The 60,948-nt window shown below is 48.7% G+C and overlaps 1 protein-coding gene and 1 long non-coding RNA gene across 2 annotated transcripts; one reads left to right on the forward strand and one right to left on the reverse strand.

Moving 5' to 3' along the window:
- The first annotated feature begins 2,254 nt into the window (after positions 1-2,254).
- LOC144110175 (uncharacterized) lies at positions 2,255-3,463 on the forward strand. The gene has a single exon (XM_077643010.1). It carries the CDS (start codon positions 2,291-2,293, stop codon positions 3,461-3,463), a length of 1,173 nt encoding a protein of 390 aa, XP_077499136.1. The 5' UTR covers positions 2,255-2,290.
- Positions 3,464-30,989: 27,526 nt separating this feature from the next.
- LOC144110717 (uncharacterized) lies at positions 30,990-51,732 on the reverse strand. The gene is made up of 5 exons (XR_013309911.1): positions 51,526-51,732; positions 46,979-47,006; positions 35,918-36,030; positions 31,255-31,275; positions 30,990-31,167 (listed from the first exon to the last, which is right to left on the reverse strand). It is a non-coding gene; the product is annotated as an uncharacterized LOC144110717 (long non-coding RNA).
- Positions 51,733-60,948: the final 9,216 nt, after the last annotated feature.

Genomic DNA, 60,948 nt, shown 5'->3' on the forward strand with positions numbered 1-60,948 from the left:
TTCGTCTACACTACCTTCTTTAGCGTCCCTTTCATATAGAATATCGACTTTCCTCTGGGTGCGCACTGGCTGCATGCAGCTCAACTTTTTTTCTTCATCGCTTTCGGCCGTTTCTCGCCTCATAAATTTCATCGCGATCGCGAAGGTAACGGTTGAGTAACCCAAAAAAGCTTCGTCCCTCCCTGCGCGCACAGCTTTCCTCACTTAGTCCCATCAGAGGTGCATAGCAGTGGCTTGCCATATAAATACAGCGTATATGCATGCAGTTGTCTGTGGTTAAAGTATCTTAATAAAAAAGGGTGCGAACTTCAGCTCGGCCGTCTACATTATGTCTCGAATATCTACAGATAAAAGAGGAAAGGTATTAAGGGAGTTAATGTAAAGGCATTAGAAAATACGTGCTAATCGCTTCGTCACTCACGAGGAGGAGGAAAAACTTTTATTTAACCAAAGGCAGATTGGCCGCCACCGTCTTCGGGCGGTGTCCTTAGTCCTGGACTCCATTGGTTGTCGCTATCCTGCGCGCCCGCTTGATCAGCCGTTTCTGCTGCTGTGGGTCTGTGCTGGACAGAGCATCCTCCCAAGAGGAGAACGTGGGATGCAGGATGTGTGGTTGGTGCCCCGGCGGGTCGGGACATTCCCACAGGAAGTAGAAAGGTGTGGGTGTACTGCTACTGCGTGTTGGCCAGTATCCAGAGAGTAGTCCGCGATAACAGTGAGGAGTGCATATTAGTTCCCATATGGAACGTCTAATTACTGCTGACGCTAACCGGTGATAATTGTCCTGTCATTATTTTTTTCAGCATTCTGTTATATACACAGTGATATACGGTATATTACATACAAGAGCATTTTAATCTTAATAGATCACAAAATAAACAGGAACACTCGAAAAACGACACAGAACAGGCGTTGCGCGCAAGAAAAGAATTTATTGCAGAAAACACAGCCGCCGCCGCGGTGGCTCAGTGGTTAGGGCGCTCGACTACTGATCCGGAGTTCCCGGGTTCGAACCCGACCGCGGCGGCTGCGTTTTTTTGGAGGAAAAACGCTAAGGCGCCCGTGTGCTGTGCGATGTCAGTGCACGTTAAAGATCCCCAGGTGGTCGAAATTATTCCGGAGCCCTCCACTACGGCACCTATTCTTCCTTTCTTTCACTCCCTCCTTTATCCCTTCCCTTACGACGCGGTTCAGGTGTCCAAAGATATATGAGACAGATACTGCGCCATTTCCTTTCCCCAAAAACCAATTATTATTATTAGAGTATGTGCAATTGACCCAAGGCCCACCCCCCTACGGCTCCTGCGCGCCCTGGCCTGCTGCCTCGGAGGTACAGCGAGAGATCGTCGGCATCGCGGGAAAGCGGAGCACACCCCTCTGCGCTGTGCAGCAGCTGGCCAGAGTCGTCATACACGAGGAGCTCCAGGACCATCTCCTCGTGTACACCGACGGCTCAGTGGCCCGCGACAGCTGCTCCCTTGCTGCGGCGGCCACCATCCCCGCCCTGCGACTGCACAGCCAGCAACACGCAACCTTCCTGGGCTCCTCCACCACGGCGGAGTTGATGGGGATCCGGCTCGGGCTGGACCTGCTTCTCACCCTCGGCCCTCCGCCGCCCAGGAGTGCTCTGCTGTGCGACTCCCGCGCGGCCCCAGCCGCCTGCAATCTAACGGCCGCGGTACCCCACTAGTGCGGGAAATTCGCTCGCGCATCGAGCGCCTCGCGCAGAGAGGTTGTGCCGTGCGTGCACAGTGGGTGCCCGGTCACTGCGGCATCGCCGGCAACGAAGAAGCTGACGACCTCGCGACCGCTGCACACCAACTACCTGCCAGCGATCTGCCCTTTGCGCTGGAGGACGTGCGAGCGGCCATTCACGACCACCTCCGAAAGCAGCACCCCGACCCACGCATCGCGGGAGGTGAGCGCATCGACAGTGTCACCGGCTGTCGCGCACTTACACGGTCGCAACGTGCAATGATCCTCCGCGCGCGCATTGGCTGCGTGTGGCCCGGGGAACGACGGGTGCGTCATGGAATCGCGAGGGCGCTGTGAGCGCGCGAAGCGAGTGGACATACAGCGCATCGTCTCCACCAACTTTTGGCTGGAGCCACGGTTACTCGGCCGGAACCCCGCCAACACAGCCGCGTCTGTGTTCGCGAAGTCAACAGCTACCTTTGGACACCACTCACACACAGGTGGGGCAACATTTACGCATTTTAGGGCCGATCCTCACTTGCGTGGGCTTTGCGGCTGTGCCACTGTACGGACCGCTAATCCGCTTACCTTCGTCATGCAGGTCTTTGCTCAAATCATCGCCTTCGCTTTCCTGCCGGTCTTGACGGCCAGACCACCTGGCATCGTACCAGGCATCTGGACGCCACACCAAGAAGGCGAAATTTGTGCTCGTCACCCGGTCGCCACCGACACTTGGGAGCCCCTGGCAACGCCACCTCTCGAAAACTGGACCAAACAAGCGGCGTCGGCAGCCCCATCGTCACCGACAGCACCGTTTGCGTCAGCTATAAAACAGCGGCACCCACTTTCGGCACACTGTGGGCTTTGCGGCTGTGCCACTGTACGGACCGCTAATCCGCTTACCTTCGTCATGCAGGTCGGTGTTCCATATACTCTTTTTGCTAAGAAATCTAGTAATTATTGTCTGGTGCAGCTGCCGAGCCCACAGTGCTGCTTCTGCCTTGCTGTTGAATGTGTCAATGTGATTCGTGCTTTACTATTACTATCGGGCGATGTTGAAACAAATCCGGGACCACCTAATACTGATGCTGTTTTGTCCGAACTGCAAAAGTTGAGCGCTGGTCAGAGAAAACTTATTTCTGAAGTCCAAGGCCTGAAAAATCAACTAGTAACAACAGATAAAACAATATCTGCCCTAAGTGAACGAATTGCGAATCTTGAAACCCAATTTGAGGTAATTAGTACCCTGCGAACAGAAATCGAAACACTTCAAACCAGCACTGCTAGAACGACCCACCAGCTTTCCGAGATAGACACACGTCTGGATGATCTTGAGAACCGCTCAAGAAGAAACAATCTAGTATTCTATGGACTTCCCGACCCAAATGAGAAAGAATCATATGACCAATCAGAAAAAATAATAATCCAGCACTGCCTTGACAGCTTGAACCTCGTAATCGACCCTAAAGACATAGAGCGCGCACACCGCCTTGGCCGTCACAGCATTGACCGCCAAAGACCTATAATAGTGAAGCTGTCTGCTTTCAAAACCAAAGGGGTCATTCTTTCGAATGGCCCTAAGCTTAAAAATACAGATTTCAGTATCGGCGAAGATTTTTCTCGGTCCGTCCAAAATGCCCGAAAACACCTTGTGGCTTTCGCCAGAACCAAGTCAGGACCCTTTTCCCTTCGATACAAAACGCTGCACATGGGACCAAAACGTTATATGTTTGACCAAGACACACAGACCGTGAAAGAAATCGCATAGGAATCATGTCGTCGTCGGATCGCGCGCAAGCAACAACAGGCTACCCGTCGAGTTAATCTTTCTTTTTTCATAATCTACACCAATATACGCAGTTTCCTTCCAAAGCGCGAAGCCCTGTCTAATCTCCTGTCATCTTCAGGCAGCAACATATTAATCTTAACTGAAACGTGGCTGACAAGCGACGTGACAGATAATGAAATTCTGGGTGAATTGCCAAATTTCAATGTTTACCGCAATGATCGTCAAGGCACACGCGGAGGAGGTGTTCTTATTGCCATTAACAGCCAAATATCTTGTTCTCATGTTAACATTAGTTCAGATCTAGAAATATTGTGGTTAAAATGTTGCGCTCCACCGGAAACAGTTCTACTTGGCGTCTGCTACAGGGCCCCCAACAGCAACCCAGGATTCGCGCTTAACCTGAACGATGCACTAGTCCAAATTACTAAAAAACACCCTGGTGCACAAATTGTTCTCTTAGGCGATTTTAACTACCCTGGCATCGATTGGCAAAACGTAGGACCACTGACCGCCGGTAACCCTGAAGCAAGAGAATTCGTAGATGTATGCTTAAACTTTAACCTGACGCGAATGGTGCTCGAACCAACCCGCGTCGCTCATGGATCTTCAAATATTCTGGACTTAATACTGACCAACAACCCTGAAAGCTTATCATCGATTACTTACCTGCGTGAAATCAGTGATCATAAGGTTATTCATGCCATATTCAAGTTCTCCCCCACATCCCGCCAAACGTTCAAGAAAACCATCCGTATGTACGACAAAGGCAATTACGAAGAAATCAACAACGAGCTAGAAGCATTCCTGCCTTATTTTCAATCCACATTTCATCACCGGTCTGTCAATGATAACTGGTCGATTTTCAAAAAGAAGATCGAAGAACTGACAAACAAATTTATTCCCTCTATCAGCTTTCGAGCAAACCGCCAAAAACCGTGGTTTTCACACAACCTTAAGAGATTAGAAAGAAGAAAAAAACGACTTTATAGTGCAGCGAAACGGAGCCCAGACGCAGATGCATGGGATAGGTACTATCAGGCCGAGGACACGTATTACAATGCAATTCGCTGCGCCAAACAAGCATTTTTCCAAACTGATCTACCAAAAATCCTAACGAATAACACCAGGAGGTTTTGGGAAATAATAAATCCGCAAGCAACTCGCATCATCGCTCTAACGAATGCCGCAGGCGAGGATGCCAGTGATACTGAATGTGCCGAAATATTTAATCGCGCGTTTGTATCTGTTTTCACAAACGAAACTGCCTCACCATTGCCCACTCCGCCTACTCTAACACTGCCAGCAATGTCTCCCATCGAAATCACAGCGCAGGGTATCGAAAACCTTATCGACAGAATTAAACTTTCGTCAGCCGCTGGAGTGGACGAAATGAACTCAAAAGTACTGAAAAACACAAAACACATTTCTGCCATTTATCTCTCATTACTGTTTCTGCAATCGCTGTCGACAGGAACTTTACCGGACGACTGGAAGGTGGGGAGGGTCATCCCGGCCCACAAATCAGGTCAAAAGGATTCTCCGCTAAATTATCGTCCCATCTCCTTAACCAGCGTGCCTTGCAAAATCATGGAACATGTCATCTATTCCCATATCATAAACTTTCTAGATTCAAACAGCTTCCTTGATCCGGCTCAACACGGGTTTCGTAGGGGGCTCTTCTGCGAAACCCAACTGGCAATCTTCACTCACGACGTGCATGCTAACCTTGACCGCAACCTGCAGACCGATGCGTTATTTTTAGATTTTGCGAAGGCATTTGACAAGGTACCTCACCAGCGCCTAATACTAAAACTCGCCCTTTTAAATTTACACCCTAATATCCTGCAATGGATTAAAGAATTTCTAGCTAACCGATCTCAGTTCGTTTCTATTAACAACCACCGCTCAAGCGCTCTCCCTGTTAAATCTGGCGTCCCTCAGGGATCTGTGCTCGGCCCACTCTTGTTTCTAATATATATTAATGATCTAGCTTCACATGTGTCATGTAAAATTCGTATCTTCGCTGATGACTGCGTAATCTATCGCACTGTCACTAACATTTCTGATCAAATGGCCCTTCAAAACGACCTTAACAGCGTCCATAAATGGTGTGACCTCTGGCTAATGACGCTAAATGCTAACAAATGCAAACTCATTTCCTTTCATCGACAACACAACCCTCTTATTTTTTCCTATGCAGTTGCTAACTCGTTTATAGAAAGCGTCCAATCGTTTAGGTATCTTGGTGTCACCCTCTGCAGCGATCTTTCTTGGCGAACACACATTACCACAATCATATCATCTGCTAACAGATCTCTAGGATTCATGAAACGTCATCTTCGTCATGCGCCGCAACACGTGAAGCTGCTCGCTTATAAAACCCTCATCAGACCCAAACTTGAGTACGCCAGCCCCATCTGGAGCCCACACCACGCATACCTAACAAATGCACTCGAATCAGTTCAGAACCGCGCCATTCGTTTCATTCACTCTGCATATTCATATACCACCAGCGTTTCAGCTCTGAAGAAGAATTCCGCTCTTGAAAGCCTCGCAGACCGCCGCCGCATTACCAGCCTCTATTTGCTCCACAAGTTTTTCCATAGTTCTCTAAATCAACCACCCTACATTACTCATCCGAACCGCATATCTCACCGCACTGCCCATTCGTTTCAGATCGCCCGCCCTGTGTCGCGTACTGCAACTTTTTCAGGTTCATTTTTTCTCCGAACTGTTGTGGACTGGAATGGCCTCCCCACCGATATCGCTGCCATCACACACCTGTCTGCATTTTCAGATACGCTGAGCAATTATTTCAAAGCAATGACTTGTACTTGTTGATCAACATATTAACCCACCCCTTATGTAATACCCCCTGAAGGGGGTCTTTAAGGTGAATAAAGTGAAGTGAAGAAGTGAAGCGTTTCGTGGCGACGGCGCTAGGCCTAACGCCTACGCCGACGCTCGGCCGTGAGTGAGTCGCCCACCCGTGTCAAGATGGCTGCCCAAAAAGTACAACGCGGCTACGACCCGGATGCCATGGCCTGGTCCGAGGTTCCTTCAGCTCCAACGCCTGAGAGTCCGGATTCTGCGCCCATCGAGAACCCCAGGCTCTTCAAACTAGTGGAACGCCGCTCCCGCAAGCGGGACGCCGCCTCCAAGAAAGCGGACGCCACGTCGGCAGGCCGCTCAACACGGCACAGCGCTGCTGCGCGCGCTGCAGCGCTTCACGGAGGGGCCCAGTCTAAGACCGGACCCTCTTGGAAACCAAAGCCACTGCCGCGTCTTCATCCAGAAGACATCGTCATCATCCTGAAGCCCCGGGTGACCGTCGCTCTCAGGGATGCCTACCAACATGGCGAGCTGGGAGCAGCGTTCGCGGACTACCTGGGCGCCAAGGCCGCAGCATCCCTCAGCCTGCTCCCCACATGGGAGCAAAACCTGATCGTCGCAGGCACCAGAGAGCCGCACGTCGCGGACAAGCTTCTGCGGGATTTTCAACTAACATCACCGAAGGGCCAGCTCTCCATGTACGGCCAGTTGAAACTCACTGGAGACGTGTGCCGCGGCGTCATCACCGTGGCCAAGCACGAGACCAGTGAGTCCCTCCAAAACAAGATCCAGTGGCGTGCTGGAGAGCTTGCCGATATCCGCAAGCTTGGCAAATCCGACGTCGCGTCGCTCACCTTCGTGGGAAAAGTGGTGCCGCGATATGTGCATTACAACTCTGAGGTGACCCTTGTGCGTCCGTACAAGAGAACCATTCCGGCCTGCGTGCGGTGCAGCACTGTGGGCCACCGAGCAGACACCTGCCCCTGCCCGGATGAAAAGTGCGGCCTGTGTGGCCAAACGGCGCCGACCGTCGACGGAGTCAAGGCGCAGCATGAATGCAGTCTGTCTTGTGCAGTCTGTGGGCAAGCCCACGCTACCAACTCCCGCGACTGCACGGGAAAATTCCGGCAGCTCAAGGTGCATGGCCCCAAGGCTAAGCGCCCAGAGGTGCCAAAAAACCAGTGACCTGGCAAGCAGCCAAGTCATTCAAAACCAGGTGCCGGTGGCGGAACGCCGCGTGGTGCTCACGGCACCGACCACAAGACATCGTCACCTTCTTCACCGTCGGTGAAACCAGCGCCCGGGAAGAAGACGGCGCCTCCAGCGCCCAGCGGCAGAGACACTGGCCACTTCCCGGCCCTCAAGACAATTGGCGCTGCCGACGCCCGGGCATCAGCGCCTCAACACCACAAACAGGTGAGCAGCTGGGCTGAGATCGCCTCCTCTTCCTCCCATCCCTCACCCTCCCCCGTAACCATCTCCGCACTCGACGCGGAATACAAAAAACAGATAGACGTGCTCCGGGCACAGAATGAGGTTTTGCTCAACAAAATTCAAAATTTAGAATCAAAATTGGCGTCCGCCGCACCGAGCCCGCAGAACTCGGACGCAATGGAGAGCGCTCGCCTGCCCTCGTGACAGCCATCTCTGCGATGGAGGAGCGCTTAACTTCTAAATTGTGATATATGATCGAGACCGCCATGGACCAGATCTTGACAAAGGTCAAATCTGCCGTCCCCGCAGTGGTCTCAAAACACATCTCGGACAACCCCCGCCTCCTCCGTCGGACGGGACCCATTAGGGACGTATCCCGCCCTTCAAAATTCGCCCGTCTGATTATTGATTCGGACAGTGAGGACAACTGCCCCGCTCCTTCCGTCATCACCCCCTTGATGGCGCAAGTAGCTGGCTCTGAGGCAGCCAATCCCTCCTCCTCCCCCCCAAGAATTTTAAATCATGGCGTGACACCTTAATCAAAGGAATTCCGCCATCTCCCATTCGGCCATGTCAACTTCAATAACACAGTGGAACTGTAGAGGCTTTAAGGACCGCCCTAAGCGGGCCAATTTCCGCCTCTACCTTGAAAATTTCGAGTCCTTACCAGCCGTGGTTGCCCTCCAAGAGCCAGGCCTGGGCGCCACAATTTCAAATTACACGACGTTCCAACAGGATCCCGCGTCTTGTCTTCTTGTCCACAAAGACTACGCAGCAAATCTAGTGGATCTCGACCTCCCACTAGAGTACTCTTATGTAATGGTGACCCTCCTACCAGTCCGCCGCAGGGACCCACCGTTGCATATACTCAACGTGTACTGCTCTCCCAAACTAAAGCGAGTGACTTTTGCGGACCTCTTTAGCCGCGCGCTAAGAGTAGCGGGCCGCGATCCCCTGCTTATTGTGGGCGACTTTAACGCTCCCAGTCAGCAATGGGGGTATCGCAAGGAGGAGTCACGCGGGCGTAAGCTGGCGGAGCTTGCGTCCACGTTGGGCCTCACCCTCCACACGGACCCTGTCCACCCAACCCGGCTAGGAAATTCCGTGACACGGGATACGTGTCCGGACTTAACCTTCACTCGCAACATACAACAGGCAGACTGGCTCAACACCGAGGAGACCCTCGGTAGCAACCACTGCATCATTAACACTACACTACGCACACGCCCCCTCAAGCGTCCCAGAACACAAGCCCATATCCCAGATTGGACGAAATTGAGGCAAAATTTTAACTCACTTGATAATACACCCATTTCCGCGCAAGGCTACACAGCATGGTCCCAACAGCTGCTGGCACACCTTTCCTCGCATGAAACACACATCCAGCTCTCAGAGGCGGTCACGGACGTGGATAACCACCTTCTACACCTCTGGGAAGCCCGTCGCAGCCTCTTCCGCCGTTGGCGACGCCAGAAACACAACAGAAAGCTTAAAGCTCGAATTGCCGAGCTTACCCAGAAAGCGGCAGAGTACGTGGCCCAACTCGCCGACTCCAACTGGGTAGATAGATGCAACACGGCCGCGCGACAAATGTCCAGCCGAAACACTTGGCGTCTCTTTCGAGCCCTACTCGACCCAACCCAAACACGAACCGAAACACAAAAACATTTGCAGCGAGCCATGCACCATTTTCCCGGCAACACGACTCAACTGGCACAGAAACTTCGGGACCAGTATCTGTGTACAGCCCAAGACCCCCGTGGATCTGCGTACTCTTATGCAGGCAGAGAGAACACGGAGCTGGATCAACCTTTCCAGCTCCATGATCTGCGGGCGGCTCTAGCCAAAATGAAACAGGGCACTGCGCCAGGACGGGATAAGGTCACCGTCAAGCTTTTGACGAACCTGCCCGACTTGGCATACCAGTCCCTCCTGGAATACGTCAATGCGATTTGGCGCGGGGACACCCCCCTGCCAATCGAATGGAAAACGGCTTTGGTGACTTTTATTCCTAAAGCTGGCAAACCAATTGACACAGATAACCTCCGCCCCATCTCTCTCACCTCATGTGTGGGCAAACTAATGGAGACGATGGTGCGGGATCGGTTATCTACATATCTTGAACACAAACAAGTCTTTGCGAGCACCATGTTCGGATTCCGCCCACACAGATCCGCACAGGATGTCCTCCTGCAACTCAATCGGGAAGTCCTTGACCCCCTCGAATGCCCCCATAATGACCGGGTAGTACTCGCCCTGGATCTTAAAGGGGCATTTGACAATGTAACACATGAGATCATACTCACTAACCTAAGTCACACCGACTGTGGCCTCAACACATTCCAATACATAAGCCAATTTTTAATGGATCGTCAATCCTACATTCGAATTCAAGATAGAGACCATGGTCCTTACCTACTCGGCACGCGGGGAACCCCTCAAGGCGCGGTACTTTCCCCGCTGCTCTTTAATCTGGCCATGATGCACCTGCCGGCCCAGCTGAGTGGTGTCGCCGGCGTGCAGCACGCCCTGTACGCCGATGACATCACTCTGTGGGCCACACAGGGCAGCACAGGAGACATTGAAACCAGCCTGGAAACAGCGGCGACGATAGTAGACCGCTATGCCCGCCGCTGCGGTCTTCAATGTTCCCCTCAAAAATCGGAATTTGTGCACCTCCGCCCCTCACAGAAGTGCACAACTAAAATATATCTCTCTCTTGAGAGCGGTCCCATACGCGAAAGTGATGAGATACGGGTACTCGGACTCTACATCCACAAACACAGGCGGCCAGACACTACATTGGCCAAACTCCGTAAGGTGGGGGACCAGGTGGGCCGCATGGTCCGCCGGGTTTCCAACAAACGCGGAGGGTTACGAAGTAAGGATGCCTTGCGGCTGGCAAACGCCTTCGTAACTAGTCGAATTCTCTATTCGACTCCTTATCTCCACCTACGGAAACAAGAGGAGGACGCCCTTGAGGTCATCCTTCGCAAAATTGTTAAACGTGCCCTTGACCTCCCCATCACTACTTCAAACAGCCGGCTTATGGCTCTTGGGGTGGTGACCACTTTCCGGGAGCTCCGGGAGGCGCACCTTACAAACCAGTACACGCGCCTGTCGCTAACGGAGTCGGGTCGCCGCCTTCTTGCTCGACTCCATATCCAACACACCCCTCCAATGGAAGACAGGTTTCGCATCCCGGAACTGTGGAGACGTGCCCTCCACGTGCGGCCTCTTCCAGCAAACATGTCACACGAAGACAATAATGGTCGGCGCCTGGCACGAGCGGAAGCGCTAGCCCGATATTATGGCAACAAAACAGGTGTCTACTACGTGGACGCCTCCGGCCCTCACCACGGGGGATGGTACACGGCCGCGGTAGTTCACAACAGCAACACAGTTAACGGCCTAACTTTCAGAGCCCGCAGTGTAACACAAGCAGAAGAGGTCGCGATTGCTCTCGCGGCCTCACATTCCAATTCAAAATACATAATCACCGACTCGCGAGGGGCCTGTCGGAACGTCGAACAAGGCTGCACTCCCTTCCTAGCCTATCAAATATACCAAAATTGCATACGTGATACGGACCCCGCACACCGTTACCTCATATGGGCCCCTGCTCATCAGGGGTTGGCAGGAAACGAGGCAGCAGACGAAGCCGCCCGCGCGCTCTCTCACCGGGCTGTTTTCTCCTCCCCATCCGATAAGGAACCCGATTTTAATCCGGTCTATACATTCAAAGATATTACAACATATTATCAAAATTGTCATCGCCTTTACCCTAGTCCATGTAAAGGCCTGAAGAAGGCGGATGAGCGGCTCCTTCTCCGCCTTCTCACCAATACATTGCTGTGCCCGGCAGCGCTAAAACATTTTGACCCCTCCTTTAGTGGCAGCTGCCCACACTGTAGTGCAGTGTCCTCTGACACCTATCACATGGTTTGGGCCTGCCCCTCCAACCCCGCTATTCCCCCCATCCCCAACCCAACCCGGGAGGACTGGGAGGCGACCCTGCTCGGCTGCCACGACTTACAGGCCCAACAAGCCTTAGTCGGGCGCGCCCGGGCGGCGGCAACCGCCACTGGGGTCCCATACTAGGGACCTCCACCTAGTGCTTGTACGGATCGGTCCCTTACGGGCTGATCCAAACATACCTCCTATTCATCCGTAATAAATGTTTTCACCACCACCACCATGGAATCGCGACGAGTGATGTGTGTGACGGATGCGGTGCAGTGGAAACACTAGAACATCTGCTCCTTCGCTGCTCCGCGTTCGCTGATGCTCGTCGCGATATGCTCGCGGCCTATAGGGCGCAGGGCATACTACCAGACTCCATCAAGACGCTATTGTGGCCGCAGGGCAGTGCGCGCACTCGTGAGCGAACTTTGGTGAGCCTCTGTGCATTCCTCGAACACACGGGCTTGACGTCCCGTCTGTTCTCCGTCAGGTAGTTACACGCAGTGACCGAACGCTCCGCGAGTTCTACCTTGAACGATTAATAACTGGACGCCCCACTCCAGTTGTAACGTACACAGTGCTGTGCGCGTGTGTGATTTAATTCCTCTTAAATGAACTAATCACGCGCACAACCTGGACACATTACTTATTGTGTAAATAGTTTGTACATATTACTTCTCCCCCTGTCCTCTATTCCTGTCCCCTCACCTCTTTCATTTCATTTCTCCATTGTGCCTGCTGTCCTTTATTTCCGCTGCCCCAGCTCAGGTGCTTCAGTATCGATGGCAGATGCCGGGGCTAGCAAAAATCTTTTCCTTCCTTTTTACTATTATTTTAATAAAACCACTACCACCACCATTATTATTATTAACATGGGCATGATTTCGGTAAGGTGCCGAAGTTCCGCAATGCCAGAGTGAACTGGAAGCGTGTGCAGCGTATCTGTTTTTGTTTTTGTTTTTTCACGCTTATTACTGGTATCGATACCTTACTTCATCTTCCCGGACAGATCGGGTATGTTCGTCCACGGTGTACTCTCTAGTTCTGCCGGAGTGTCACTGGAGCCACTGATTTATTACGGTGTGTAGTATGACAAGGGTACTATTGCAAAGCTTTCAAATATCAAAACTCATCTCTTCACGAGAACCGTGGCGCCTCGCAATTTGTAAGACTTCGAAAACTGCTCTGGGCTAATAATAATAACGAGAACCGTGGCGCCTCGCAATTTGTAAGACTTCGAAAACTGCTCTGGGCTCAGAATATACTTCATTGTCGAAGGGAGTAATGATTACTAAACAGCGTAGTATCAGAGGCAGTAGTAACTTCCGCACCTGCCAAAGATGCCAACCAATTAAAGCATGTTCACTTCGATCACGACAGGTCTAGTCTGAATAGCCATTGCGTCTACGAACAGGGCTATCCAAGCTATCTCAGTTGATGTGCAATAGGTTTTTACGCATGTCATGCGCAATTTGGAACACATGTTTTAGTGATGGCAACCCTGCGCCATTCTTTTCGTGAAGCTAGCTTAAAAAGGTGCATGCAAGGTTGTAGCGGGGTTCATTTTCCGAGCGACGGTCGTGAAACATGCGCAAACGTTGTTTCACATGATGCGATGTAGCCGCAGCTGCGCACGATTTCCTTCGTTTTGCGACAGAACGGCGCGTCGGTGTCGTCGCAAACCCTTAGCGACAGACTTCCAACGAGTTGGTCGCACTGACGCACCGTCGGTAGGATCGTTGCGAACGGCCCAGCCGTCACAATAATAATAATAATAATAATAATAATAATAATAATAATAATAATAATAATAATAATAATAATAATAATAATAATAATAATAATAATAATAATAATTGGTTTTGGGGGAAAGGAAATGGCGCAGTATTTGTCTCATCTATCGTTGGACACCTGAACCGCGCCGTAAGGGAAGGGTTAAAGGAGGGAGTGAAAGAAGAAAGGAAGAAGAGGTGCCGTAGTGGAGGGCTCCTGAATAATTTCGACCACCTGGGGATCTTTAACGTGCACTGACATCGCACAGCACACGGGCGCCTTAGCGTTTTTCCTCCTAAAAACGCAGCCGCCGCGGTCGGGTTCGAACCCGGGAACTCCGGATCAGTAGTCGAGGCCCAGCCGTCAGCGAATTGGATTTCAATCGAGGTAGGTGGTTCGCAGTTGCATATCTTTTGACGAGCGCAAAAAATGCTATACTGTTATATCGAACATAAAGATGCATGACAGCTAAATAAAATTAGCCACACATAAAAAAACGCATAATAAGGTGTTTGACATTTATATTCGCCAGAGCATGTCTTTCCTATGAAAAGCCGCTCGCGACGCACCGATTGAAATCGCTAGCATGTGAAATAGCTGCTGCGATTGGCGTCGCAACGACACTGCGACTGGGCCGTACTTTTTCCTGCGCGTCGCGCCATGTGAATCAGCCTTAACTGGTGATGGCAGAGAGACGCGATTACAGCAAGAACTTTAAGGAAACATAGCGTGCGTATCTGTGGTTGCAGGAAGGCCTTCATCATGATGACAGAAAAGTGGAGTAAGGTTTCTGAAAGGTGCTTTGGCGGCGAAAATAGGTACGTTCAGTGTAGGGCTGGTAGCTGGTGGCAGCAGTTGCCACTGGAGAGGTGCTTACCAGACGTTCTCTTGCAGCGTTCTCACCACGAGCAATCTGTACCTCCGAATCTCCAATAATTGTGCATCATTCAGATGCAGCACCGACCACGTGGACTCATTGCCCATTTCATTTCAGGTTTCTCGAGGTTCCACATACTTAATTTTCTTTGCGCTCTTTACTGTGCTCGTGGTTCCCGAAGTTAAAAAGAATTCCTGTTCGTCCTGCCTCACGCTCTCTGCCTGAGTGCACAGGCTGACCACATATTACTGCGTGAGCCCGCCGACTTCACAGGCTCTCCAGCTCCTCACATGCTGTATCTCTCCATTAGCAGTTTTACCCAGCGCGCCCAACCGTTAACCTCCCCACCGACCTGGCCGGGCACCTCTGACCTTAATAAGCTCGGGACTGCGCTAGCTAGTGCAGGCCCTGGCGTCGTTACTCCTGTCTAAAGCACGCGCTCTCCACTTTGTGTGTGCAACGTACTCCGGCCCGCCTCTCCTTCTCGTGCTTTGTGCGTTAAACAGCACGCCGCTTCGCGTCTGGTTTCTTTCGTCCTCACGCGGGATGCGCGCTTCCGTACTGGCCTGGGCAGCTCTGCTGCATAATCTGCAGAGACCGTGCTGTCGTCGTCGACCGCCCCCCTGAGCGCCTGCGTTACTGGCTTGGTTATGTCCGAGCCAGCAAGCTTTAATATATACACTCAGTTACATTCCTGCTCAGCTGAGAGCGTGAAAAACATGTGACAAGAACTACAGGAATGCAAGACAGAGCGCTGACTCTGGAACGAAATTTAATTAGCGGAAGTTTTTGCTTTAAACTGACAGCGATCGCAGCGCCCTATGCTCTTGTCCGACATCTTTCACGGTGTTGGCCCAGAACGACGGAATAGCAACTCGCCCACATGAACTTACCGTTTCTTCAAGTACACAACGCACATTACTGGCCGGGTAGGTCTTGGTTGACCAGTATCGTCGATAAATGAGGAAACAACGAGCAATTAGGCTTAGCGAAGAACATTTTATTAGGTTATAGAGAAGTTATGAAAGACACAACATGCAGGTTCTTTGTCGCGTAGTTTTAGTCTGGGTGTAGCTGCCCTGCTTGTTTTATATGTTGCCTAAAGTTAGGTGCCCTGCTAAGACTGACTGGAGTCAGCAACAAAAGTTAGGAGACAAGGAGAGATTTTCTTAGACGAAAATAAAAGCTGTTTGCAAGTATGTTCGTCAAAGTGATCTGGCGCAAGAAAGAAGAAAAAATTCAAAAACAAAAACTGTTGTGCGGTTTTCTAAGGGTATACTGAATGCGTAGCTGTGTTCATCTGTTTTGCAGCACTTAGTCCGCTCTGTGGACCGTCCCGAACTCGGACAAGAAAAGGCGATGATGGTAGCGAAAAGCCACTTTCCGGTATAGCGAAAAGTTTCGAATGGTGGTTTCGAAAAGTTTCGAAAGTTTCGAAGTTTCGTGAATGGTGTTCCGCATGCTTTCGTCAAGAGAGAGAGAGAGAAGCTCTCTAATGAAAAAAAAAGGTAATTAAGACGGCGTTTAACCGCTGGCATGCTACTCTGCGGGGAAGGGAATTGGGAGATAAAGGCGGAAGGAGAGTGGTGCGGAAAAAGTGAAATAAAAGTAAATGAAAGAAATAAAAAGGTGAGAAGATAAAACACAGCCCTTAAACGCTTACTAAGATGTCTCAGTGAGTAATGATGTTCCATATGAAATGATGAAGTGCATAGTCAGACATATGGGCTAACAAAGTTCAGTGCGTGAAGAAAATATGAGGATAACATGCAAGGTGAAAATAGAGCTTGTCAAGGTGTCTAATGTCCTTTAAATACGTAAACAAAAAGTTCATTGCGCTCGTCGCCTGTATTAAAGCGCAGCCTAGTCTCACTGTAGTTTTCAAACAGCCTTCCAGCTCGGGCGAGTTGCTGGCGATTAATGCTTCCGAGATCGCACCAGGACAATTCACAAGAATCAAAATGAGAACTGTATTATTGATTTAGAAGGTAGTGACAAAAAGTTAAAAAGAACGACTGCAAGGGAACCTCCTGTACAGAATAATCACGGAAAGAATTAAACAAAGCGCATCACAATAAAGCGGCGCAGAGATCAGCTCAATCCAATTTTTCTCTACGAAAAAATCGATTCTGCAGCTCTGGCCGGCCGTGCTGGTGCTCGTTCGGCATCAAGAGACGCATTTATTGCTGACGAAATCGGATTTAAAGCTGGAACATTTTTCTTCCCACCATAGCTTTCAGACCCGTGACGTCAACACCTTGAAGGATTTCGTGATCTCCGCTTGGGAGCGAACGATGGCGCATCCTGGCGTCCGGAATCTGCGCGAAGAAGATATATCTTGGCGTCGCCTTAGCTGGCTAGAGAAAACAGCTGACGGTGGCGATGCTCGTATTTATTTTTTCAGTTTTAAATGTTATAAGCGCTTCTTTTTTTTTTCGTGAAAGCAGCGTCTTTGTCATTAGAACCGGTAAGTTATCGACACGGGTCGACTTTAAATTAACCTCATCGCCCGTTAAACAAGCTAAGGGCTAGCGATACAGAGAAAAAGAAACACGTGGGAGAGCTGATTGAAAAGCAACGTTAATTAAGGCGGTTAAGGTTTATTTATTGACCTGCGTTAATTAAACTAAGTTTTAAAGGCTGTTACTGCCACCCTTTGGGAACGAGTGCATAATTACTGCGAAAGCGGAGCGGCTGTACCTCGCCCATGATTCGATGTCCTTTGAAGTTAAGCCTCCGACCCAAGCGAAGGTCCACCCAATGCCACCCTCGACCCACCTTCTTACCCAGGAAAAATTCTCTTGTGTGTGTGAAGCCTCGTCTTAGAGTAAAAACAGTCACAATAGTCAAAGCATCAAGTGACCATCGATGGTAACTGTGTCCGATATCGCAAAATTGTAGCATTAGATGTTTGCAAGCTCAGCTTTCTTGGAGGAAAATTTTTGAATATTGAAATATTGTACGGTACTGTTATGAAAATATTGAACGCAATGGTCTATTCTTCTGATGTATAGCAAATTCTTTCGTTTAATGTTTTAAACTTTTTCCATCGCTCGCATGGAGCATTTAAGACTGCCATAAAAAACCAATGCGGAGCGTTTTTCACGTTAGCAAAAAGCTAATAAAAAAAAGCTAGCCTAACGAAGGGACATCTGCGGATATATTGGCTGCTGTAGTGAAATCTTACAATACATGAAGAAATTGCGTTGATAAGTCATTTCCCGTTGAAAAATACTTTTATCATGAATTGCTGGGTTTGATCGTCCTGTAACTTTTTTTTTCAGTTTCACTTCAATAAGCATCAGTTGTTACTAACCGCTATTTTGTTTTTCTTTCCCCTATTTTGTACATGGTGTCGTTCCACTATTCGATAAACCCTTCTTAACAGGAAAAAAAAAAAGAGAGACAAGAGATGTTTTCTTGAAAGCAGCCGGTTTCCCTCTGGCTTGCTCAATTCTTCCCAAACTTGTTTCAAAGCTTCAATGTTTATGCGGAAATAATTACAAACGTTATATTTATAAAATATGTGACAAAAAGAGGTCCCAAAGTTTGGCACTGTAATGGGACCTCTATGTACAAACGCAAAAAAGAACAAATAGAACAAAAAGAACAAATAAAAGAACAAATAGAACCAACAAAAATGCACAAAATGTTCAGCTGAACATTCCTTAACTTTGTGCGTACCGTAATCTTCAACAGCGCTGGACGATTTATCGTCTGACGTCCGCTTGACCGATTAGTTTTGTAAACGGTTAATCGACTGCCGTGACGTGAACGAAATGGTTCTCTAAGCGGCATCTCCTTGAAATTCTGCACCCACTACTCTGATGGCTTTTTCTCCTCTCTAGTTATCCAACCTCTGCTGCGGAACTTTATCGAGCGCATCGAATGTCTGGAAAACGCAGTGACGAAAACAGCCAGTCCGTAGCGCGAAACGAGAAAGGCAGACGACCGTTTCGCAAACTTGCCTTCGCAGACACCGTCTTATCGGCGGGTGGTGAAGTCAGAAAACGCACTACACGCGAGCAAAGCTTAAATATACAACTTACAAGCGCCTCAGAGCCGAAGTGAAATGCTACATCGGTGTTAGGTTGTTGTCCTTAAGCAGAATGGATGTCTTTGCTTTGCCGTTCATCTTGCCTTGCACTGTCGGCAGTTGCACTGCAAATCTGTGCTTTAGTGCCACACTGTTTAACTCTGGAAAGAGAAAAGAAGCTCAATGTGTCTTCTTAGAGCCTGTGCCAATATCCCTGCAGGCATACACCGGTGTTCGTAGCTGTGATCGTCTATGGGGAAAGGATACGGAATTATTTTAGTTTTTCCGTAAGAGGACAAAAATAAGAAGATATTTTGCTGCCAATCTGAGCAAAGGGGTACCGTCAAATAGTGGCGGCCACTATGTTTTCATGCGTTGAATATAAAATAATTAATCCTAAGTTTTAAATAGTCGGCTATGTTAAAATACAGCTCACTAAAACAGGAGTTGGCAACAACAGCCTGTGGTCCACAGGGTACTGTATTATTCTGCCAGCCAACCACAGGAGTGAACGAAATGAAAATTTTAGTATACGGCACTCGGTTAACCAAGTTGGAGGCAACAAAATTCTCGCGTTTATAATTTTGTATCGTTATTAGCCATTTTTTAAGATTATACAAGAAAAGTTTTAACAACGGTCGATTTTATTGTCGCTGAGTAACAGCGTGCAGTAGTCATGAATGTTAGCGGAGCGTCTCTGGGGTCTTAAGTTGTACCCGACCACAGTTACTCATTTTCAAGTTTGCGATGAGGCGCGTTCAGTTTTTTTTTTTTCACAAATCAAAATAACTTTATTTTTCGTCCATCTGCACATAAATGTGTACAGCACATTATCTAGTCTGGTCGTGTGGTGAACCCCGTAGCGACCATCACCGACAAGCCTGTCACGTTCAGTGAGGCACAATGTCCTCTCTCTCCGCGCATTAAATCACAACGAAACTTACGTCGATTGCCGCGCTGACCGCTACAGGGTGCCAGCCGTAACAGCTAACCCCACTTCCTTATCAAGAAGTGGTACCCTGTACTTACGCCCCTATCCCGAATTGGCCTAGATCCTCCGCGGGCCGGGGAACGACGGGTGCGTCACGGAATCGCGACGAGGGATGTGTGTGACGGATGCGGTGCAGTGGAAACACTAGAACACCTGCTCCTTCACTGTGCCGCGTTCACCGATGCTCGTCGCGATATGCTCGCGGCCTATAGGGCGCAGGGCATACTACCAGACTCCTTCAAGACGCTATTGTGGCCGCAGGGCAGTGCGCGCACTCGTGAGCGAACTTTGATGAGCCCCTGTGCATTCGTCGAACACACGGGCTTGACGTCCCGTCTGTTCTCCGTCAGGTAGTTACACGCAGTGACAGAACGCTCCGCGAGTTCTACCTTGAACGATTTATAACTGGACGCCCCACTCCAGTTGTAGCCAACACAGTGCTGTGAGCGTGTGTGATTTAATTCCTCTAAATTAACTAATCACGCGCACAACCTGGACAGATTTCTTATTGTGTAAATAGTTTGTACATATTACTTCCCCCCTATCCTCTCTTCCTGTCCCCTCACCTCTCTCATTTCATTTCTCCATTCTGCCTGCTATCCTTTATTTCCGCTGCCCCAGCTCAGGTGCTTCAGTATCGATGGCAGATGCCGGTGCTAGCAAAAATCTTTTCCTTCCTTTTTACTATTATTTTAATAAACAACCACTACCACCACCGACACATTCAATATTAGGAATGCGAAAACATTTCTTGCCTCATAGATGGCGTGACCACGAGATGTGTACACTAGCTAACGACGATAACAACCATGTTAATTAACGACAATGAGGTAAATAATTGATGAAATAAAATAGCAGGTAATTAATAATTAATAAATAGTTAGTGACAGCAATATTTAGTGGTAGTAAAGGTGACAGAATAGTGATAGTAATAGTGATATTGACGTCATCAACCAGCCACGTGATGAGACCCAACTAGTCACGTGATAGGAACATGTCTAAACAAGAAGTTGTCGACGAATCCATGACGTCACAAAAGATAAAAAGAAAAAAAGACCTCCAGACAATAAGTTGCGTTGCTCCCCGTCAGTTCCTTCTTGGTTGCCGAAGCGTGCGGTACTCTAAATGCTTTCGCACTTCCGTACGTAAGGAGGCATAAGTGCATCTCTTGAATTTTTTATTATTATTATTTACGTTTACGGCAGTCCGAAGAATGAGCAGAAGAATAGAATGAGACGAGAATAAAGCAGCCAAAATAACGAACAAAAACAAAGTATTTAGTCTGGGACAAGCGACGTGTATGAGGTGCGCAGTATGGAATATCCGAATGTACTGGCTCATACCGTAATTGCTGTATCTTACCAGTACTCCCCTACGGGGCAGAAACGTGGAGGCCAACTAAAATGGTTCAGCTCAAGTTAAGGACAACGCAGTGAGCCATGGAGAGAAAAATTATAGGTGTAACGTTGAGAGACCGGAAGCGGGCAGAGTGGGTAAGGGAACAAACGCGTGTTAATGACATCCTAGTCGAAATCAAGAGGAAGAAATGGGCCTGGATTCCAAGAGAAGGCAAGCTTAGCAGGGGGCAGCAGAAGGTTAGGTGGCCGGATGATATTAGGAAGTTTGCAAGCATAAGGTGGGCGCAGCTGCCAAAGGACAGGGTTAATTGGAGAGACATGGGAAAGGTCTTTGCCCTGCAGTGGGCGTAGTCAGGCTGAAAATGATGATGATGACCGTATTGCTCGGGTAATGAGCACACCACTTACTTTAGCTGTCAAAAAGTAATTTTTTTCCCTGGCGTAATCATTACACCCCTTTCTTTTTACCCGCAGTCTACTGATGATAGCGAATTATAACAGGTGGCCCCTTCTGAACGGCGTAACAAGTACTCAGTACTATAAAACACCATCTGTTGAATGATTAGCCTAATATCCCTAATCCTATTGCACGAAAAGCCCATGATAATATTATGCGAGAAATCCGATAGCCAACTGAAGCCATGCAGGGTCGTGACAAAGGGTCCTTCTGTTCCAAACTGCCCCCGGCCATGAAGGGCGTTTGTACTTGATGTGTCATATTCCACTGCTCTCTGGAGAATTCAGAAAAAATCCCCACCCGTGTCTGCCGAGGCCGCACACCGCGTCAAAACCTGCCGAAATCGTCAACAACAAAGGAAGTCCCTGCCAAGATGAGCTGGACTACATTGATTAAACCAAGTCAGTTAATCCACCGATGATCAATTGATGGATCAACTGACTTGGTTCTATCGAAGTAGTTGACCTCACCTTGGCAGGAACTTCCTTTGCCGTTGACGATTTCGGCAAGTTTTGGCGCGGAGTGCGGTTTCGCGGTGATCAACTGCCACGATGGCTCAGGTACGTGGTTACGGCGCTCGGCTGCTGACCCGAAAGACGCGGGTTCGATCCCTGCCGCAGCGGTCGAATTTCGATGGAGGCGAAATTCTAGAGGCCCGGGTTCTGTGCGATGTCAGTGCACGTTAAAGAACCCGAGGTGGTCGCAATTTCCGCAGCCCTTCACTCTGGCGTCCCTCATAGACTGAGCCGCTTTGGAACCCCTCTAAACCATACACCATCCACCGATGAGTTCATTTCAACATTACCGGAATCCCCTATTCAAATGCGGGATGCCACGGGTGCTTGATAATAATTTCATAACTTCGACAAGTCTATTGCATCCGTTCCGCCGATGCGGAAGCTCACCCCACCGGTTTTGCACCGAAATTCGCATTCGTTACAAGCAGTGCAACGACGGAGGCTGGTTAGTTTAACAGGATTCAAAGGCACGTGCTTCATAACGTCGTTTTACAGTGTGTTGAACTTCTGTTCCTGAAACACATTTGTTACTCAAGCATTTTAACGCGACAGCGTTAATGGCCCCGTGTCGCAGAAAAGCGGGTGTTGTCATTGAGGTCGGCGGCGTTGGCAGTGAGCGAAAAATCACGGAAGCATTGCTAAATAAAAACGAGAAGCAAATTGGTCGAGTTGGTGAATCGAACCAGAGCCTTCGGAGTGCGAGACAAGCACACTAACCACTCCGCCACGCCAGCTTCTTCTTTTCTTTATTGCATGGAAATACTGCCGAAAAGAAAAATCTAAGCACGCTTACGCCTCAGAACACCAGGCCACCTTACACCTGCATGAACCCTCCTTCCAAAACATCAAAAGTCTGGGAGGCACACACATGCATCCAGTTAGGGGAGCCAGCTAGGCGGCTCTTGCAGGGCAGCATATACACCCCGCACCACAGCGCATTGTTCACGAAACAAAGATGTCGACGACCGTAGTGATTCGGCGTGACGGTTCATCATGCGGCTCTTCCAGACTAAATCGTCCACTCCGCGCCACGCCAGCGCGATGGTTTAGAATGAACAAAGGCGCGTCTAGCGAATACGGCGTTGTCTTGAAGGGTGCTATAGAGACATGTTCTGTGGTGTATATTAGTAATTATGAGCATGTAAATTACAGAAGTCGCAGTTAAGCGAGTAATCAAGTACGTTTCCGCTACTTTTCCTGTTCGCTTGGCCCGAGTGTAGCGTCATCAGGCGGCGCCCACTAAAACCACTCTCCTCCGCCGCCTGATGACGCTACGTTCGCGCCAAGCGAAAAGGAAAAGTAGCGGAAACGTACTTGATTACTCGCTTAACTGCGACTTCTGTAATTTACATGCTCATAATTACTAATATACACCACAGTACATGTCTTTAAAGCATCCTTCTAAGACAACACCGTATTCGCTAGACGCGTCTTTGTTTATTCCAAACCATCTACCTGGCGTGGCGCGGAGTCAACTGTTTAGTCTCTGGAAGAGCCGCATGATGGACCGTCACGCCGAATCACCATGGTAATCGAAACCTCCACTAAAACCACTCCCTCTTCCTCCTTCTTCTCGGCTCTTTCTCCCTTTCTCTCAGTCCCTCCTTTATCCCTTCCCTTACGGCGCGGTTCAGGTATCCGCTGAGATGTGAGACATACTGCGCCGTTTTCTTTCCCCAATAATATTAATAATTAATAATCATTGTTTTTTTGGGGAAAGGAAATGGCGCAGTATCTGTCTCATATATCGTTGGACACCTGAACCGCGCCGTAAGGGAAGGGATAAGGGAGGGAGTGAAAGAAGAAAGGAAGAAATGGGTCCCGTAGTGGAGGGCTCCGGAATAATTTCGACCACCTGGGGATCTTTAACGTGCACTGACATCGCACAGCACACGGGTGCCTTAGCCTTTTTCCTCCATAAAAACGCAGCCGCCGCGGTCGGGTTCGAACCCGGGAACTCCGGATCAGTAGTCGAGCGCCCTACTTTCCCCAATTATATAATTAAAATTTATAATTGCCAAAATTGAATTTGCAACTTTTCCACCTCCTCGCAATTTACGCCCCTGCCCCGACAGATAGCACGCGACGGCAGCGCCTCCCGCTCGTCCCGTTCGGGCGCACTGAGGCCGTGCGGGCACGCAGGAATCACGCGGTGAGCGGCGAACAACGCAGCGCACATCCAAAGCGCGTTCATTATGAAGCTTGCGGCTTGCGGCTTCGGCGCGGAAGCTATGCTGGCGTTCTTGGCATCGGGTTTGTCGAGAACGATGTGCCGACGAGCTACGACTGCAACTTGAGTCCCGCGCCATCCGGCAAGGCGCCTGGCAGCGCTTCTACGTAGCATGAGGTTCACGCGGCACCTTCTGCATATGTGGGAATTAACCCAGTACGCTATCGCGTCATACCCTCAAGGCAGAGCTTGAGTGTCCCCTCAAATTTTTGTTGCAGCAATGCTGCAGGTTGTTGTTTTTGAACACATACTGCTTCGCCATGGTGCTTCGAGGTCTCGTTACGGACAGGGGAAGGGCATTTACAATCAAACTGACGCTATGCGTTTTGGTTCTGTACTGTAATCCGCGTCACAAGTGGGTTCATAGAGCGCTTGAACATTACTCTTTCCGACACGCGTATAATGACCGCTGACATCATCCCGTCCTTTGCAGTCTTCATCTACAGTGCTGTGATGCTAAAAGAAACGCACATGACATCGTTGAGCAACCAACAAACCGCATCTTACTTTTATCAAAAAAAAAATAAATGGCGAAAAATTGACAGACGAAAAAAAAATTGCAGTGGCTGAGCTCGGCTATGCCAGGATATACGTAGCGAGAGGTACGTTTCCCTGGCTGAGCTTGTTGTGGTCAGTGTATGTTTAGCAGAGAGACATTGGGCAAACACATCTTTTATTCATTTTGCTTGACACAAACGAAGACTGCCCGATGATATGTCAAGTAGCATGGTAAATTGATAAATTTGTTTTTAGGGAAAGGAAATGGCGCAGTATCTGTCTCACAGATCAGTAGAAACCTGAACCGCGCCGTAAGGGAAGGGACAAAAGAGGGAGTGAAAGAAGAAAGGAAGATAGTTTTTCCGTAGTGGAGGGCTCCGGAATAATTTCGACCACCTGGAGATCTTTAACGTGCACTGACATCGCACAGCACACGGGTGCCTTAGCGTTTCGCCTCCATCGCCGTGGTCGGGTTCGAACCCGTGAGGGTGTGGTGTGGTGGCGGATATGTGTAGCATGATTTCATTGTATCTGATTAGTCTGTCCCGCGCGCAATCCCTCTCGACAGTTTGGCCTGCTCGATTGCCGTACGCTCGAGCAATAGAGTGCGCCTCCGCGTTTCCGGGGTTGCCTGCGTGTGCTGCCACCCAAACTAGTTGAATTGGTCTGGGGTCGTGTGGGCTTCATTACAAGAATTTTGTAGGCGGCAGAATGGATCTGTCCCTTTGAAAAATTCCTGATTGCGGTTTTGGAGTCGCTCATTGTGAGTGTGGCAGTGGAAGATGCTATGGCCAGTGCTATGGCCGCCTCTTCCGCTTCGAGGGAGGCGGTTGCCCTAATCGAGCCCGAAGCCTTGTGTTTGAGGTCGTGTGACACCACACTTACGGCGTAGGCTGGGTTGCATGGATATTCTTCCGCGTCTACGTAGACGGCGTCTTAGTTGTCCGCGTGTTTTTTATGCAGGGCTTTTGCGCGTGCTCGCATCTTTGCCGGATGTGGGTTGAATGTACATTCTTGGGTAGTAGGTGGACGATTAGCTTTTACTTGATTTGTTCAGGAATGCTGTGGGTGTTGTTCGGAGGGGGACCCGTTGGCTGAATCTTTAATGCGGCTAGAATGTGTCTGCCCGTGTTTGTGGAGGATAGTATGTCCAACTGTGCTCTGCGGTGGGCTTCAGTCAGTTCTTGTAGAGACAAGGGACCTCGAACAAAAGACTGCCACAAAAAACCAATCGGGAACGCTTTTGAACAATTGGTTATTGGGGAAAGGAAATGGCGCAGTATCTGTCTCTCATATCGGCTGACTCCTGAACAGCGCCGTAAGGGAAGGGATAAAGGAGGGAGTGAAACAAGAAAGAGAGAAAGAGGTGCCGTAGTGGAGGACTCCAGAGCAATTTCGACCACCTGGTGGTATTTAACGTGCACTGACATCGCATAGCACACGGGCGCCTTAGCGTTTCGCCTCCATCGAAACGCAGCCGCCGCGGTCGGGTTCGAACCCGGGAACTCCGGATCAGTAGCCGAGTGTGCTAACCACTGACGCGCGGTGTGGGGGATAGAGCGGCGTGCGGCGACGAAGAGCGCGGCGCACCTGTGAGGTCTCTCTGGCTACCATGGTATCGGCGCATGCGCACAACTTCTCATCCGCGTGTCGTCACGCGTGGCACCGACGGTGGAGCGGGCACGCGGCTACAGCGAAGCGCACGCCGCACCCTGCTCCTCTCCGGTAGCCATGGTAACGGCGCATGCGCACAACTTTCCTCTCCCGGCTACTGCGAAATGCTCGACTGGTAGCCCAGTGTAGCTCTCGCTACAAAAGCTACACGCACAACCTTGACGAGGCTCCGGCCCCCTAGGAATCAATGACAGGGTATTAATTCAACATTTCTTCTTTTAATTGCTACGGAGAGTATATAAAATGATTAATAAATGCTGGTTCGCAGTGGAAACAAAAAAAATGGAGGGGGCATAATAATAATAATTGTTTTTTTTTGGGGAAAGGAAATGGCGCAGTATCTGTCTCGCGTATCTCGGCGGACACCTGAACCGCACCGTAAGGGAAGGGGTAAAGGAGGGACTGAAAGCCCCTTCCCTTAAGTTTCGTTTTGAGGGTACGACGCGAGAGCGTCCATGGGTTAATGCCCATATATGCGGAATTGGTCATTCTCAACTCTGCATTCATAGATTCATGGGCGCCCTCATACAAATCGTGGCGCAGTAGTGCAGCGGTTAATTGGTGCATCACTGACCTGCGATGACAGGTGCTGCCACCAGTCGGGCCTGTGCGACCCAGGTTGCTCTTCCCGAGCCACCAATTATTAATTTAACTGCCATCTACCATGGTGGTCAATTTGCTCACAATCAGGTGGGCAGGTTGTAATGGCGCCACAAGGTCACGTGACGTAGATGGCCTACCTAGGTTGGTTCTCCGGGGATTTTTCACTCACACCGCCGACGCCAATACGCCGGATTTTCTGCAGAACGGGGACGTTAATGCTGCCGCGATAAAGTAACAACGCTCGTCCACGCAAGAACACTAGGTTAGTGTACTGCTGAGCATCAGCGACGCAGTCGATCGAAATGACAACCTACAAAGCGCAGAGGCCCGCCGCGGTGGCTCAGTTGTTAGGGCGCTCGACTACTGATCCGGAGTTCCCGGGTTCGAACCCGACCACGGCGGCTGCGTTTTTATGGAGGAAAAACGCTAAGGCACCCGTGTGCTGTGCGATGTCAGTGCACGTTAAAGATCGCCAGGTGGTCGAAATTGTTGTTGTTGTTGTTGTTAGCCTATCAAAAGATGGCACATATCCACACTGGGGGATCGGCCAAGAATCGGGTGGCTATTCACCTGAACGCAGTTAACAAAAAGGAAAAGCACGTGGGAGCGCAACACCGGTGAATTTTTCCTCGTGAACAGAAAAGGGCACCTCTTCTTCCTTTCTTCTTTCACTCCCTCCTTTATCCCTTCCCTTACGGCGCGGTTCAGGTGTCCAACGATATATGAGACAGATACTGCGGCATTTCATTTCCCCAAAAACCAATTATTATTATTATTATTCAAAGCGTAGAATCCGGCGGCTCGCCTAGTTGCAGTGCGGGCAAAATCTGGGTGACGGTGATTTTGTGGGACGGCTCAGTTCTTGTCACCCTAGTTGCCCCTGGCAACTAGGAACGTGAAAGAATGCAACGTGTCCGCCAAAACACTGCATAGAAACTCACGAAACATCTGCGTCGACAAGAGTACTTCGAGCTGCCGCGCGTGTTGTGAATTGTTTCCACGGTGTATGCACCCCTAAACAGCTGTCGCGGAAATTCGCAATACAGGGTGGTAATCGCGCTGTCAATTTAGCAACTGTAACGTTGTCTCCCCGTGCACAACGAACTGGAGGTATCCCTGAGTTCGATAAGTGATTTACTGGGATAACAGTAGTGGCGTCATTTCACAGAACGCTGGCGTCAGCGTTTGTACACAGCCTTAGAGAAGGTGGAGAGGAGGAAATAATTTTGAGGCGGGAAAGAATAGCAGAAAATGCGCGGAGAGGGGTATGCGGATAGGAGGGCGCGGTGACCAGGCCGCCAGCTGCATGAGTTTTGCAAAGCTTGCCGCTGAATAATACTCGGCTGCTCGACACAACCGTAATAACACTCCTATCGCAGACTCCACCGCCTGTAAATCGCCTGAAAATGTTTAGTGCCCTAGCACTAAAACCCCTAATCTCAGATTTCGCCGATGTTTGTTTCTCCGAAGCCTCTTCCTAAGTGGCTCCCCTAGGTGGCAGTTGGGCCACCTTGGTCACCTAACCCTTGGGATGCCATCACAACCTGCTCGCCGGACTGTGAACAAACTGGCCACCGGGGCAGTTCAATTAATGATTGGCCACGAGAGGTTGCTCGCAAGGAGCAACCTGGGAGAGGTCTCTGCCCTCTAGACTGCGTTCTCATGCTGGTGATGATGATGATGATGATGATGGAACAGAGAACTCTATTTCTGATGGAAACATTTTCTTTTAAGCTTAGTTGCTGCGGGAAGCCTTTATCTCAAAGGTTCTTACGGCAGATGCTGAAACATGCGGATGGTTCGTCCAGCATCGCTGCAATGAATCGCGGAAGACGCTGCGACCCATTTTACGCTATTACTTTGCTTAGTGTCGATGGGAAAAAAGCAACGGCCCTAATTAAACCTCCTTGGCGTAGCGCTGGCATGTATGTAACCGCAGCCACTTTAAGCAACTGAGTAATTCATTACCAGTACGACGTTTAAGGTGAAAGCGCTCACAACAAAAGAGTTTCCATTAAGAGTTCGCGTAGCACAAATTCCTTAGGCACCCGGAAATTTATGGCTCCGAATACCGCACGCTGATACAAGGTGATAATCGTTGTTTTGAGCGCGCACCACGCGTAAGCATCGACGAATTGCGCCTTGAGTAAACAGTAACGGTTTTTGCTCATGTTGAGCCAATTAACGGTCTTGAGGGCCAGAGCTCAGAGCTTCAAAATTACACGGTTAGAGAGGGGAAGACGAACGCGCTAACTGCAACAATCTAACTGTCCAACTGTGCTGTCAAAGGGCATGCCATTAGGCAGGTGTGTCAGCTTCTTCACTAGCATACGATTGAAACCGGGAGATATTTGTGTTAACTTCTCGATGCCTTTACTTTCCTCTCAAAGTTATTTTCTTTCTGATTAATTCTTAAAATTTAGTTATTCTACTCGCACCGCTTTGTTTCCTTGATTCTCATTCAGATTTCCTCAAGCTCTCTCAAAATTCGCGATTTTCTTTTTCTCTCAGAGTCCTCTCAATTTAGGAGCCGCTTGAGATAAACCTGAAAGATTTTTTTCCTGTTTGGACCTGCACCAAACCCTGGCCAATCCCTCACCGTGGGTATGTGCCATCGTATTTGAGGCAACAACAACAACAATCTGTATAGAAAGTATAGCGTTCCGCTCATCTTATTCGCGTGCACGTACGGACGTGAACAGGCTAACCTGCAGCGACTTTTAGCGATGGCCATAAACTACCGGGGCCGCCCTACAGTTACGCCAACATATGAAATCCCAAAGGCACTCTGGCTTCATAGTGCAGACTAGCAAGCCTGTACCATTATAGTCAGTGTTGGGCGAGCAGAGGAGATACATCCAGTGCTGTTGTGCTGGTGTTTACATAGTTCAAGGTTCACGTTCTCGTAGCTGCACGTGTAGCTACCGGTAGTATCCGGCCACAAGTCTATCATTTCAGGCTAGCTTGTCCGTGACTGCGTAAACACTCGTTTATGAAGGCTCTGTTCGTTGCCGCAAAATCGCATTACCCTCAGCATGCATACACGTACAACTCCGCCGTATCAGCTAGATGGCGCACTGGACACAGAGTCTGTGTAGGTGTCGCTAAGCTGGTTAGATAGACGCGAAGGCTTCTTAGTTGTTTATAATGATGAAAAACAGCGCGAACTGGACTAAACACAGAGCCATACGTGCTGTTGAAGCGGAAGCTGAATGTATTGAAGGAAACGGCCGTTAACAGCGTACATCATAAACGTGTTCAATCTGTGTTTCGTCGAACTTGCGCTGGTTTTCAGTGTAATGAATTTGCAGCAGCTTGCCCAAGCTTCTGCTCTAGTGCAGTTAATTTTTACTTTCCGCCTGGTCTCAACAGGGTGCGCGCAGTGACTTCTGCGCAAGCTATATATGAACACACTTCACACGCCACTGTCACAGTGTTGACTCCGTTACCCTTAAGGACCAGCGGCTACCTTGCCTTCGCCTTACATGTCTTGCCCAAGCCCATTTCTTCCGCTTGTTTTCGACTATAAGGAAGAAACGGGCTTCTGCAGAGGATGTCATCAATCGATTTTTGTGTCTTCACCCACTCTGCCCTCTTCCTGTCTCTTAACATTAAGAATCACCCCAATAGCACTCTTGGGGCTCAATATAAAAATTATCCAGTGTAAAATTTGCCGGCGTATTGCACAAAAATATCAAATGCCTAACCGAAGTATTTAAATGTGAAATCAAAAATCGCCCATCATTTTCTTTACCCCCGTCCGTTGCGCCAATTATTTTTCTTTCCATAGCTCGCTGCGTTGTCCTTAAGTTGAACCCTTTTCGTTGGCCTCCATGTTTCTGCCCCGTAGGTGAGTACCGGTAATGTACAGCTGCTGTACACTTTTCTCTTGAGGGATATTGGCGAACTGCCATTCATAATATGAGAGAACCTGCCATATTGCGCTGCACCACATTCTTAAACTTCAAATTGCTTTCCTCTCATGATCCGGATAAGCGGTCACTACCTGCCCTAAGTAGACGTATTCCCTGAACACTTCCAGCACATCGCTACCAATTGCAAACTGCTGTTCTCTTGCGAGACTGTGGTCAAAATTTCTGGAGCCCTAAACTACGGCGTCCCTCATAGCTTGTATCGCTTTGGGACTTTAAACCCAATAAAGCCAAACCATTAGGCTACTCCGTCATACCCTTAAGGCGGAGCTTGTGTGTCCGCTCCTTTTTCTTTTTTTGAAGTGACGCAAATGTGTCTACAACGAATGCAGCGATTGATAGGCCTCGCATGTTTTCATTTCGAAATGAAACTTTTCATTTCGAGGAGTTGATGAGAGCCCGCCAGCTCTGTCGATGGCAGTGCGCAGCTTCGGATGATCCCGGCACGGCAGTCCTCGAATGCTGCGTTCCTGTCGACCGGTGCCCGTCACATGAAGCCGTACAGCTCTGAAATGAAGGCATGAACAGTTAAACGCAGTAGAGCAAGGCAACACGTATCAGCGGTCAAAGAAGAAATGTCACTTGCGCGCTTACCATCCATGTCGTGGCTGCGACCTGCGAGGGGAAAAAAGAAAATCAATGTTGAGCACCATGACGCTCAGGCATTTCAACAACTGCTATGTGTAATCATTACTTTTCCCAATCTGCATTTGAATAACAGCACGCACAAATGCATTGCGTTGTAGACTGTCCACTTAGCTTGCAATCGTGTCTACCAATGCATCCACCATCTACCTCACAAACTACGCTGAAAGGAACTGCATTTTGACTACGTCCATAGTAAAACGCGAACTGCTGCTCAACGTTTCAGCGCAAAATTTCCCTAGCCAACTGCACTGCTATGTACAGTTCGCGCTGAAACGCTCAAATGCAGTTCACTGTGAAACGCAGTTTGCACCGAAATGAAGTTTGCGTTGAAACGAAGTCTATTTGCTGGGCTCGTAGCAAATGCACTTCGTTTCAAGGCGAGTTCTTATGCCCGTGCACCTGAGGGCACATGCGCCGGGAAGCTCGTTTTTGCCTTGTCGCGTAAGAGACCCCAGAGGCGAAGACGCTCAGAAAATCTTGGCGACATGCTGCTCAGATGTATTAGGGAGTTCGTCGAACGCTGTTAGAAGGTCCTGTTCTCGATCTCGGCTTTCACGTTTACTTAGTATCGGGGTTTTGCTGCAGTCAAGTGGAATGAGGCATTGCAGACGGCATAAAGTAACGGGGTTCACTTTTGCTCCAAAAAGGGGGGTTGACTACTGCTCAGATACACCCTAAACAGAAGAGTATGAAGAGAGTAAGCTGTCTTCTAGCGGACTCTCTTTCATAAAATAGAGTGCTCTAGACGACAGCTTACTCCCTTTTCACTGCCGTATAGGCCTATCCGTGTTTAGAGTGCACGAACACTACGCAAGGGGTTCGTGGTGCAAGAGGCGGGTTATTCTCTCGCTGGAAACCAGTAACCAGTGCTAATATAACTAAACGTGAACAGAAACAGCCTTCCTCGACGAGCTCTAATCGAGTTTTAAAGCGAGAGCTGTTCCTAGGTCGCTCCATCCGGTTTAGTCACGTGATGCGTCACGTGACACATGCGTGACGTCACGTTTAGTGGGAGAATAGTTCTGCAGGGTGATAATGAGCAGACAGTTGACACAACGGTCACGGAATTGCCTTTCGTGTTGTCCGAAGGAAAGCAATACCAACAGCAGCGGCACCAGCGAAAACAGCCCTCGTTAAGTTCTGCGCCTTAACCCAGCAATGGTAAGCCCTGGCATTTTTTTTTAAAGGCGAAAGCCTTTAATGGCTCATACTCGCGCGGCCGGTGTGACGCCGCCTTCCATGAATAACGCGGCAGCTAATCAGGACAGCAGAAAATGAATGGTAGCATCAGATAGAGGGGACAAAATGTAACCCCCCCCCCCCCCGCCAAGTTTGATGTGTGTAGAGTGATTAGTTAATTATAGCCAATTATACCGAAAACTAAAAGAAAACACTCAAATACGTCAATATAGCGACGGGAGAGGGAGAGTTAAAAGCCTTCTCAGCGTAACTGCAAGCTTTACTCGTTTTATGTCTTTTTTTTTAAATAAAAGTACAGCTTGGATTAGAAGAGCCCTCGGGATCATTGCCGCCTGCCAGCAGAACAAAATGCAGCTTCGATACGGAGGTGGGGCTCAGGAGGACGCTAAGCAGTCAATGCTGCATATGCTATGTTCAAAACGACGAGAGTGAAAACTGCTAGTACTAATTCACTGCAATGAAATACTGAACGGCTTCATGTGGTTGTCTCACTAAAATTTCAGGATAGTGTCCGAACGACTTCCGCTAATGTGAGGATTAAGTTGAACCGCATCGATGGATTACCGCGTTTTAATGACGAACAGCGTATACACTCTAAAAATAATGAATTAAAAAAGAGAGTAAGCTCTCCTCTAGCGCATTCCCTTTCATGAAATAAAGAGCGCTAGAGCACAGCTTACTCTCTTTTCTCCTTCCTCTATACTCCCATATAAGCGTATTCGTGTTTACAGTGTGTTGTCAGTGAAATCGAAGCTTTTATAAGCTAGAAGGGGCTAGAGGGACGGTGAGAATAAACAGACATCATTAGCATACCGTGTACCGTGTTACCGTTACCGGAGCACCGGGAGCCCGCCCACCTCCAAGGCGCATGCGCAGGTCGCCTCGATGGCGCCAGATGGCGCCAGGTACCCGGCAGCTACACGCACGCCTGGCGCATCGGGACCAATCATGGCGTGCTCACCTGTCGTGAACGGGATCCCGGTACTCGGGTAACGGTAACACGGTGCACGGTATGCTAAAGATGTCTAATATAAGTTGCCCGGTATCGACTGGGTACCGCGTTCTAATCACAAGGAGACCACTGTCACCGAGGATGGAGCTTTTATACGCGAGAAAAAGACAAAAAACAATTAAATGCAACTGTCGCCGCCACCGGCCGATTTTGGAACTAAGATATATGCGTCGACACCGATTTCATCGCGGATCCCAGAGGCTACGCTATAGCGCCATTCGCTTCAAAACGGTGGCAACCAGTCCTTTTCGGTAAGGACGAATTAGAATCGACTGGAAAGATTTTTAAATCCAATTTCCTCGCCGATAAATAAGTATTTCGCTGCCGGAAAAACGTCAACCTAGCAAGAAAGAATCAGAGAATCAACATTTACTGAGAACATGAACTGGATGGACTTGTTTTCATCGTTCCACGCAAATATGTCATATAGGCATATCAGCCACCAGCAGTTTTGGCACGAAAGCTCCGACGACGAGAGGAGCGATTTTCTTTTTAAATGTGGAAATTTGTAGCTAAGCTGCAATGTCATTCTCTTAAACAGTGATTATGGAGTCCTTTTAGGTCTTTAAGTCATCACTTTAAAATCTCGAGGTGGGGAAAAGAAAGTTACATTTACAATTCAAATTTTATTAGGAATAAATGCGTCTCAATTTTGCTGCCGACCGAACTTAAACGTATCCATACAATGGACTGATACTAAGCACAAAAGCTACATGTAGTCCTTAGTGCCTCTTTAAAGAGGAGCGTTGCACACTGGCTACTACAGGTTCACTCAACACGAATACGCCTGTACGGGAGTAAAAAAGGGGGTAAGATGTCGTCTAGGGCACTCCCTTTTATAAAAAGGAGTGTGATAGAAGGGAGTACATTTTACTCCTTTCTGTCTAGAGTGTTCGATCCGGATATGGTAAGGAATTATGTCGCTGCCATCGTTAGCTAGGTAAGAATACTACGATAAGGGAGTTGTGAAGAACCCCATAGCGAAGACTGCAGTTTGACATACTTCCTCTAGCCTTCCCATTCTTGTGCATGTTGCTCCCATTGAAATGCGGTTGTCGCTACCAGGCAAACAAGTTGTTACCCCACCACTAAGGCACCTCAGTGAATCGATGGATTAATGCACAGCGTGTGCCTAAAACATCGATCTTGTACAGGTGTCAATGGTTTACGGTGTCCCAGTTTGCGGTAATGGCTGTATGCGGTAAACTGAGTCAGAATAGGTCTAGCTTTACCGAGGAACTTGGCTCTGCGTAAGTGCTGTTCCGGGCTAAAAGTTTCCGGTGCTTTATTCTACCGCGCCCTCCTCGACCCTTGTGTCTTGTCTCTTTCGACACTCTTGAAAAAGGAGAAGGCTATTGTACACCACATGTACACCTGCCACCATAACTTCATGAAACGCTTCTTTTTCGTTTAATACATTCAATTTCCTTGTATCCAGGACACGTTCCCTGAGATTAAATGCTGCGGTGTGTTATCTGCGCGCTCAGAATTAGGTTTCATACGTATATCTATTCAAGGCTGTTTAGAAAGACTGCGTAAAAAAATTTTTTTTGCTGATACTGCGTTCCCAACCTCTTAACGTTGTCCTGGTATCCTGCTATGCCGTAAAGATTTAGGCATTCGTTGCTGTAACGTGAAATCGATTCAGTTGTTGCTGGGGACAAATTTCATTAAGAATACGAGGACACGACATCACCGAGAACAAAGTGGCGACGTCCCAAATAACAACCATAGATCTGGTGGCCAGTGTGGAGATCTCGGATTGTTATTTGAGACGCAAGGCTCTTGAGAAAACACGACAAAATTGTTTCTCGTTATGTCGTAACGACATATTAAGTCGTAAGCCTTTCTTGGCTCATGAGTGGCGGGGACGGCAGTTGCAGACGGAAGTTGTCCGCTCGAACTGTCAATCATAAGTTGTATGGTAAATAAAACAAAAAGCAACATTTCATTAAGCAACAGTTCTTAAGAAACATATCTGTAATGAAATACACGAGCAAGCAAATAAAAACTAGAAATATAAAAATATCAAATTATAAAAATAAAAATAAAATAAACAAATAAAAGGAAGCAATAAGAAACAAAATGGCAGAAAAAAATGAAAAATGGAGGGACAAAGTAGACAGGGAAAGGCTTTCGCATTTCTGCTCGTAAGCAGACCTCAGTGCAATCCTGTAATTCTTTTCCTCTGTAGTACTGTCACTGCGAGAAGGGACAGTGTAATTCCACAGGAAATCCTTTTTGTCAATAATAAAATTTTTGTTGCTACTATAAATCTACGGACAAAAATACTACAGGAAGGCTGTTCTGACAACAAAATTTCCTGTTGTGTTTTTCTTTAGCGGGCAAGTGCACCCTACGTGATACTTATGAAGGCGCTTAAGCAAGGATACGCACTCTCGGTGAAGATGAGCATGTAGGCCATGACGCAGAGGCCGAGAAAGACGACCACCACCGCCGCGCCGCTTCCGAAGTACACCACGGCGTCCGGGATGATGGGAACCTCGCAGCTGCGCCCGCAAGCGAACAGAGAAAGACAGAAAAGGGAGAAAAGGAGGGAGAAGAAAAACAGTTCAGATTGAGTTTCATGGCCGAAAGTCATAATTCAGATTATGATCGAAGGATAATATGTTAAACGACAGGACAATTACCTAAGGAAGCATTGCTTCAAAACATAATAGCTGGGCATGCTAGCACTCCTATCATGCGCGGCGCAGCATCCCTCAATCATTTCCATATTCTGTATTTGTACATAACCCACCGCGGTGGCTCAGTGGTTAGGGCGCTCGACTACTGATCCGGAGTTCCCGGGCTCGAACCCGACCGCGGCGGCTGCGTTTTTATGGAGGAAAAACGCTAAGGCGCCCGTGTGCTGTGCGATGTCAGTGCACGTTAAAGATCCCCAGGTGGTCGAAATTATGCCGGAGCCCTCCACTACGGCACCTATTCTTCCTTTCTTCTTTCACTCCCTCCTTTATCCCTTCCCTTACGGCGCGGTTCAGGTGTCCAACGATATATGAGACAGATACTGCGCCATTTCCTTTCCCCCCCAAAACCAATTATTATTATTATTTGTACATAGTGTATATTACCCCCTACACTTATCCTTTCTTACTATCGCTTCTCCCTTTCTTTCCCTCTCCCTGTCCTTTTATTCCCGCTAGTCGCAGCTCAGGTGCTTCAGGTTTCGATGGCAGATGCCGCGGCTAGCAACATCTTTTCCTCCCATTGTTATTTTGTTAATAAATAGCCACTAACAACAACATGCTAGCACATGACATGTCTTTGCGTTAGAATAAGGCAATATCAAAATGCGATTTATTCTAGACATAATTCTAGTCTAGCATTCTTGAGGAAATAAACACTGTCAGAGCAGTTTAATATGAGTAGGTTAGGCCTGAAGTGATCACCTTCAATTCGCTTCACACTCTACACTGCTTGGTCTGGGCACTGTAGAGTATGACCGTGCGCTCATGAACCGGGAAATTTGTATTTCGCTGCGCACTGGAACTGAGCAGCACTGAGCGAATTCGCAGCTCCGTTACGCCGAAACGATCACGACTACGCGTAAAAGCCAACATAACCATGCAGTTGAGCTCGAAGTTACCAGGGGGCCGCCGCAGTGGACCAGTGGTTATGGCGCTCGATCGGCTGCTGACCCGAAATACGCGGGTTCGATCCCGGCCACGACGGTCGCATAAGGTAATAAAGTGAAGTGAAGTGAAGACCCGTGTACACTGCCATGTCACCGCACGTGAAAGAACCACAGGCAGTCGAAATTATCCGCAGCCTTCCGCTGCGGCGTCCCTCATAGTATGAGTCGCTTTGAGACGCTAAACCCCTATAAACCAAATAAAGTTACCAGATTTGGATAGTACTCTTCACAGTAATTTTAGCTTAGCTCAAGTGGTGTTCGAACCTCCAGATAAGGGGACGTTAGGGCGATTTTGTAACGTAATCGAAAGTTAATACTGCGTGGCAGTCAGATCAATGAACTATGACAAGCCACCTTGAGTAGGATTTAAAAAGCGCATGTTATGGGTATGTGCGAAGGTCTCCGTGCCACATTTTTGCGCCGACGTAGTGAAAAAAGCTGTATGATGCAATAACCTCATACGGTTCGTGATACAAATCTCATACAATTATCGACTCAAATGTCATTGATTTTTACAAAATCATACATCTGTCATACAAATGTAATTCAATATCATACAATTTGTATGACGAAGGATGTATGAGGCTATTGCAGCTTACAACTATTTCCAGTGGGGTCGCTTATTTCCCACACAACGCATACTTATTTGTCCCTCCATGGCCTCCATTAAGAGCACCGGGCAGATCACCCGCAGCAATTATAGCGCGTGCAAGTCAACCGTTTTGCTATTTTTTGCCGAAAACGCAACAGATAATTGTCGCGCTCACGTGACCTTTTCTTATTCTTGCTTGTAATAAGGGAGTAATCACTAGTTGGCATCCACCCAAGCGCAGTCATACGGGTACAAAGGAAAGCTACACGGCTTCGTCAGAAACTTCGCAGATAAAGAAAAACGCGTCCTGGTCCGGGGTTCGAACCCGCGGCCGCCGCTTAGAACAAGCACAAGCTTTACACATGGCACCACCATTTAAGTGTTACTGCGGAAAATGCAGCAGGAGGGTTGCACAGTACGACAGCCCATAGATTAAGCTCAGCACGTGACGCTCCTTGAAGCGACAATACGTTAGTACAGCAGTGGGGAGAGCGGGAAGGCCCATTTTTTTAAATCTTTATTTTTAACCACTGCAGCATGTAGCTGCACACTGCTTGCCATGTATTGGGGTACGGGCCTTAGTCAAGCCTTCTTCTTGCTTTTTTGCCCGTGCTGCAAACATCCCTGATATGTTGAATAAACATTGTATTGTATTGTATTGTATTGTATTGTATTGTATTGTATTGTATTGTATTGCAGACAGCCGAGGTCATTAGGGGACGACCGAACACCCTACGAGAAGGTCACTGTATCAGAAAACTCAACTTTCTTCGACCGTTTATGCATCTGTCGTCACTTGCCCCGAAGAGCACATTACGGAAATGAGCTAGAGGGTGGTAACGAGCCAGTTCATCCCGCAAATATATCCGAAAATGCACTTATTCCTGTAAAACTTTGTGATGCGCAAATGATCGCGGATGATTGCTTTTTGGAAATGAGCCCAACGTGTTAAGAAGCAGTCAGCTTAAAGCACAAGAGCTCTAAAAATCAGGAAGGGTGGCCCGAGTGTTGCACCATTCTTAAGTTGATATTTTGATCTGCGTATTTCTGCATGATAGGAATGTATACATGCACATCGTTTGAAGCGTAGATTGCAGTTGCGCTCTCTGCTAATTAAAGCAAGTAACAAAAAAATTTACAAGCATGTCCTGTCGAGATTAAACTGCGCAAAGACATGAACGCGGTACCAAGAAATTATACAAACAGTGCAAGCACTGAAATTTAGGAATCCAAGTTGTTGAAAGTAAAAAACAGCGTTTTGGGAACCAAGATGTTGACGATTAAAAACCTAAGCGCCTGGAAGTTTACAACCAAGATTTTTTACTGAGAAAGCACCGACTTTCACCAACGAGCCTTCAACAACGAAGTCTGCGGTAAGTGTTATTCGTTCCTTCTTTGCCCGTACGCTAGTGTCCGCGCGGCTGAATCTCAGCACGAACTATTTCCAAGTCCTCCTTGTCATGTCACGTGACCATGCTGGAACAGAAGAAGAACGAAGCTAAAAAATTGTAAACAAGCTGACCCCCTCAACCTGGAAATAAATTTGGCGGTGCAAAGCTGCAAGTGACAAAGGTACGTATACATAGCGCATATAATCTCCGACAAACTGGATGATATTTTTAAGCAGCTGGTTTTTAGCCAGTCGTGGTTGCAGGCATAGCAAATAATATTCGAAAGTCAGTACAAAAGCAATCGCGTTTGGGAAGTACAATCTTTTTTTTTCTTCCAGAGAAAAAGAAAATGCAAACTTTGACAAAATAAGGCAGAGTGCTCTGGTTTTTGAAGTTCATCAAAGAGAATTTTCAACACGTTTTCGCTCGCCTTCCTCCCACTGTTTATCCCCGGACGCTCGAGCCCGCGGGTGCTTTAGTGTCCTTCCAACACCGGTACCCTTAATAAGCCTTTGCGATACATTCCACCCCGAACATGCGGGCCGTACAACGTTTGTCATCTCGGCATTTAACTAAGCAAACATCGAGTAACTGCGACGCAACCGCGGGCACAAAGCAGCATGGCACAAAACACACCCATGCCTAATTCGAAGCCTTGTTAGCGTTTTGTGTCCGGTACGAAATGCGGCACACGAGCCGAGCAAATTAGAAACCCGGGAGGTGCTGCCTCATTACGGCCTTTGTTTTGGCACTGCGTGGGCCAGCAGCATAGCAGGAGTCTTCGTCATCAGTCATCGTTAAGAGGACGCTAATACGGGGGAACAACTCCTCACTCTCCCACCGCCCATTCGCCTGCCGTAACTCAGAATAAGGTTCCGCCGTTTTGCTGGGGTGTTGCCAGAGGTTACATGAAACTTCGAAACAAAAACGAAAAAGAGTTATCTGCTATTCTGTGTAATGAACTTGTGTTGCGGTGTTCCGGTCATGTGGTCAGAGATTCACAACGCTTACGTCACGCTAGCGCTTTCGACGATTGGCTGGCGAGATTATTGCTTCAGGCTAACGTCATCGCGCTGTCGCATGCGAATACCGCCTCAGACGTTGGAATCACGCTTCAAAAAAAGTAGCGATGGCTATTTGTGAGTGCCGAATATTTTCTTTAATGTACTTGGAAGCTGGGCAGCGCCAGCGAAATGAAGGAAACGCCATGGTGTGGGTCATAACCTCGTCTCCATTTCTCTAACATGGGAGAATTCGTCGAGACTATAAATTTTTCTTGCAAGCGCACTCGCCACGCGTGTCTTTTCACCCGAGCGACCCTTGTTGTCAAACGATGCTTTTGTTGTCCCAAAAAGGGAAGATTCTGGCGCACTCAACCCTGTTGCCCTTAATTCTTGATTCCCTGTATCGAGGTCACAGTTTAAGGAACATTCAGCTCCCCAAGGAGATGAAGAAGGACCATTTGCCCTGGTGCTCGTTTCGAGCGTTCCTTAAACATGTTTTTTTTTAACTCCAGAAGTTAAAGCTGTCAATTTTCTTGGCTTCAAAATGCAATCGCTAATAAAACACTTACTTCGAGTCAAACATGTTCCCTTCAATTTACTTATTTCAATCGAATATGAATTCGTTGACTCGGATTCCTCTCGAAGCGAAATAATTCTATTCCGTCGCGCCTTGTCGTTGACTACCTCGATCGTGGATAGATAGGATTTGTCCGGTGGCCGCCCAAGAAAAAAAAATTGCAGGGTACACTTAAGCTCCGCCTTAACGATTGATACGATACCATATTGGGTTATAATAATAATTGGTTTTGGGGGAAAGGAAATGGCGCAGTATCTGTCTCATATATCGTTGGACACCTGAACCGCGCCGTAAGGGAAGGTATAAAGGAGGGAGTGAAAGAAGAAAGGAACAAAGAGGTGCCGTAGTGGAGGGCTCCGGAATAATTTCGTCCACCTGGGGATCTTTAACGTGCACTGACATCGCACAGCACACGGGCGCCTTAGCGTTTTGCCTCTATAAAAACACAGCCGCTGCGGTCGGGTTCGAACCCGAGAAATCCGGATCAGTAGCCGAGCGCTCTAACCACTGAGCCACCGCGGCGGGTTAATTGGGTTAATTCCCAAATATGCAGAAGGTCATTCTCCAGACAGTCCTCATACCCCTCCTGGCTCAGTGATGCAGCGGTTAAACGATGCGCCCCTGCCCTGCGACGGAAGGTGCTCCCAGTGATGGGCCTTGTATGACCCGAGTGACCAATCATTAATTTAACTGCCACCTGCCACGGTGGTCAGTTTGCTCATTACCCAGTGGGCAGGTTGTGGTGATGCCGCAAGGTAATGTGACCAAGGTGGCCCACCTGCCTCCTAGGTTGCTCTCTGGGTACCACCTGCCAGGGTTATGCTCGTGATTTTTAGTTCACGACGACGACGCTGAGAACGCCGACACTGGATTTTCTGGAGAACAAGGCCTTTAACGCTGTCGAGTTAAAAAAAAGGTTTTTGAGGTAAGGGGAGGGGCGGTACCTGTCTCGCTTCTCTGTGAGCATTTCTACCGCGCCACAAGGGAAGGTAGGAGAGAAGGAGTGCAAGAAGAAAGAGCGAAAGAGGAGCCACAGTGAAGGGCTTCGGATATATCTTGACCACCTTCACCGATATTGCGCAGTACGCGGGCCTTTTTGCATTTCGCCTCCATCGAAACCACAGATTGAGCTGTCTTACTAACAAATCCATGCGTTCCACAGAAAGAGCTGTTACGGTGATTAACGCTCGACCGTGGGCTGGTTGGTGAGAAACTAACCTCCTGTTCTCTTCTTTCTTTCTGTCGCATGTAAAAACAAACATTCGAGGCTTTTCACCTCTGCTGCACCATGCCCGCCTGACTCTCTTCCCTGTGGATGAAATGAAAACTTAGTGCCGCACCTTAGTGCCCCCCCCCCCCCCCCCGGGCTTGGCCAGCGTGATTAAGGGGCGACACGGTGGGGTAACGTGACCACACAGTCGCAACAACACATTGTGTGGTCATGAGAGGCGCTTTTAAGAATCACCGCACAGTGTGTGCTCGTTCTCAACGGCGCCCACCCATTGTCCGACACGAACAACATTCCAGCTGGTCAGCGAGCGAACGCGGAAGCTTAGCGATGTCTTTTGCAAGAGAGGCACAATTACAGCATATGAAACAGTGCTTAGCGTGTTTTCCCATTTCTAATGCGAGAGCGTTTTGGTTGTGAGTGAGTAACAACATTATTTATCCCAAAAGGAAGGAGAAGGAAGGGTACTCCTATGTTGGATAGGCCCCTCCTTCCCTTTGAGCCACGATCTTGTCCTGGAGATCAGGAGCAGAGCTGCGAAGGGCTATACGCTCAATGCTTCTTAGAATGAATATTGAGGGATTGTGGTTGGGGATGACGAACTCAGCCCCACAGGATGCGGTCGAGGTTGGCTTTGGCTGAGAAGAGATTATAAGCCGAAGAGGGGGCAGATGGCTGCAGGTGGAAGAGGTGGCGGAAGGAGGGAGTGGGAAAAGTTAGAGTCTGAAGATGACGCCTCAGAACGTCGCGATTCGAGAGGTTTTGTGGTGGGCAGGGGGGTATACAAGGCGACCGAGGCGATATAATGGCCACATATGTCATGAAAGGAGAGGGGGCGGTCCCGTGCACTGAGCGGGGCAGCATGGTTGAACGCGGACTCCATGACCGGCACCCGGAGAGTGCTACCTCCGGTGCGAGCGTGAGACACCTGGTTGTCAGCCTCGTTATGAAGTGGGTTGGAGGGTGTTTAGGAGAAGGGACAGGGTGCGCCGAAATTGTGGATGGCTGATTTTGAATCGGTGACTATGGTGGTAATACAGGAGGGTGGTTACAGCAAAAGTGAGGGCCGCTTCCTCCGCCTCCTCCGAAGAGGAGGTGGGCAGGTTGTGATGACAACCAACAAAATCACGTGACCTAGGTGGCCCACCTGCCTCCTAGGTTACTCTCTGGAGAGTACCTTCTAGAGTCATGATTGTGATTTTTCGCTCACAATGCCGACAACGCCGACACCGAAATTTCTGGCCGACACGCGGTTACCCTCGTCTCTGTGGCGAAGCAAAGTTTGGCTACATCGCGTCAAAATACATGCGCTTTCGAGAAGCTTGAAGGCAAAAAAGCCTCTCCAGTGCACGTAACTCGTTGAAATGGCCAAACTTTGTTGGGCCAAAGCGCCGAGGGTTAAGCGTTTTCGAAAGTCTAAATCTTTATCTTATTCTTTATCTCATACACCCACCTAACTTTCTGCCGCCCTTTGCTACGCTTGCCTTCCCTTGGAATCCACTTCCTAACCCTTAAATACCAGCAGTTATCTTGCCTTCGCATTACATGCCCTGCCCAAGCCCATTTCTTTCTCTTGATTTCAACTAGGATGTCATTAACCCGCGTTTGTTCCCTGACCCACTCTGCCCGCTTCCGGTCTCGGTCTCTTAACGTTGCACCTGTCATTTTTCTTTCCACGGCTCGCTGTGTTGTCCTTAACTTAAGTTGAACCCTTTTCGTTAGCCTCGACGTTTCTTCCCCGTAGGTGAATGTTCGAATACCTTCTATTTCCTAGTAGACTGGCCGCCTGCCTGGAAACTAGGCCTTTGCCGAAGTTCCTAACAGCCGCCTATTGTCTGAGAGAATAGTTTTGGCTCTAGTACCTGTACATGCTAGCGCTATTGCAGCCCCTTCAGCTATTAAAGCGTTACGTGTATTAACGGATCCAGTTACCTTCTGGGAGCGGTTCCCATCTACCGCTACTATGGCCGCTAAACGGGGAGGTTTCAGTCATCTGGTCATGAGGGTCTACCAGGAAATGAGGCTGCCCATCGCCTCGCTCGAGATGTATACACCCGAGCGGCCGTAGAGACCCCGCTATCAGGAGACAGACACACCCTCATCACCTACAAGGAGCTTTCTGGGACTCCCAGATTATGCCGAAGGATCTATCCACCACCAGATAGGTCCCGAACATCCTCAGAATGTAGGGCCTGGCGAAAAAAACAGGCCAATCGCTTCTTCCCTTATGGTTCTCTGCATAATGAGCTTACAGGCGACCCGGAGGCTTGGAATCTCTGCAACGTACCTCTGAGTCAAAATCATCTAATCTGGCAATGGCTCGAAACTCCGGGAGCTAAAGAGACCGATCCCCTTGATCAAGTTGCCTGGGGGTCCTACATCCGCAGCCCGAATGCGGATGTACAAAAGGTCGTCCTACGCCTGGCGGAAGAGGCTTACTCCAAAACCTTCTCTGCGGTCACTGCTCAGTAGGGCCGGCAATGGGGAGGCCCTCCCTCTGGCTCAGCCCCTGCCCCGAGGTCCATGTCGGTGTAAATAAAGTCTCTCTCTCTCTCTCTCGAATACCTTCTGTTGAATTTTCATATAGGATTATACTAGCCCGACCCACTCTTTCACCTTAATCCACCTACTAATCACCCCTAATCCACATAAATCAATCTTATTCCACCCACTAATAAATTTTCTGGGGTGGGCCTACTTCAAGAATTTGGAGTTCCTTTAAAATAAATGGGGGTTGGCCAACTTCCAAATGTTATGGCGTTTTCTTCATTAAGAATATGGTAAAAAAGGCACCAAGATTTTTATCTGTTTTTGTTTGGTTGTACGCAGAAAGTCAACGCAGTAGTTTTCTGCGCTTAACGTTGTTTTCGTTTGCGTAGATGAAGTTCGGAGAATCGATTGCGGTGGAAGTCTAAGCTGGTCATCATAATAGGCGTGCGCAGAAGGGGGAGGGGAGAAGGAGCAGTGGTTCCCATAGACACTTGGAAGGGGGGCGCAAACTTTGTACCATATTGCTCCTTGCAACTCAGAAGACTCGATCGGGCGCTATATATATTAATCTTTGCCCACCGCCCCCTTATGGAGAGACCTTCGCACGCCTATGCTGGTCATGTACCGAAGTTTGGTCCCTGTTTGGCTTCCAGCGCTCGTATGCCGGCCGCGGTGTATTAAGAGCGGCGTCTCCACGTCAAAGCGACACACGACAATACAGTGCGAGTCAGGGCAGCGCAGAACGCAGCACTACAGCCACAGCGTCGTAACCGAAAAGCACGACGAAACAGCAGCGCAGCGCTACGGAACAAGTGTGTGATTGAGCATTAGGATGATATAGCGAAAAAAGCACAAAGTTCCCGCCTTAGCAAGCCCGCTGCTTTCACAATGAGAGCACATGCACACCTCATCAATAACCGCTTACTGACGTTAATGTATAGATTTTTTTTTGTTCTCGAGTCACGACCGTAAAATACGTGCTTAGTACCTAGGGCGCCTTTCTTTTCTGCGGGACCCTTTCTAAGCTTGAGGGCTTAGCGATGTGTGCTTAATTTAGCAACAGAAAAAGCGCAAAACATGCAACTAGATGCGGTGCACGCCAGAGTGTCTCAGAATTAAGCTGGTTTTAGTCACTCTTTTCTTCACTATTCCTCGCACATTTTCACCATCAGGTGGTGAAGATGTGTGAGGGCCCTGTCGAGACCTGGCATATGTTACTGCACCCTGCACTTTTCATATGTGTGTAAATCTGGACGGTGTAAAAAATTGCAAAGAAATAGTCATATGACATTCACCTGTGCGGATTCAGTGCTGTTTCCTCAGCCAGCTGTTTTTAGTGTTTTGTCTGAGTGCTGTTTTTTCACTGCTCTTTTTTTTTTGGTGGTGTTCTGACGCGTGCTGTTAATTTTCCGCGTGCCAACCAATCGCCAACCAAACTACAACTGACCAAGGAAGACAAATTAAGAAATTCTTAGCCAGGAGAAGATAACTATTAGCTGAGGTTATTTTAACACCGAAGGTGCGAGGACTCGTCTTCAGAAACACCTCGGTTGTATATCCTCTCCAGGAACTAATATGTTAGGGTTCTTGTGTTGCCACCTCAGTTTTCTTGTTCGCGTTTCATTCGTTGTTGATAGTGCACTATATTTCTATATCAGTAGCTTACAGTCTACCAATATTCAAAATTTTTTTCAAGAATGCTGAACATGTAGAGACCCGCTTACGCAATGTCATCCCCTAGTTGGTTTTCTATGGCAATCTTAACTGCTCGATGCGATCGAAGGAAACACTATAAAGAAAGATTTTGCTACTTATCAGAAGGATGAATCATTACTTTCAATATTTCTATGCCTGTAATCAATTTTTGTAATCAAATTTTTGTCCAAGAATGTTGGACACGTAGAGACACGCCTACGCTGTCATCCCCTGCCGTATTTTTACTAACAAGCGTGGAAAACGTCAAAACGAATGTTCTTTCTTGTTTGTTCTTTGCTTTATGAGGTTTAATGACTATGAGGGACGCCGTAGTGAAAGGCTCCGGATAATTTCGACCACCCGAGGTTCTTTACCGTGAAATGACATCGCGCAGTGCACGGGCCTCTGTAGAGTTTCGCCTCCACCGCAGTCGCATTCGGGATCAAACGCTCATTTTTCGGCTCAGTAGCTGAGTGCCATAAAGGCTCTTTCTATTTATGTGGCGAAAATTCACGAAGTCTCATAAACCATATAGCCCAGAGCTTGTTTCGCAAGAAAATTTCAGCTGCGAGTGCAGCAGGATTTCACTTGTTTCGTTCTTTTCCGTAGTATCTCGTCACGCTGCTTTTTCCAGCACATATGAAAAAACTCGGCAGCACTTAATTTTTTTTTTCTATGTGCAAGTTGGCCATGCAGGGTGTAGCGTGCCCGCGCTGAAAGCACTGCGCGCTGAAATAAAAAAAAAGCGTTCTAGGTAGCATAAAATCACGTTGACGTGTTCGACTGCTTTCACACAAACGTAAATTGATTGGGAGACTCCACTTACGGTTGAGACCGCACAGTTTTCAGGACCGCTGCCAAGATGGGGAAAAGAAAAAGATTCAGCATTAATACATTCGGTACGACACTGAACAGGGTAACATAGAGACACAGTTAAACCTCGTTGTAATATAGAAACGTGCGGGTCGGAATAATGCTTAAAACAAACGTAATCTTTCTTGAAAGCTTCCAGGCCCCGTAAATAATGTCTTTGTTTAACTAAGTAAAACGTTCTTTCTAACCGATGCAATGAAGTTTTTCTTGCTAGGCTCCGTTTTTTGCTGCGAATGAGGTCCGATCAGCTTGGTAGTGCGAATTCGATGACAACTTCCACACCCCCAAGAGCTTGTGTGGCGAAGTGCCAAATGTGCTAGCGATTTCGTGGATGCTGGCCGCCGTAATCCGGGGACTGCAGGCTTTGGTGAGCATGAAAATGGTTCAACCAAATGAAGAGCAGTCAGTTCAATTTTGTTTATAGCGCATGGAGTTAATTCTTTATTTGCCCTTGCTATTGTAAAATCCTAGTGGCCGACATCTTCAATAAAGGCGTATGAACAGCCGCTACAAAATTTTTGAAGGATGCCTGTTCTCGACCACGAATTTATTGTATCGTTCCCCCGCGGCCCAGAGGTCACCTGATGTTGATGCCAACTGGTGAAGTATGCGAATTTCCTTGCATTTAAAACACTTATGGGGGTTTAACGACCCAAAACTACTCAGGCCATGAGAGACACCGTAGTGAAGGGCTCCGGAAATTTCGACCACCTAGGGTTCTTTAACGTGCAATGACATCGCACGGAACACGGGCCTCTAGAATTTCGCTTCCATCGAAATTCGTCCACCACGGCCGGGATCGAACTCGCATCTTTCGGGTCAGCAGCCGAGCACCATAACCACTGAGCCACCGCGGCGGCCACATTTAAAAAAAATTCACACGATTTCCATCCGTGATTGCACCGAAATGTTTTTTTTTTCCACACACCCGCATCCCGTAAACTTTTACTGCCAACTGTACCGTAACAAAACCATTGTTGAAACAAAAAAAAAACAAATCTTGTGTATTTCGTAAACTTTGCCGTTATAAGCTGAAGTTTCGGAGGTGAATCGTTATAAAAGTGAGCATGAACTTTTTTTTTTTAACGTAAGTTGACTTAACCGCCATGGATTCATTTGTATTATGTTTACTCTGTGCCGATAAATAACAGATAGCAAACAGTGTTGGCAGAAGGCTTCCATAATGCAAGAGATATAGGTTAAAGCAGTGGGCGTGGTCAAGCTGAGGCATATAGGCGCAAGCCGCAGAGCAGTGACGACACCTTGACAAGCCACATTTAAGCGATAAGTTCCTTCCGAGAAAAAAAAAATGTTTTTGAAGACATTAACCGCGCAGTAACTGTCTCACTCAATCTTGGACACCTCAGTCGCCCTGTGGGAAGGGAGGAAGGTGGGAGTGAAAGAGGAAAGAGAGAAAGTAGTGCCGCAGTGGAAGGCTTAAAGCGACTAGGAGGTAATGAATGCGAAGTCTTTTCGGGCTAGCATTTGAAATGGTGACGTAATCGTCGATTAGAACCACGACGGCTTTAAAAGGAAGGGGGAGGCTGGGGGAAGGGGGAGGGGGGCAAAGTCATCCGGTAAAGGCATCAAAAGCTGCTAATGCTATCGCATTGCGTACATATGATGGAATTAGGTGTCCCTGTGAATTTAACCTTTTCCGTGAACCAGAATCCCGCGAACTTCTCTCCTTTACTGCACATAGCCAATTACGTTTGTGTTAGGAAGAAAAAAGTAAGAAGGACCTGTTTGTAGTTCGTATTGGACGAGCGAAGCGTGTAAAGATTTTTTTTTTCAGAGACCGCTGGTAACAACATTTTCTACAATATTCTTGTCGCATATACCCTGCGACGTTACTGCAGCAGTTGCGCGGTATGAATTGGCGTGATCAGTGACGTCATCGGGTAGAGCGAGCGGGAGCGAGGATTGATATAGGATTAGACGCATTTGAAGGAGTTTGCCAAGAAGCCTTAGTGCTTGCTGCCAAGAAATAGTGATATTTTGTTTTGTTTTGAAGACGCCAGGGCAGCTTGACCAATCGGTCGCGGCTAATGGACAAGATATGACTTATGCCATGGCTAATGCGTTTTTATGGTCTGGACTAAGTGTCGTCAAGGGACTATTTTCTCGGACATTTCAACCTAGAGGAGCCAAGAGCAGACCGTGGAAAAGCTCGTACCCTTTAGAAAACCGGTAAGTTCGCGGCGCTACTGGGGTTTGGACCCCGCACCTCCCACATAAGTGGTAGATGTGTAAGCTAATATATATAGGCCATCGCTGTGGTCCAGCCAAGATATCAGCTAGGCATGCATACACGAAGAAGCTACTCATAATTAATGTGTAGCGACCACAAAGTGTTGGTCGCTAAAATGAAATAGGCGCATAAGCACTATCATGAAAAGAGATTTCACGCTCACACACGTACAGTATTATTTCATTTACATGCGTGCTGGGCGTGCCCCACAAATATTTTGGAAAGTCCTATACCTATCATCACCATCATCAGCCTGACTACGCCCACTGTAGTACAAAAGCCTCTCCTATATCTCTCCAATTAACCCTGTCCTGTGCCAGCTGCGACCACCACCCCCGCAAACTTCTTAATCTCCTCCGCCCACCTAACCATCTGCCGCCCCCTGTTGAGCTTGCCTTCTCTTGGAATCCACGTCCTTACCCTGCGGTTATCTTGCCTTCGCGTTACATGCCCTGCCCAAGCCCATTTCTTCCACTTCGATTTCGACTAGGCTGTCATTAACCCGCGTTTGTTCCCTCACCTACTCTGCCCACTTCCGGTCTCCGAATGTTGCACCTATCGTTTTACTTACCGTAGCTCGCTGCGTTGTCCTTAAGCTGAACCCTTTTCGTTAGCCTCCACGTTTCTACCCCGTAGGTGAGTGCCGGTAAGACACAGTTGTGAAATAATTTTCTCTTGAGGTTCCGGCCGCGGCGGTCGAATTCCGATGGAGGCGAATTTCTAGAGGCCCGTGTACTGTGCGATGTCAGTGCACGTTAAAGAACGCCAGGTGGTCGAAATTTCCGGAGCCCTTCACTACGGCGTCTCTCATAGCCTGAGTCGCTTTGGGACGTTAAACCCATTTAAACCAAACCAAACTTTTGAGGGACATTGGTTAAACTGCCATTCATGATCTGAGAGACAATGCCATATGTGCTCCACCCAATTCTTATTCTTCTCTTATTTCACTCTCGTGATCCGCACCTGCGGTCACAACGTGCCATAAGTAGACGCATTCCCTTACCACTTCCAGCACCTCGCTATCAATTGTGAACTGCTGTTCTCTTCCGAGACTTCCGATACCTAGCATCTCAGTAGCATCCTCAACAAAAAACGCCGCACACCTTATAGCATCATTTCTGCGAGGCCTGCTCAACGATCCTACAGCTGTCGATGCCGTGCCCCGTACGTAAGAGCATGTAAGTGCGTCGCAGCTTCCTGTCGTGCACCTCACCGGTTTAAGATGCACGAAGCATCCAATAGCTGCGATGAGGAACACAAGCGAAACGTTACTCGCTCCGGCATCGGCGCTTCGCGCTCGTTCACACGCGTTACTTGTATGCTTACATGGTTGAATAAGCATGAACTGAGGACGCGACTCGGCAGCTGGCGCCAAATTTTGCTCCCATGTGCATACAAGTAAGACCGAAAACAAGGCTGAGAGGTGTAACTGTGTTGAATACCTTACACCTCTCAGCGCTTAGTTGCGCAACTTGGACAGCGCGCTGAGTTCATCAGTGACTTCATCAGTTAATACTGTAGCCGTTGAAGCAGACAGGACATGGTAACAGCTCTAAAATACGACGACTGCAGAGTAGTTTGAAACTATGAACGCTGAAGCGTTGTCTTTGGTATTCGTCTGTTAGGGCTGTTGGATTGCAACAACAAGAAATATCCGCCGCTTGATTCTTAATTATCTAGAAATGTTGCTGACGACGGAGTTACCGAGAAATGTCGATGGAAGCGTGAAGGTGAGGAGAGTGTCCATAGAAGGTCGACTTCTGTGGGGTGGATCAACCTGGGTAAAGCAGTCTGCGAGAAACGACTTTGCCGCGACGGCCTGTCGAGTTGGTCCGTTTAGTTCATTTATGCTCGGGTCAGTAACTTAGCAAATGTGCTGTATACTCTGGCCCATCGCACTAGACTTCGCATTACGACTAAAGGTAGCAGACGAAAACCACCACTCACGCCGATTCGCAGCGCGCACCAGTTCCACCAACGGCACTCGAACTAAGAGCACGGCCCGCTGTATGTGGCGCGAGCTACCGGACAAATGTCAGCAATCAGCTGAGGCGTTGAACACCCGTAACAAATACTCAAGCAGTTTGAATGCTCTTGCCCTATCTAATCGCGCATCGTGTCCGACGGATGAATAAATCATGACTAGATCCCACTCAGTCTAGTAGTTTCTTTGCCGCCCCATGCACGACGCGTACAGTAGTTGCCGTCGGTGTCCGGCGGTGCCAAGCCCAGCCCGGTCGTCCACTCACCGATGTCCGGCACCCTCTCGGGCCGGTGTCCTCGGTCGAAGTAGCCGACGGCGCCGCTGCCAATCTCCGAGGTGATCATGACTGCTCGCTGCAGCGTTCGGTGCACCACAGGCTCAGTTCTCGACGCTGGCTCGCGCCCCAGCAGCTCAGGCCTCCGTGGCTGGAACGAGGGGCACGCGCGCCAGCACTCCGGCGACGACCGACTGGGTGCGCTACGATCGCCATAGTGGCATTCCTTTCTTCTTTTACGAGCTTTTTTTTAAGCGACAATGATTGCCTCGGGGCATAAAAGGGTATGAAATGAGGGATGACGAGGATGCTCAAATAAATAAAAAAAAGGTTGGCTGAGCTAATAAAATCAAGAAGTGAACGATGATGTGGTCCCTGTGTCCAAGCGATATATGAATCCGGATTGTTCGGTGAGAGACCCACTGCCGCCAGGTGCCGAATTCTAGTCGGCTTCAGCGCCGGGCAAACCCACAGCAGGTTGTGAATATCCGCCTCACTATCTCTGATCTTGCAGACTGGGCACCCGGGGCGGGGATATAAATTTTGAAATTGCGGCCGCTTGCGTGTCACGGCTGGAGTTAGGGCAACCTCCACCCGGATCCTCCGAAGCGCAACTTCCTCTGCACGGGTAAGACAACGGGGGAGGGTTACCGCACACGGAGGGATTAGAGCATGTGTGCGGCGTCGGAGGTGTTCCTTTCTTGATAAAAGGAGGGTGGTGTCATCCAGATTGAGGACTCGAGGCAACGACGAGGTTGGGGTCGAAAAGCGGGTCGCAGAATCTGCACGGCTTTGTGCGCTCAGGATGTCACGCGGGACCCACTTAATACGGATTTTATGCGGATTTTATACGCAACATCCTCTGCACGGGTAAGATCGTGGGAGGGTGTTACTGCGCATGGAGGGATAACGATAGTTGTACGAAGGACCTGATTGCTGTTAATGGCAGCAGCTTAGTTATAAATAGACACGATTGGCGGTTCTGACAATAGCGGGGGGCAAGAAATCTAAACAAACATTGTCGCCGGTGTGGATGTGCGGCAAGTTTTCACTAATCATGGAGAGTGGAGAGCTGCAGCGCAAAGGAAACAAGGGCGACATAGACACAAAGGAAACAGGACAAGCGCTGATGATGCCTCACCGACTGGCCCACAGGCAGGTTCTTTTCACCAATCACTTTTTATCAAAAGATTCAGGCAAAAAGTTTGACAATCTTTCAAGAAATCTTTGAAGAAGCATTTTATTCATAACAGGGGTTATTCCTGTGACAAGAAACACGTTGACATTCTGGAACAAAGTTAAGAGGCGTGGCCTTGCGTTAATCATCCGTCTTATGTACCATCAATTGCGTGTTTCACTGATGCACGCTATCTTGCCTCTTGCTTCTGGTTGAAATCCTTCCCGCATACAAGGCGCATCTACTTCTGTGCGTTGAAGAAGAATTTATTTGAAGTCCACCATTTGTAGCCTCCGCGTCTTTCGTGCCCCCGTCTATTTGCCGCTGGAAAGTGCTTCCTATTTTAGTTGACGCAGTGTCACGCTGTTACTCGCAGTCCTGGCGTGTCTGGAGTGGGATGGAAGCCAGTGCCGCTAAACAAAGGGCAAAATAAAAGGTGTTGAGGACCAACAATACAAAAAGAGAATTGTCTCCACATTGCGTCCGCATGTTCAGGGGCCATCGGACTTTCGGACACCTTCCAGGCATATGCAGTGCTTCAAAACGAGGCTTGCGTTTCGCTCCGACACACTGGCGTGTAAATAAAATTTAACTCTTATTTGCCCGGTGTCGCTAATTCACGACGCACCGGTTTCACGCTACGCATTTATTAATGCGGGGAACTTGGATACAAATTCTGATGACGATTTTTTCTCAGCAGCCAGCGCTTTCCAGTAAGAATGTTTGGCGTCACTCTGAGCAATCTGTGTGATTAAAAAGGGGGCGCGAATGTGCACCTCTTCATTGCCGAAAAAATTCCCCGTCTCTCATATTCTGAAAAAGGTTGCGGGGAAAACAGGATATAAAATTGTGCACTGTCTCTGGCTCTTAGAGTAGGTTCGAGGACTTTGATTTGGCCTTTCGCACAATTCGCATACTAGCTGCAGAAATGGACCAAGTGCTAACTGTTGTTAATTTATTTTAGCGGCGCTAACGAAATTCTAGCATTCGTTTTTGAATGTGGGCGCCCTACCTATAGCATAATGTGGAGGTGATTATTTCCTTATTCTTTCATAATTTAGGCATTAAAGGATTAAAGGAGGAGGAACTAAAAATACGAGAAACTTGAGGAAGGGGACACGTGGTTGAAAAAACATTCTTTAACAAAAAAAAAACAACTGCATAATCAATGTTAGAGCTCCATGTAGCTTCCAGACGCAAAATTGAAGGGGTCCTGCTTCACACTCTCCTTCATTTTTTCCTGTCAACTTGTACACAGCACACAAACTCTTTTACCGATAAGCGCCGTTGCATGTTGTGCAATGGTGTGCATGTGACTACAGCCAAGTGAACAATCGGGCAAGTTGTTAGCAACTGCTGTTTTTTTTCTTCAAATTGTATATGGTGGTTGATGGACCTACAATTGCAAAGAAACCGGCACAAACGCACTCGGAAGTTGCATGAGAAGCTGCGACAAATGTGAAATCTATTGCTATCGCATTCCACACTTAAGGCGACATAGTTTTCTTAAAAGAAATTTTCTCGCTATGTATGCCGGCTATGGCAGGTGCAAAAGGAGATTAGAATGCAAAATTCTAGTTGTAGAGCATCTCTATTACATGAAGAGTAAAAAGAGTCCGCAAAGGCGCTTATTAAGACTGCTTACGTGTGAGAAGGCGTAAGCCCGCCCGCTCACTTTGTGAAGGGAGTCGCCGCGCGCTGCGGCGGGATTTAAGTCGATTCCACGCAGCTGGAAGTTCTACCCCTGCATGGCTCTACGTAGCCGCCGCCGCACGCCCATACTGATCTGCGCACTAACCTCGTGGAGGCAGTCGCCGCCATACCGCGGCCCCAGCTCCGCATTAATGGTACGACGCGGTAGCGAATGGGTTAATGCCCATATATGCATATATGCAGAATTGGTCGTTCTATACTTACATTCTAGATCCCTGGGAGTCCTCATACCACTCCTGGCGCAGTGGTACGTGCAGCGGTTAAGCGGTGCGCCAGTGCATTGGAGTGGCAGGTGCTGCCACCGGTGGTAATTGTGTGATCCAGGTTGCTCTTAACCGAGCAACCTCAAGCAACCAATCATGAATTTAACCGCCGCTTGCCAGGTTGCATGAGGACGCCATCTTTTATGGGTACCATCGAGTGTCAACACACGCACAGACGGGTTTTCGCTCTATAGGCGTAATTACTTGAACCATATATGGCGCAAGTAATTACGTCTTAAAAATTATGGCGCACAATGTTAGAATTCCACGCAGAAATTACAAAATGCTTGAGTAAGGTTCCCTTGATGCTCCGCCTCCCGCAACGCGCGGATGAAGTCGGAAGAGCCAAGTGGAAGCGACCGGAAAGACGTCATCGTTGCCTTGCGATGAGCCCGGCCCATTTCCTCCCTGTGCTTTTGCTGCGACCAGTTGACCAGCGCCGCTGAGAAGACATCGCTCGCGCGTTTTTTTTTGTATATGTATTCGAGTGTATTTCATAAGTTTGCTTACAACAAGTGGCCGAGGCAGGGTAAAAAGCTTAGCGCTCAGCATGCCGTTTTTCTGCGCGGCGTACGCCTGCAGGAGCAGAAGCGCCGTGACGATGTTGCATTCCACCACTTCCCTAAAGACAAGGCGCTTGCTAAACGGCGGATTGCAGCTGTCAAAGGGAAGAACTTCTTGCCCTCAAGGAACAGCATGCTTTGCTCAGATCACATCTGTGACACGGATTACAACCGGAACCTGTCACTGACACGGGCGGTGGGCATCACAGTGAAATCTGCTCGGCTCGAGCCAGGCGTGGTTCCTTCGGTGTTCGCGCACAGACGCGCGTCGCCGCCACCAAGAGCAGCTTTCGTCAAAAGAAGAAAGCAAGAGGTAAGAGCTCAAACGCATCACCTCCACGGGCGCTTGGACCGGGAGCTCGTACGACGCCGCCAACGACGCTGCCAGCGGCGCCAGCCTGAGCACTTTGAACGCCACCTCGACGCCGGCTACTGGACCCATGCAACGCTGCATCAGCACCGAACCGTGAGCACGAACGCCGACCGCTAACAGTTGAACGCTAGTAGTAGACGCTAGTAGCAGTGTCCCTGCTCACTGGCTCAAGCCGAGCCACAATCGCTACCACGTGCAGAAAGCAGGAGTTGAAAGATGGGATACAAAGACAGGATAGTAAAGACGCACTGAAGACAAGGCCGATCCCGGAGGTAATGCAATACCGGGCCAACCGGTGGCAGGAGTGAAGCCTCCTTCAAACTCTCCGCCACATTTCCAAAAATAACTCCATTGGACCCATAACAGATTCTCTACGGGGTCCGGACATTCGTCTTTGTGTTATTTTTGTTAGTTTTGTGTGCTAGTGTTTGTGTCACGTAGGGTGTATTAAATGTGCGTCTGTGTGGGTAACACCTGTCGACTAGTCCATTCTTTCGACCCGAGCGTTCACCGGGGATCCGTGACAATGACGCACTCCAAGCTTTTCAGCAATGCGTAATATATTATTTTGCTTTCATTTGTTCATTTACACGCCCGTGTACGCTTACAAGAAAAAAATACGTACCAGTCAGTGCTTCCCACGCGAGAAAAAATTGCCACCTCACCTCGGCTACCAGTCGAGCCCGAGCTGTCATTTTCCAGTGTGTCGCTTCTGCGTGGAGTCTGGGGGCTCGAACATTTACGGAGAAGCGCAAAGATCTTTCGGCGAGCACAGAGATTCCGTAATCACGAATATCTGTCGATACATAAACTGTACAGCTGCGAAAAGCCGCCGCTTCTCCCAGCACGTGAAACGACAACAGCCGAGATGGCAACGATGACGTCAATAAGCTTTCGACCAATCACGAGCGGAGACTGCCCATTTGAAGTAGCCTGCGGCGATTGCTGCTTATTTCTTGAAAATAAATGTCCATGTCATTGTTTTCGGGCGACTTAAATGCCATATTCGAATTGACAAGGCACAAATCTATAGAATACCGCCCGAAACATTTTTTTTAAACCACTTCACCTTCCCTTTAAGGCGCTCGGCTACTGACCCGGAATACCCGGGTTCAAACCCAACCGCGGCGGCCGCGTTTCGATGGAGGCTAAACGCAAAAGGTGCCAGTGAGCTGTGTGATGTCAGTGCACGTTAAAGATCTCCAGATGGTCGCCCTCCACTATGGCGCCTCTTTCTTCCTTTCTACTTTTACTCCCTTCTTTATCCCTTCCCTTACGGTGCGGTTCAGGTGTCCGCCAAAGAAAATCGGTAAGATTTATATTCAGTTCCTATAGCTGGCGCACTTCACCAAGCATACTTGTTAAACAGGCTGGCTTAGACCCACTACGAATCAGACGCTATCGGGAAAGGTTGAAGATCATGTATTTACTGTACCATGACAAACTAGGAGTAGAAAAGAATAAGTACATTGAACCAGTCACTAGACGCCCAACGCGATCGCATCACTCAAAAAAATTAAAGGAATATTCTAGTAAAACCGATGGTTTCAAAAATTCATATTTCCCACGAACGGTCCGAGATTGGAACTTGCTGTCTCCAAACACAGTGGAAAGTCGATCGGCCGAGTCATTCTGCAGCGCGCTAAAGAAAAACATAGGCATGTAAATCTTTTATTGGAAACAGATGAAGTATAACCTTTTTTGTTTATTTGTTGTGATTTTCCCTACCACAGCGAAGGTCTACAATTAGCATTCATGTGCCTACATTTTTTTTACTTTTTTATGCGAAAACTGTGCTAAAATATTTTGCAGTGCTTTTTATGCTGTGTTATGTTTGTTTCTATCTTATTTCCCACTCCTTCCTAAGGCCTCAAATAAGGCTGGCAGTATCCTCGAAATAAATAAATAAATAAATATGTGGGACAGATATTGCGCCATTTCTTTTCCCCAGAAGCCAATTTTCATTTCATGCTAGAAATGTATCTCTGCAGCCTCTGCTGTCACTGGTTGACCCTACCAGCTTCAATTAAAGGTTCCCCTATCTCTCTGATATTTACCGTCTCGTTGCGTCGACCATACTGTATCTACCGACCAACTACCGCCACGCAATGCGATTTTTCAAGTTTTGTGACCTTATTTCAAAATGTTCACTGAGAGGGAAGTCCTCAGCAAGTCCCGCAGATTTCCCGATTCTGCCGTCTGTTTCCAGACGTACTTCGTTCTACGCGGAGATGTCTAGATTTGGTACGGAAGTACAATCGGACGCTTGTCGGGCGCCTTTTGTCGATATGTAGTAGTTTAGCAGACAATGGAGATCAAGAGCACATACATAGGCCATTGGCTTCAAAAGCAGGAAAATTGCTGATGAAGTGCCAGCAGACAGCAGTTATTGCCCTTCGCTTGGAACTTGCCTTGGAGGCCACTAGTAACGCTATAGCGTTAATCTCCCGCTCCGCAGAAAATCCGGCGTCGTCAGCGGTGGCGTTTTGAACGGAAAAGCAGGTGGCTCCACCTGCCACCTAGGTCAAGTGAAACTGACGTCATCAAAACCTACACACCTTGGTTTGGTTTATGGGGGTTTAACATCCCGAAGCGACTCAGGCTATGAGAGACGCCGTATTGAAGGGCTCAGGAAATTTTGACCACCTGGGGTTCCTTAACGTGCACTGACATCGCACATCACACGGGCCTCTATAGAATTTCGTCTCCATCGAAATTCGACTGCCGCGGCCGGGATCGAACCCGCGTCTTTCGGGCCAGCAGCCGAACGCCATAACCGCTCAGCCACCGCGGCGGCTCCTACACACCTTGGCAGGTGGCAGTTAAATTAATGACTGGTCGTGAAAGAGCAACCTGGGCCTTACAAGCCCCACAGGTGGCTGTGTTCGAAACAGCCACCTGCCGGCAGTGGCGCATCGCTTAACCGCTGCATCTCTGCGCCAGGAGTAGTATGAGTACTCCGCGTAATCTGTGATTGTGAACTCGAAATGACCAATTCCGAAGTATACAAGTCCAGCTTTCTCGGGCGAAAAAATTGGAAAACACTCTTACGGAAATATTGAAGGTAATGGTCCATTATTCTGATATGTTGCCAAATCTTTCTTTTAATGTGTTTACATCGATCGGACCCAACAGTTAAGACTGCCGTAAAAAACCAATGGCGAACGTTTTTGAATAATAATAATAATAATAATAATAATAATAATTGGTTTTTGGGGAAAGGAAATGGCGCAGTATCTGTCTCATATATCGTTGGACACCTGAACCGCGCCGTAAGGGAGGAGATAAACGAGGGAGTGAAAGAAGAGAGAAAGAGGTGCCGTAGTGGAGGGCTCCGGAATAATTTCGACCACCTGGGGATCTTCACGTACACTGACATCGCACAGCACACGGGCGCCTTAGCGTTTTGCCTCTCGAAACGCAGCCGCCGCGGTCGGGTTCGAACCCGGAAACTCCGGACCAGTAGTCGACAGACAGACAGAAAAACTTTATTGAGCAAGTGAGTTTTAGACCCAGCTGGGTCCCTGGGCCACTGCGCGGTCCCGCACTGCATCAAGTAGGCCATGCCGGGACATGACGTCGGCAGCCCGAGTCACCGCAGCAAGCTGCGTTGTCGGGTCTGCAGACATAAGCAGGACCTCCCAATCCTCCCAGCTCGAGATGGCGTGCTGTCCCCGCGAGGGAGGGTCAGCAGGGCAGCCGAAAAGGATATGGGAGTGTGGCGTGGGGGTCACCGCATAGGGAGCAGCGCCCTAACCACTGAGTCACTGCGGCGGGTTTGACGAAAGCAAAAACGTCTATAGAAAAAAAATACAAGACTGCCGTCGGGTGATCTGCGGATATATTGATTGCTATAGTGAAACGTTAAATTATACGACGAAATTGCGTTCATAAAGGGTTTCCCGCTCAAAAATGCTTTTGTCCAGAATTGCTGGGTGTGTATGGGTCTGTATAGGCAGAACCTATGGAACAGAGGAGTTGCTGAGTGGGGGGATCTCTAATGCTATCTCATTGTACTCTTAAGGGCAGGTTAAGCGTTTGGGGTAAGTGTACTGTGCGATGTCAGTGCACGGTAAAGGTCCCCAGGTGGTCGAAATTATTCCGTAGCCCTCCACTACGGCACCTCTTTCTTCCTTCCTTCTTTCACTCCCTCCTTTATCCCCTCCCTTACGGCGCGGTTCAGGTGTCCGCAGATTTATTATACAGATACTGCGCCATTTCCTTTCCCCAAAAAACAATTATTATTATGTACCAAAGAAATATGTGCCAGGTGGCACTTCGCCCGCATAACGCGTGTTCGGGCCATAGCAAGCTGAGGTCACTGCCGGCGTTCACCGAGCGCTTGCGCACTCTCTCCGAAAGGAGGAAGGCGCAGTTTTTCACAGCACATTTGTTATATCACAGTAAGCTCCCTTACAGAACACTGCACCAATCCTCAGATCTCTGTAATACCATAGCCCTACCGCAGCACCTGGACGCTGGCTCGCGCTGAGCTGTGCACGCGTAGCCAAGACTATATACAACGTCCGCAGCGGCGCTGTGGTGGCGGTGAAAACTTTATAGGACGCTCGCGGGGCGGACGCCAAGCAAAGAGTTACAAAAGCTCACTTTCATCGGCTGCCACGGTGGCTGAGTGGTTATGGCGCTCGGCTGCCGGCCCGAAAGACGTGGGTTCGATCCGTGCCGTGGCGGTCGAATTTCGATGGAGGCGAAATTCTAGAGGCCCGTGTACTGTGCGATGTCAGTGCACGTTAAAGAACCCCAGGTGGTCGAAATCTCCGGAGCCCTTCACTACGACGTCTCTCATAGCCTGAGTCGCTTTGAGACGTTAAACCCCATAAACCAAACCAAACCATCACTTTAAACGCTCACGACAGAGCACGAGGGAGGATGGGCAACTCGACTCGGGTGCTCCTCGCTTATTTCTCGCTCGCGACCTCTCACTCGCCGAAACAATGCCCCAAACGCCACTCGGAGTGAGCAATGGGGACAAGAGGTCGAAACCTTAAGAAGGGAAGTGAGGCTGACTGACAACTAGTCTCAGAAGCGCTTTTAATACCAAAGCACCTGCCCTTTGTGCAGCGCTAGTCCGACACTCTCATATGTCATAGGGGCGCCAGGCTGAGCTGCAACATTTACAGACACCGGACACGACACACGAGCAACAGGAGGTACAAATGACCAGCATCGCCTAGTTTGGTGAGCCAACGAACGCTCATTCAACTGGTGCGCTCGTCGGTCAAGGCCGCTGGGGTCCTGAACTGAAGACTCCAACCACCAGCTCAAACCTTTTTTTTTTTTTTTTGTAGCGAGAGCTACACTGGG

The sequence above is a fragment of the Amblyomma americanum genome, chromosome 11 (genome assembly GCF_052857255.1).
Source record: "Amblyomma americanum isolate KBUSLIRL-KWMA chromosome 11, ASM5285725v1, whole genome shotgun sequence".
NCBI classification, from domain to species: domain Eukaryota; kingdom Metazoa; phylum Arthropoda; class Arachnida; order Ixodida; family Ixodidae; genus Amblyomma; species Amblyomma americanum.

Coding starts and splice junctions, on each gene's coding strand:
- LOC144110175 (XM_077643010.1), top strand. CDS start 2,291: ATGCAGGTCTTTGCTCAAATCATCGCCTTCGCTTTCCTGCCGGTCTTG.